At 41.1% G+C, this 72,089-nt stretch overlaps 1 protein-coding gene across 5 annotated transcripts; it reads right to left on the bottom strand.

Annotated features, from left to right (window-relative positions):
• Positions 1–39,519: 39,519 nt before the first annotated feature.
• tiparp (TCDD-inducible poly(ADP-ribose) polymerase) lies at positions 39,520–66,260 on the bottom strand. 5 transcript variants are annotated; one of them, XM_077541382.1, is made up of 8 exons: positions 66,110–66,185; positions 65,941–66,000; positions 60,146–61,132; positions 46,835–47,024; positions 46,365–46,552; positions 44,238–44,543; positions 41,242–41,499; positions 39,520–40,920 (listed from the first exon to the last, which is right to left on the bottom strand). In XM_077541382.1, exons 3-8 carry the CDS (start codon positions 61,105–61,107, stop codon positions 40,731–40,733), a joined length of 2,094 nt encoding a protein of 697 aa, XP_077397508.1. In that variant the 5' UTR covers positions 61,108–61,132; positions 65,941–66,000; positions 66,110–66,185; the 3' UTR covers positions 39,520–40,730. The 5 variants fall into 5 exon arrangements, with proteins under 5 accessions (XP_077397508.1, XP_077397509.1, XP_077397510.1 ...); XM_077541383.1 differs by lacking the exon at positions 65,941–66,000 and having other exon boundaries at positions 66,110–66,260; XM_077541384.1 differs by lacking the exon at positions 66,110–66,185 and having other exon boundaries at positions 65,941–66,077.
• Between the last annotated feature and the right edge of the window lie 5,829 nt (positions 66,261–72,089).

The following is a 72,089-nucleotide window of genomic DNA, read 5'->3' as shown; positions in this document are numbered from 1 at the left end:
AAATCTTGGTGCCAGTGCTCTCCCAGCACACCGGGATTACAGCACTTAAATGGGTCTGTTAGTACGCCACCTCCTCTTTGCCTCCCACGCCAAGTAGCGCACGCGGCGCTGCCCACAGCTTTACACTTGCATTGCACACAGGCTCTGTTGTTTTTTGTTCTCTGTCCATACACCCCCCCCCCCCCCTCCGCCCCTCCCCAGCCCAGCCACCCTAAACCTCTACCAATAAATGATGTTGAAGTATTCTCAGCAGGGGGTTAAGCCCAGAACATCCTCTCTTTTGCGAACCTATAGGAATCCAAGTGGAGGAGAAATATGATCAAGGTTGGGGAGGGGGCAAATTTGACTGCTCTTGCTCTTTGCGTGATGATCGCATGCCCCTTGTGATGCTTAACAAACAGACCACCACAGAGAGAATGATGTCCATCGCAAAAATCAATAAATAACATTGAGTTCCATCCGAGTTAGTGCACTGAGAAACATAGAAATAGATGGGCTGTGCGTGTATTTGTAGGTTTGTGTGAGACCACGTGGGAGGAGGGGGTGGGGATAGTCTGTGTACGGGCACACAATGAATAACATCCATCAACAGGACACAATGCAGAATTACAAACATTTTAAGAAAAGACAGTTGATGTTGAAAGGCAAGAAGATGAACTCGGAAAAGTAAAAGCAAGTCACACTTATGAACTATGAACAATTAATCTATTCATGTTCACAGCTACCATATCTTAACTATTCTACTAACCAATGTTGGCAATTTATGTATGCACCATTCTCATTTTTCCGTATACGTTTTTCTTGGCAAATCATTCTGGCTTGTTGAGGTTGCTCTGTATTTATTTATTTATTTTTTTAAGACAATGACAAAGTACAATCAATGTGCAGCCACTTGTTTTTTGTTTTATTTAATGTATTCATTCTCCACATTATAAAACTTCAAAGGGAAATTAATCTCACAGCCTGATGTGTATTTGAGTTGCAAAGCGTAAGTTGCCATTTTCATTTGTCTACAGCAGGACTCGAACAATCAACTTTTGGTTCCGAATCCCAAGTCAAATGAAAGATGGCGATTATTATGTATTTGGGATATTTTATATTATGCAAATGTTCCTCATTCACTTTGCAGAGATGATATGAGCAAAATGAGGCATAAAAATCAAACCAGGTTGAGAGAAAAATGCCCATACACATTGAGGATGGGATGTCCTTGTTATAGCTGTTGTCGTTGCCGTCTAAAGGTATATAAAATGACTAATTACATGGTTCTTTACTGGGTGTCTCCTGGCATATGGAGAACCAAAACTGTCATAATTCAAAATAAATAAATAACTAATATATTATATATATATATATATATATATATAACTTCAAACACAAATATATGTATTTCCAAACCATGATTCTGGAACAACCTGTTTTATCTCATCAGGTAGTGGGTGGATGGTGGAACAGTGAGGAAGCATCAGCGTCATCTCCTCCTTCGTCTCGTGCTGTGCCTCCACACAGATCTCCTTGTCTCCTGGAAACAAGCAGAGAAGAATTAGAAATAGCTCAAACGGAAACCATTCAGCTCTGCACGTTAAGCGGCTTGTTGTGTCAACACATCAGACAAGAAATCCAACACTGAGGTGGGCAGGGCAAACTTACGCTTATGTTTAATCCTCACGTGTCTTTAAGGTTGTTGCATCCTCAGTCTCAAAACTCTAAAGTTGTGTATGAAAAAAATCATTAGCAGCTCAAAACCAAGCCATTAAAGGTCACTTATGGGGTTCATCTAGTAAAAAAGGTGCCACTGTGCCACTGTTTGGCTTTTTAGGTGTTTCTTCTCAACTGGCTCCCTTATATCTGCTGGGTGAGTGGAAGAAGTACCTGTGGCAAAAGCCAAATGGTTTACTTTCTGGACACCTACAAGTTATCAGTACATAAAAGAGCTGGAAGAATTATAAACCAAGCTAAATGTATAGAACCAATCTTGCATTATTTATAATTTTAAATGCCCTGAAATTATCTGACTTGGTTGAATTTAAAACTGCACAAATAATGTACAAATTAAGTAGTCTAATAATTGAGTTTGTCAGAGTATTCAGAGGCTGTTTGAAAACAGAGAAAGCTGTTATGATCTGAGGGTAACTCATGTTCTCAAAAAAACACAAGACAAGAACTAACAAAGTAAAAATATGTCTCTGTTTACAGTTGTTAATTTGTGGAAAATTACAAAAATGAGCCAAAAATGTGTGGTTTAATAATACTTTTTAAAAGCATGAAAGTCCTAGATAAATACTGAATATGAACCAGGCATAAAGGATATTGTAAAAAAAAAAAAAACACTTTTTTTTTTTTTGTGGTAGTTTGACTGTGTTTTTTATTTTTTTTATTTTTTTTTTTATTTGTGCAACAAGCTTGCTTTTATATTTTTGTTTCTAATTTAATTTAATTCTGTAAAATAATGTAATAAATGATGTTAGCCCTTTGATGGATTTTGTTTTCACTGAAGTGTGATTTTGTTTTGTTAAAAAGGGGCATAGACATGATAAGCTGTGACTACACCCAACAGCTTTTCGGTTGTCTTTATCTTTGTTGTACTTCCTGAAATGACTGATTGACTGAAGCTAATCAAAAAAAATATATATCAATCTGTCAATCAAATAATGAACCAATCAAGAATAATAAAAAAAAAAAAAAAATCAAACTTATTATTATTATTATTATTAGTAGTAGTAGTAGTAGTAGTAGTAGTATTTATTTATTCATTTATTTATTTATTTTTATTTTTATTTTATTATTATTATTTATTTTTTTAATAACTCCAAATTCGGAACTCGCCTCCCTGCAGGAAGTCATGAAACTCAAGTATTAGCATGTTTGACTATGACTTTTTGTGGAATGACACATTTCCATAAGAATTTATTAAATATTATGTAATTGTGATAGTTTTTTATTGTTTTATTCTAATTCCACTATTTCCTATACAAAATCCAAACTAAGGGGAATGAGTTTGAAGCTCTCCTGCACATGCACGCCTTAGGAGTTGAGTCTTTAGATGTTGTGTTCTCTGCCCTATTAGCCCAAAATATCAAGTCAACTTTTCAGGTTTTAAGGTGGGTGGTAAACTGATTAATAGCTCTTAGCCACAGAGGTTACCGTATTTTCCGCACTATAAGGTGCATCTCATTATAAGGCGCACCTTCAATGCATGGCATATTTTCAAAACTTTACCATATATAAGGCGCACTGCACTATAAGGCGCACCGCATTATAAGGCGCACCTTCAATGAATGACGTATTTTAAAACTTTTCATATATAAGGCGCTACAGTAGCGGCTGGGGTTACATTATGCATCCATTAGATGGTGCTGCGCTAAAGGGAATGTCGACAAAACAGTCAGATCGGTCAGTCAAACTTTATTAATAGATTACAAAGCAGCTTTCTGACAACTCCATTCACTCCCAAAATGAATAAACAGCTGTTTTATTATTTTCTCTGAGGTAAAGTGTTAGTATTAGCTAGCGATCCAAGATGGCGGGATCTTCTGCGCATGCGCGTCACCAATCGCGCAAGGGTCACCGATAGCGTCTTGACAGCGAGACCTGTTGCGGCTCAATATTGATCCATATATAAGGTGCACTGGATTAGAAGGCGCATGGTCAGCTTTTGAAAAAATTGAAGGCTTTTAGGTGCGCCTTATAGTCTTGAAAGTACGGTAATGTAATCCCTTAGCGTGATGTGCACCATATTAAGCCCATTTGATGCACACACTGTTCCATTGATTAATCAGTCAAGTTACTGTACGTTATGGTTATTTCTTCTGAGTAGAAGTGATATTGTAATAACGCTGCCAAATAAATGACGCTGGTGATGTTTTAAGATGTTATGGCGCATCTCAGTTAGGTGGCAGTGACTGCAGGAGGGTTGTGTGAGAAGAGCAGTAATACTAGCCTAACACAGCTTCTGTCTGGTATGTGACTGTGCACGCTTTCAGGGCATTTATCTATCAGCTCACCATTAGCGAAAGGGAAAGCATCACGCCAAGCCAACACTTGACCCCACATTAAATACCTCTGGCTAACTTGGGGCCAGCGGTCACTCCTATCAGATGGTCCTCCGTGCGTGGCTGCATGCCAGACATGAAATGCCCTCTCAGGCCATCAGAGGGAAATAGAGTGAGAGGACACGCAGGAGACAAACAGAGATAATAACAAGACTAAGAAGTCTTGCAGACACGGCAAGGATTTACTTGATATTAAAGAGTTTGTCATGTAAACGGCCACGCACGCGTGCTTTTGCACTCACACACAAAGTCTGCCCGATCAAAGAGCAGGCTTCAAGCTCACGCACACTATTAGCGTGAATGCCCTCCTACTGTCTCCGGGCTCTGCGTTTAAACAGTCGAACAGAGATTCTCAATCAGCAGCTCACAGAACAGATAAATTAGTAACGCTCCGTGACAGCGTTAAGCAAGCCGATCCCTTTAGATGGACGCAGATATAAAAAGCCTGATTTTGCACGACAACGATCCCCCCGTGACATTTTGTCCGTTTTAGCCCTGATTGAACTATTAATCAGTCTAATGTGAGAGATGGCAAGCTGTTTATGAATTCATCTTTTCCGCATGGGTGCGTGCCTGAGTCGTGACAGGAAACGCACAAAGGCACACCATTTAGCGCGTGAGCACAAAAGAATAACCTGCGTGGGCCAAATTATATTTGGATGTAACATCTTGAGGACTGGAGAACGTACACACATTTGTTTTAGCACAAGTGTTGAAATTAAAGTGTCTACGTTATTTGATGTCTCTTTTCTGGACTATAAAAAAGTGGACATACATTAAATGAATTCATGGATGGACATGGATTAAAACATTCATAGGAGCATGCACACACTGGGACCATCCACGTGGAATGAATTGTCAAATCAATAATTTATGTCTTGAGCTCTATGGATTCTCAAATTTCAAATAACCTACGTGTTTCAGAAATGTGTCTTTTAAAATACTTTACTGTATACTACATTCCAAATGGAGTGATACAGCACGTCTTTGTTTAGCTGCCATAGATCATTATGAAGTATAAATTACATTAAACGCATCTTAAAGTGAAAGTCAACCTTAAACATTTCTTGACAATAAATTGTCATATGTGACCTAGTCTAAACATGACATTCTGATTCATATTGCATTTGTGGAATATGTGTTATGTAGCAAAATCCAGCCATTTTTATCCATCTCAGGGGGCAGCCTTTTTGCCACTTGCTGTCGACTGAAGATGACATCACAGTTGCTCAGGGCTCAGGCAACAACCAATCCCAGCTCCCCTGTTTTCTGAAACTGAATTGTGATTGGTTGTGACCTGAACAACTGTGATGTCATTTTCACTCAACGGCAAATGGCAAAATGGCTGCCTTCTAATATTGATAAAAACTGCTGGAATTTGCTGCTTAACTCATATTCCACTAATGCAATATTAACCAGAATACTGTATTTAGACTAGTGGGGCTGCGGAGAACATATTATTGTAAAGATTTTTTTGGCGGGACATTCTGTACAATAATTTGAGCTGATTGGACGATACGTCATTCTACACGTTTGTTTTAACCAATCACGGCCATGGGTGAAAATTTTGTCTACGTTCTTGCCGAAGGGGAGAGAACCACAAACATCTTACCAGCTAGAAATGCACGAAGCACCACTCGCTTTTCAACATTCAACAAGGAAAAACGGTGAGTAATTCTGTGAGAACAGAATTAATTGCAGCGTCCATTCGTCCATGTTAGGTTTGTTTGTTAGCTCCGGCGTTGGCGCTGGTTTACTGGTTTTGTCACAGTTGCATATCCCGCCCCCAAGAACAATGTCGCTCTGTGATTGGTCCGAACCGCCAGTGGTTCGGAATGGCGGTTATCAGCGGGACCGGTACAAGACGTATTCTCCGGGGTTTGTGAACTCACAAGTTACGTGAGAATTCATCTTGTTACACTTTCCCGGTAATATCGTGAAAACTTACAAAGTGATAGACATTGTAATTCACTTCCTGAGTGAACCCATAGTTGCTATGACAACAATGTGGCACTGAACAAATTTGATTAATGCTGTGGTGGAAATTTACAAAATAAAAGCACTGGGGTTATGGTAGGTTGGCTATTGTAGAGTTTTTAAATATTTATTTTTAATGTTTTGAAGGAGTCATATCATTAAAATTAACTAGTTTTTTCCCTGATTGTGTTTATATGACCAAATATTCGAGTAACTCATAAAAAAGTAACTCAGGGGTCTTATCTGGGTTTTTAAAAAACAAAATAAGAGCATATTTGGAGTTTTGGCGTGTTTACATGGCCTTTCAAAACCTGAACATTGAACAGTGCACTGGAGGCGAACACGAGAGAATTAATGAAAAAGAATGGTGAAGAATTCTACCGACAAACCTTTGACTGTGTTCTCAGTTCTCACTGTTGTTTGTTCAGTTTGAATATTAAATATCTTGTCATTGTCGTGTATTCAACTGAAAATAGTCTTTTACAAATCATTACATTCTGTTTCATTTGCATTTTACACATGTACCTTAGTATAAAGTCAACGTAAAAGTAAGAAGAAAAAAAGATTTTCACCAATGCCACCTTATTTATATACATACAAATTCTTTGTTTTGAGAACATAGTCATCTGGAGCAAAAGGTTGATGTCTTATTTTAATTCGTTCAATATTCATGGTTAATCAGTTTAATTAACAAATAATCAATAGTATCGATGAAGTACATGTTTGTTTAGAAACATCTCCAAATTTGTTGAGCTCTGCCGTTTGTGCTTGCATGTGTCGCTCACGACAGGCACTGTTTGGGTCGTGTGCATTTAATGTATTGTCTCAGAAGTAATGTGGAATTACGGCCAGACATTCCTGCAGGGGCTTTTAGAGGGCCAATCATCTCATGGTATTAGTCAAACTACAAATGTCCTCAGACATATTTTTTTTTTTTTTTTTTTTTTTTTATGCCTTTTTTTTTTTGTGATATCAATGCCCTCAATTCTTTGTGGCTGGCCAACCCAAACCTGTGTCCAAATCTGGGTTAATGTCACCTTTTGTAACAGAAGAGCAAGAGAAGGGCGAGAGCGATTTGAAATGATTTCATTTGGGTTGCACGTCGTGCTATTTATGGAGCCGTCAATGAATCGTGCAGACTGGGATGCACGTTGCAAACGCACACACACCCACTCAAGTCTAGCCTACCTTCCGTGCTTGTTTATCTTCCCCCGCAGGAGGAAGAGACTGGTGAACGTGACTGAGGGGGTGAAATGCTGCAGTCAGGCAGACAACAATCAGACCTCACACACACCCTGCCATGGTTTAAAGGGGGTAAAGGGGACTTTGAACTCTCTTCCTCTGTTTCTCTTGGCCCTTTGGAAACTAATACAGTTGTTTTAAATGCCCCTGGAGCAAGGGCACATAAGGAGTTCAGAACCAAATGTAGTTTTAAGGCATTGAAATTTTATTTTGCATCCACTTTGTATCACAACTGTCAGCTTTGAAGTCCCATTTAAAGTTTATTGTAACCCATCATTTCAATTTCAGTAGTTTATATTTCTCTAAATTCTATATTTTGATCGGAGAATTGAAATTTGAAGACAATAACTATTTGACAGTGTTTTGTTTTGAGCAGCCTCTAAAACAAATTAACCTAATTTGGGAAGGTGCATCCAGTGTTTTAGGGGCACTGAGCCTGCAGGGACTTGGCATCTATTGAGTCTGTTTCCGGCACGCTATGTGGGCAAGTGTATAATGAAGCATGCTTGCGTGTGTGCGTGCGTGCGTGCATGGAGGGAGGGGGTTTAGGAGAAGGAGGAGGGGGCGACAGGGGAAAAGTGTCTGTGGGGGTGTGTGTGCATGCATGGATTTATGATGGGGGGTAGGGGTCTGGGGTGGAATATGACCCACAGTTATTTTCCTTTTTTTTCCTTCTTTTTTTTTGGGCATGAAATAACTAATATTGTCACGCTTGACATAGTTGGGCTGGGGCTGCTACAGTATGTGGGACAAATCAGATGGCCAATCACGCAGGTTGATCTCATCAAACTATAGAATGTGGCAGGATAAGTCAGTTCGCCTAAAGGTGTGAACTGCTGAACATAAATGTGACTTCCACACCTGCAAATTTGAAATGAACTGCAAACCCTCTGGCACTTTTACTGACTTTCCTAAACATTTATTAGGTAAACTGCCTCATTGTCTGAGGTCCAAATACAACTTGACGTCATCGTCTGTGACACACTGTTATTTTCCTGTTATATTGTTTCACCGTGTTTATGTACTTGATTGTGTGTAACCAGCTACTAAGCACATGTCTTGCACTCTGCTTTCATCCTTATTTGTTTTTCCACAATTTATATACAGTAACCTGTAAGGTCAAACACAAGATGTTCTGTGACTTGTTTGTAATTCAAAACTATTTTTCCCAAAGGGAAAAGGAGAAATAGAAATAGTCCAATCCAAGGTCACTGCACTCCCATCATTACTAATTCTAATTCTTCTTCTTATTCTGCTGGTCCATCTTTTGCCCAAATAAAAGAACAAAACACACTGCTGGTAATACTACAGGACACTTGTGAGGCATAATTCATGCACTTATATATATTCTTTTTCATAAGAGCTTGGCCGAAATTCCAGATTGGGTGTGTCATGACTAGGGTCATGCAAGGGTTATGCTTACTGTCATGACGAGGGTCATGCATGGGTTATGTTTACTGTCATGACTAGGGTCATGCAAGGGTTATGCTTACTGTCATGACGAGGGTTATGTTTGGGTCATGCAAGGGTTATGTTTGGGTCAAGCAAGGGTTATGTTTGGGTCATGACCGTGTGGTCAAGTGTCCATTTTGAACTGAGGTCAATTGTCTGTTTTGAACTGATGTAACCAGCATCTAGTTTCAACTGGTAAGAGGCTATGTGATGTCAAGAATCTTTAATCTCTTTATCTGGTCCACAGCCAATCAGATAATTCCATGTCAGTCCTGTTTCCCACGTGTCTAGCCACAGCCAATCAGATCGATTCGCTGTGTATATAAGCCTGACTGAGGAGGATGTGTTTTTGTCGGATTATTACTTTTGTACTGCGGTTCCTCTGACCACCTGCTCGTCTGCTCCTCGGCCCAAGTTAGTTCCATGCCTCTGGATCCATGATGCCTTCACGCCTCTTGATGTTATGCGAATAAAGTGGTAAAATCTTATTTGTGTCTGCGTGTTTGGGATCCAACCCCAGAGCCTAACAGGGTGACCTCATGGGCTTTCAATTGTAGAGGTTCCATTGTACCAATTTGTTCATGTGTCGAAGTTCACATCGGTTCAATATCGACCTGGGATTGCTTGTTACCTCCAGGGTGTAGCCTGGCTTTCACCCTGAATGAACTTGGATAAGGTCATAGATTTGTTTTTAAGTCTAAACAGTGTCGCTGCAGAATAAATAATAATAATAATAATAATAATAATAATAATAATAATAATAATAATAATAATAATAATAATAACTACAGAAGGTTTATATGAGCCATAAGTGGGGCAGAAGCCAAAGCCAATCTACAATAAATCTCCCTAAACATTTAATCATCATCAATGAAAAGGCCTCAACCCATCTGTGATATTCTAGTGAACAACAGATGTTGTGGTTTGTCATAAATATAACAGAATATGTCACGGCAGTCAAAATCAGCAATCTTCTTAGTTGTAGGCTTTATTGTATTTTGGCAAAACAAAAATGGTCAAATACGGTGACTTCTTTGCTGCAAATAAATCCAGGAATTTCATTAAAATCTTGACAAATGATGTACTGATCAAATGATACTGTATAGTGAAAACTCAAAAATCAACCAGTTTGCTGGTCAAACAATTTGAAAAAAAAAAAATCCACATCAAAAATCATATAAAGATGCAGATCTCACACATTTTATTATACAAAACCTCAGAATACAGTGGAAACTCAAATGTTGAATTCTTTTAAGGACGTGTAATTCAGAATTCAAACAAAAAAATGTATTCTTGCTTAATTTCAGTACTCGACTATGTTCAACCCGCTACTCATCAGATCTTTCAACAAGCTGTTGTGGGATTTTTTTCTTAATCTGAAACATTTTTTTTCCCCATAGGAAATAATCCGCTCCAAAATTTGCTACCATGCGCCGCACAGATGCAAAGATGAAAACAATTGTGTTGGTCAATGTGACATCGCCAAGCTCAGTGGTCAAAACCTTGTTTCCACCACAGACTGATTCATACAAGTACATGATTTTGCGGACTGGTGGTGGTGTGGACTGGTGATTTGGGGATCTCTGGTCTAGCTGTGTAAGTACAGGTAGGTAGTTAGAATTTTGTAAGGAATTGAATAAAATCTCTTAGGCAATTTAAGGGTTTATGGAAATTGCCAGATTTATCCTAAAATGGAATCTGAAACAATTCAGCAATAGTTTGATGTGTAGTATATATAGTTGCTTTTATTTCCATATATATATATATATATATATATATATATATATATATATATATATATATATATATATATATATATATATAGAGAGAGAGAGAGAGAGAGAGAGAGAGAGAGAGAGAGAGAGAGAGAGAGAGAGAGAGAGAGAGAGAGAGAGATTTTTTTCGAATTATATTTTTATATTCATTTTTATTTTCACTTTTAGTAATTTCTTTATTTATTTAGTAATTTATTTACTTTGAATTTTGGCAGTTTTTGTCCTCCATATATGCTGTCATATGAGGCTATCAGGACTTGTGGGCTGATTTGTTTATTTATACACTTTATGAAAATGTGTTTTCATGTCTGACTTGATTTGTCTTTGCTTGATTTGCCTGACTGCTGACAGGTTTTCATGACTCTCTCCATGGCTGCCCTCCTGCCTGCCTGCCTGTCTGTCTCTCTCTCTGTGTCTTTTTGCTTATCTGCAGGACTATTAAGTGTGTGCGTGCGTGTGTGTGCGTGCGTGCGCACTGAATGGATTTGCATGAGAGCCAGTGGGGTGACCCCGCTCTCTCACGCCAAGGCTTCTGAGGAACAAATAGGACTAGTCGGATGTCGTGACAGCACTCACATCAGTTTAAATAAGAGTGCTGTGCTGCAGCCGTGTGTGTGCGTGTTCGTGTGTGCGTTAAAGCAAGCAGCCAGGCACGCATTTAGTCAAAAAAAGCTTTATGAGGCTTTGTGTGTGCCTGAGTGTGTTCAACCAGTAAGCATGCAATATCTTTTGAAGGTTCGGTAGAGAGGACGAGAGTGCGATCTTAACAGTTTAATGAACGCGATGGCGTTGACACACACACGCAAACACGCACGCACAAACGACGTCAGTCAAGTTAAACCATCCAAAGAGTGGAAGGAACAGGTTTGCTCTGTGAGACCAAGCAGGCTTCTGAATAAATGAATGCTGTCATGGGGTTAAACAGAGTTCACTCGCACATCGCTGCAATATGAATGAGCACAGACCACAACAATGACCAACACTTCGTTCTGGTTATGTTGCCAGGGAAGTTGCTCCCATACTAGGTGGGTATGGAAAATCTGAAAATAAGATATATGGGTTCATTGAACAACATTTAAAGTGCTTTTGGGAGAGTTTCATTTTCGGGGAGTAGAGTTATCAGCAAGCAGCAATGTTAGTAATGTAAAAGCTTCAACAGTATTTAAAAAAAAAAAAAAAAAAACATGTATAAAAGCTGTTAGTGGAGTAAAAATTGTAATAATACACCTTGCTGAGGGAAGCAAACTGTTGTCTGCCTCACAGTCGAAGGGTCCCAGGTTTGAATCTTGGCTCAGGGCGTTTAGAGATGATGTATTCTTCCCATGTTTGCATAGGGTTTTTCCGGTTACTTGCTCTCACATTTCAAAATCCTGCATTTTGAATGCTTAAAAGCGCTAACGTGTGTATTGTGAATGGGAGTATGAATGGTTGTCTATATGTGACCTGTGACAAATCAAGGGTGCAAACGTGCTTGACTTTTGGCTCCAATGGCTTGTCTACTTTTTCATTTAACTTAGTCGAAATGCAACACTAGGTAAAAAAATTTGCCATGGTCTTTATTAACTCATTCACTCCCACCATTTTCACAGAAGCAGTCCCGTTCACTCCCGGCTGTTTTACTGGATTTTGACTGATTTTGCAAGGCCCACAGAATATTGTGTTCTATTGCTATAAAAGCATGGAACCTGTCAAAAGAAAGATTAAAGTCTCTTCTTTCATCAGGAAAAAAAAGTATGTTTCTATCTGTTTCCGTTTTGCAGCAATTAGCATTAGAAGAGAGCTAAGTTTCATCAGTTTTCACAAATCTATTTAAAATTGTAAGTAATTGAGCTTTTTTTCTACATGGCCCTGGTTGATCTCCTTTGCTCTGCTGCCACATGCTGGCTGTGTGTGTAATAACTACCATTTCTGCAACCGTTCTTTGCAGTTGAGAGGCTGCATCAAAGCCTTCTGTATGCTCTAGCATAAAAAAAAAAAAAAAGCAAAAAACAAAACAAAACGTATAAATACGTCTTTGGGACACTTAGAGCATTAAAAAAACGTATTTATACGTTATTGGGAGTAAATGAGTTTTAAGTATTGCACACAAGTAATACACTTTTTTTTTTTTTTTTTTTTTTTTTTTTTTTTGTGTGTGTGTGTATGTGTGCGTGCGTTTGCGTGCGTGCGTTTGCGTGCGTGCGTGCGTTTGCGTGTGTGCGTTTGCGTGCGTTTGCGTGCGTGCGTGTGCGTGCGTGCAAATACTTATAAATTTATACTCATTCATTCACCTAAAACCTTATAAATATCCCATTACCCTTCGCCTTAACCAGGTACTTCAGAATCTTGCCAGAGTCGTGAGATTTAAATGGTCAGGAGACCAGAGAAAAGGTCAGAAAAAAAAAGAAATAAAGAGAAAAGAAAGGTAAATCAAAGTGACATCCAGCACCGACCAAACACTTCCTGCCTTCCCCATGATTACAAAATCAAAGTCTTACGCCAACCCCGGAAGCCTCTAAATTCCAGCAAATTTAGCGAGATCTCAAGAGCCCAGAGGAAAAACTAAAGAGAGGAAGGAGGGAAGGATCGATAAGGCAGAGTGAGATCAATAGAAGCCAGTACATCCAATCCATCAAAGTGAAGTCCAGCACCAACAAGACCCCTCCTGCGTGGTTACAAAACCGGAGTCTTATGCCAACCCCAGAAACCTCAAACTTCCAATAAATTGAGATCTCAAGTGACCAGAGGAAAAACTAAAGAGAGGAAGGAGGGAAGGATAGATAAAGCAAAGTGAGATCCACAGACACCAGCACCCACTGATTCAAGGGGCTGTGGGAGGGAGAGGCAACTTCTGTTTGAGTTTCAGTAGATGCTGGTGCGATGGATCTGGCATGCATAAGGACCACCACCAAAGAAAGAAGCCGTCAACCGCGGTCCAGCAAAGCGAGCACTTTTTTTTTTTTAAACAAAAACTAATGCTGAAACAAAAATATTTTTTTTAAACAACTAAAACTAATTAAAAAAAAAAACGAACAGAAACGCCCTGAAAACTAATTAAAACTAAATTAAATGAACAAAATTGTATTAAATTAGTCACAATAGAATCAAAAAACGTGCAAATATATCAATTTAAACAAGTCAAAATTAGGATGAATAATAGTTTAATTTTGTTCACGATTATGCTAATTTTGTAATTGTGGAGTGTAATAAATTTGAAGTGGCTGGGGAGAGGGACGTCTGGGCGTCTCTCCTTTAAAGCTGCTGCTCTTCCACGACCCGACCTCGGATAAGCGGGAGAGGATGGATGGATGGATGGATGGATGGATGGATGGATGGATGGATGGATGGATGGAGTATAATAATTGAAATGGTAATTGAATTTCAATTAATTGCACAGCCCTAGTGTGCAGTTTCATTTATTGGTCACAGGTGGCACTCGTGATTCAAAATTAAATTTTTTGCGTTCAGCAGTTTTAATGTTTATATTCTACTAATAACAGCTTGATCAGTTATTAAAGAAATACAGTCATTATAATATTGTGTTCCCTACAAGTGGCATTCCTGTGAACTCAGTCAGGTAGTCTGGAATTAGGAAGTTGCCTGTGAGTCACCACACAGCCTCAGGCACAACGGCTGATAAACAACAAGAAAAATGTGCGTCACAGAGGCGGGACGAGGGAGGTGGCGTGCGATGGCCGCGTGCATGGATGGTATGCTGGACACGTTTTACTATAAGTTGACTCACGCAAGGTATAATGGTCTTTTTTGCACGATGAAGGTGTGGGAGGGGCATCCTTTTGGCAGGGTCACTTACATGGGTGATACAATGAGAGAGAGAGAGAGAGAGAGAGAGAGAGAGAGAGAGAGAGAGAGAGAGAGAGAGAGAGAGAGAGAGAGAGAGAGAGAGAGAGAGAGAGAGAGCATGTTGTATGTGCATGACTGGGAGTGAGCTATCTGTGAGACATAATTACGGCAGATTAGTGAAGCCACACTGAGAACCTGAGTTGGTGCCGTCTGGACCCGCAGACAATGATCTCTGGGCTCACACCTCTCACATACAATCACACACACAAACACACACACCGACACACACAGGATATTCACTGAAAGACATGGTGAAGTGGAAAAAAATATATATCTGGTGACTACGCATTTCCTGGTAGCTCGTAAATTCCAATCTGGGCAGTATGTTTTCAGTCTGTCAGCACTCCATGGCTCTCCCCCGAGGTACCATAAACTTTGATATGATGAATGGACTAGAGGAAACGATGACAAGACTTGATGTCCCGCGCAATAATCAGAGCATAGGGCACCTGTCATTGGGGTCACATTCCAATTGAGAGGATAAGGGTCTGCTTTGCTGGTAAACATGTTTCTGAAAGTAAACACAATTGACATGTTTTTGCTTAAACGCAACATGAAGTTGACCACAAATGTCATCAACTTCCAATATCTGCTCTGCGTTTTACAAAAGAATGCTTTTGCACACATTTCACACAGTTTTATTTGTCAGAATTGTCACAATGGCCTCAATGGAACCGTGCTCCCGACCGAAACTGGCACAGCACGTCTGTTCCATATCCTGCAGGAAGCAGCCTTCAAACAAACAAACAAATGGGGAAACCACTAATAGATCAGGTTTGTGCAAGGACAATCCTGTATCTCCACTAACGATTTAAACGTCATTAGTCCTGCCTGGGGCGGCATGGTGGTTGAGTGGTTAGCAGTACTGAGGACACAAATCGAGTCCCGGCTTCGGCCATCCTGGGTGGAGTTTGCATGTTCTCCCCGTGCCTGTGTGGGTCTTCTCCAGGTACTCCGGTCTCCTCCCACATTCCAAAGACATGCTTGGCAGGTTAATTGAACACTCTGAATTGTCCCTAGGTGTGATTGTGAGCGTGGATGGTTGTTCCTCTCTGTGTGCCCTGCGATTGGCTGGCGACCAGTTCAGGGTGTATCCCGCCTCCTGCCCGAAGCCAACTGGAATAGGCTCCAGCACCCCCCGATGGATGGATGGATGTTTAGTCCTGCCTGACATCAACATAATTCACCTACTGGTGACATACACACCATAACTAGCGAAAGCACATATTATTAAATAAGGCCTCAATATGGAACATTAGAGGTGTCAATGGACAGTGGCATAATGTGATGCTCATTAATGTTAAATATGTTTTCTTCTTATTTATTTCCGTGTTGCTGCTGCGCTATTGAGACTTGTGCAATTGCATTTTGGACCTCTATACTTGGAAATTGTTTCATATATCCACTGATTATTGTAAGAAATGTGTCTCTTGAAATGCATGTATAAACAGAAAATGAAACTGGAGAAAGGAGACGTAGAAGTGAAAATACAATAAACTTTGGAGGTTCTGTAGTAGAATTCTCAGTTGTCACGTGGGCTAATGTGACAACTGGAATTAATTTCCCCAGGATGGATTCGATCAAAATCCAGCCTTTCCTGCTTCTGGCGTAGAAGATGTCTAATACCAGTCTGTGGTGTATTCTTATGAAATAGGTTGTTGCATAATTTGCTAAAAATGTGACATACATGGATATTACCAGATAAAACAACAATTTTTATGGTCATTTAAGACTTTTGCATGGTACTCATGGCCCTTGTCAGAGGAAATCATCTTGTTTCCATCTCAGATGATGTTAATGCAATGTGAATAGACACATTCATTCATAGTTGTTGTCTGCTTCCAAACTGATGAGGTCCAATTGCGTGAGGCACCAACAAGGCCCCAAATACTTTTTTTCTTTGAAAAGCAATTTGCTCTCCAATATAATCATTTGAGGAGCAATTTACTGATTTTAAAGAGTAATTTTTTGCAGGTTCATCTAAGGCACCGTAAGCAAGGGTTTTATGAGGGAGGTTGACTGTAGGACTGCAAATATCGAATATTTCAGTATTTGAGTATCCTACTGAATAATCATGCATTTGAATAAATTATAGTTTTACTTAATACTTGTCCAAAATGCTGCTGCTCGTCTCCTTACTGGTGCCCATAAGAGGGAACACGTAACCCCTATTCTCGCCTCTCTTCACTGGCTGCCCGTGAAATTTAGAGTCCACTTTAAGATTCTTCTATTTGTTTTCATATCTCTAAATCATCTTGCCCCACCTTATCTCGCTGAGCTTTTGCACCGCTACACACCTGCCCGGTGCCTCAGGTCAGCAGACCAGACTCAATTGTAGGTACCGAGGGCTAAGCGGAGGCGTAGAGGAGATCGAGCATTTGCTGTTCCCGGTCCCTCCCTTTGGACTGACCTTCCACTAAATATTAGGCACTTTATCCTCTTTTAAAACACGTCTAAAAACACTATTGTTTGGCTTTTGGTGCACCATGAGACTTGTTTTCGGTGTTTTGTGGTGTGTATGAATTAGATATTTAGTCTACTTATTAATGCATTTATTTATTTATTTATTCACTCGCCTATTTCTTATTAATTTACTGATGTAAAATGTATTTACTTGGAAAAAAAACTTGTATACGCACTTCAAAATGTTTGCTTTGTTCTTGTTTTGTTACCTTATTCTTGACTGCACAACTGATATTTATGTTTATGTACAGCACTTTGTATACAGCAATGCCTGTTCTTAAAGCTGTATATATATAAATATATATATATATATATACATACTCAACAGTTTTTATTTCTTAAATTCCTGGTTGTGTTACCGTCGGCAGATAAAAAGCTCAAGGTGAGGCATTACAGTACGCAGCCTCACTGAAGGGGGAAAACAGGAGTACACAGGCTTGCAAATATAATGGTAAATACGGCACTCTGATTGGCTCATAAACTTGTAAATATGACTCTAACGTTAGTGCCCCACCAGCCATGAACCTTGCCGCACTTTACTGACTGGCCTTCCAATTACAACATGTATCTCACCAGATGTGATAATAAATCAAATACAAAAAAACACATTTAAGAACATATGAGTGAAACGTGGAAACATTTTTTTCTGCCAACTGATAAAAAAACTAACTTTAAACTCTAGCATCATATTGTCAGAAGAATGTCACTATTTTTGAGCCATGTTTGTGTGCACGTGTGTTTGTGCATGTGTGGGCAAGCAGCACTCCAGTCTGTCATCTCAATCTGATCTCTATCACCCACGGCTGTCTGGCTGAGGTTATCTCGCCAGTGGACCACCCCTGCTGAAGGAACGGAGTGCACCACAGGAGTGTATTATGTCCTCTGCCACTCACTCCTTTCTTTGCTTTAACTGTCATTCATCAGCATTCATTAACTATATACCATATTAATCTAATATGTTTTAGTCTTCATCTTTTCCTTTATTTACCTTTGGGTTTTTTGTTTTGGGTTTCCAGTACAAGGTATTAGTTTAATTTAATAGTTTACTTCCTTACTTTGAATACTGAGGTAAACTGTAATTAACACAATACCTCCTGCTCATTAATTCCAAACAAATACAGCAAATCAACTGATATGTTTTCAAGTTGTGGTTTGAGGATGTCATGTTTCGGTTTTTGGGTTGGGTTTTTGTTTTATTTTGGTGAGTGTTGGTTGTTGGTGTTCTGGTCTTCTCCCCCAGTCTCGTTATGTTAACCTTGTCCACCTGCTTGTGTCTTCCCTTCCTGATGTGTAGTGCTGATTGGTTCCCCCTCCCTGCTGTGTCTCCCAGGTGTGTCCGGTTATTGTCATTAGTGTTGGTATAAGGGAGTGGTGTTTGTCTCACGCGGGTGTGGGAGCATTGTTTGCTGTTGTCTGCATGCTTTGTCACAGTGGTGTCATTTGACCATTTGCCAAGTCTTCCACGCCAAGTCTAAAAAGTCTTCCACGCCAAGTCTTCAACGTCAGCCACGCCAAGTCTTCAACGTCAGCCACGCCAAGTCTTCAACGTCAGCCACGCCAAGTCTTCAACGTCAGCCACGCCAAGTCTTCAACGTCAGCCACGCCAAGTCTTCAACGTCAGCCACGCCAAGTCTTCTGCCTCACCTGCCTCACACCAAGTCTTCTGCCTCACCTGCCTCACACCAAGTCTCCTGCCTCACGCCAAGTCTCCTGCCTCACGCCAAGTCTCCTGCCTCACGCCAAGTCTCCTGCCTCACGCCAAGTCTCCTGCCTCACGCCAAGTCTCCTGCCTCACGCCAAGTCTCCTGCCTCACGCCAAGTCTCCTGCCTCACGCCAAGTCTCTGCCTCACGCCAAGTCTCTGCCTCACGCCAAGTCTCTGCCTCACGCCAAGTCTCTGCCTCACGCCAAGTCTCTGCCTCACGCCAAGTCTCTGCCTCACGCCAAGTCTCTGCCTCACGCCAAGTCTCTGCCTCACGCCAAGTCTCTGCCTCTCGCCAAGTCTCTGCATCACGCAACGCCAAGTCCTCGCCATGATCTGGGTACACGTCCAGCCCAGTCTTCTCCACTTCAGTCTCGTCCCGTCCTTCCCCACCACGGTCAATAAAGTCATTCTAGTTGCTGTCAGTCCACTTCTCCCGGCCTATTTATTCCGCCTCTGGGTCCGTCCCTCATACCCCGCACGTGACAGAATGCTCCCACCTACCTGGACCCATCGGAAGCGCCTCGTCCCCGTTCCGGCTCCCCGCCGGACTCAGGACCTCGTTCCGGCTCCCCGCCGGACTCAGGACCTCGTTCCGGCTCCCCGCCGGACTCAGGACCTCGTTCCGGCTCCCCGCCGGACTCAGGACCCCGTTCCGGCTCCGCGCCGGATTCAAGTTCCCGTTCCGGCTCCGCGCCGGCCTCAGGACCCCGTTCCGGCTCCGCGCCGGCCTCAAGCTCCCGTTCCGGCTCCCCGCCGGACTCAGGACCCCGTTCCGGCTCCGCGCCGGATTCAAGTTCCCGTTCCGGCTCCGCGCCGGCCTCAGGACCCCGTTCCGGCTCCACGCCGGCCTCAGGACCCCGTTCCGGCTCCGCGCCGGATTCAAGTTCCCGTTCCGGCTCCGCGCCGGCCTCAGGACCCCGTTCCGGCTCCACGCCGGCCTCAGGACCCCGTTCCGGCGCCCTGCAGGCCTCAGGACCCCGTTCCGGCGCCCCGCCGGCTCCAGGCCCTCGTCCTGGCACCTCGGCAGCCCAAGAATGCCACGCCTGTGCCGCTTCAGCCCCTGGCCTCTTTGCCTGTGCCGCTGCTGCCGCTTCAGCCCCTGGCCACTTCGTCGCTGCCGGTCCCGGATGCAACGCCTGTGCCGCTGCCGCCGCAGCCCCTGGCCGCTTCGCCTGTGCCGCTGCCGCCGCAGTCCCTGGCCGCTTCGCCTGTGCCGCTGCCGCCGCAGTCCCTGGCCGCTTCGCCTGTGCCGCTGCCGCCGCAGCCCCTGGCCGCTTCGCCTGCGCCGCTGCCTCCGCAGCCCCTGGCCGCAACGCCTGCGCCGCTGCCTCCGCAGCCCCTGGCCGCAACGCCTGCGCCGCTGCCTCCGCAGCCCCTGGCCGCAACGCCTGCGCCGCTGCCTCCGCAGCCCCTGGCCGCAACGCCTGCGCCGCTGCCTCCGCAGCCCCTGGCCGCAACGCCTGCGCCGCTGCCTCCGCAGCCCCTGGCCGCAACGCCTGCGCCGCTGCCTCCGCAGCCCCTGGCCGCAACGCCTGCGCCGCTGCCTCCGCAGCCCCTGGCCGCAACGCCTGCGCCGCTGCCTCCGCAGCCCCTGGCCGCAACGCCTGCGCCGCTGCCTCCGCAGCCCCTGGCCGCAACGCCTGTGCCGCTGCCTCCGCAGCCCCTGGCCGCAGCGCCTGTGCAGCCTAAGCCCCTGGCGTCTCAGGTCCCCTCGACGCGGCCAATTGGCATCTCAGGTCCCCTCGTCACGGCAGAGTGGCCGCCTTCTCCCGCTTCCTCATCTCTGCCCCAAGTCAAGTCTCAAGTTTCCTCGTCACAGCCCCAGCCAAAGTCTCAAGTTTCCTCGTCTTTGCCCCAGGTCAAATCCCCAGCTTCCTCGTCTCTGCCCCAGGTCAAATCCCCAGCTTCCTCGTCTCTGCCCCAGGTCAAATCCCCAGCGTCCTCGTCTCTGCCCCAGGTCAAATCCCCAGCTTCCTCGTCTCTGCCCCAGGTCAAATCCCCAGCGTCCTCGTCTCTGCCCCGATCAAAGTCTCCGGGCCTGGTGTCCGCCCCAAGCAGTGCGGTCATGGTGGCCGATCCGGGACCTAGCGCCAGGCGGCGCAGAAGACGGGCCCACCACGGGGACCGGCCCTTGGCGGAGCCACCCCAGTTTCAGCCCTCTGGGCCGATGATTTTGCCTCCTCCTGGGCCACCCCCGGATGCGGAGTTTATGGCATTGTGTGAGGCCGTTTTTCGCCCCCTTGTGTCCTCCTATTCCTACCCTGGTTGAGGGCTGTGTTTTGCTCCCGTTCCCGTCCCCGCCCTCCCCTTTTTTGGCTTGTTTTGTGGTTGGGACGTCTGGGAGCCGTCCCTTGGTGGAGGGGTACTGTCATGTTTCGGTTTTTGGGTTGGGTTTTTGTTTTATTTTGGTGAGTGTTGGTTGTTGGTGTTCTGGTCTTCTCCCCCAGTCTCGTTATGTTAACCTTGTCCACCTGCTTGTGTCTTCCCTTCCTGATGTGTAGTGCTGATTGGTTCCCCCTCCCTGCTGTGTCTCCCAGGTGTGTCCGGTTATTGTCATTAGTGTTGGTATAAGGGAGTGGTGTTTGTCTCACGCGGGTGTGGGAGCATTGTTTGCTGTTGTCTGCATGCTTTGTCACAGTGGTGTCATTTGACCATTTGCCAAGTCTTCCACGCCAAGTCTAAAAAGTCTTCCACGCCAAGTCTTCAACGTCAGCCACGCCAAGTCTTCAACGTCAGCCACGCCAAGTCTTCAACGTCAGCCACGCCAAGTCTTCAACGTCAGCCACGCCAAGTCTTCAACGTCAGCCACGCCAAGTCTTCAACGTCAGCCACGCCAAGTCTTCAACGTCAGCCACGCCAAGTCTTCTGCCTCACCTGCCTCACACCAAGTCTTCTGCCTCACCTGCCTCACACCAAGTCTCCTGCCTCACGCCAAGTCTCCTGCCTCACGCCAAGTCTCCTGCCTCACGCCAAGTCTCCTGCCTCACGCCAAGTCTCCTGCCTCACGCCAAGTCTCCTGCCTCACGCCAAGTCTCCTGCCTCACGCCAAGTCTCTGCCTCACGCCAAGTCTCTGCCTCACGCCAAGTCTCTGCCTCACGCCAAGTCTCTGCCTCACGCCAAGTCTCTGCCTCACGCCAAGTCTCTGCCTCACGCCAAGTCTCTGCCTCTCGCCAAGTCTCTGCATCACGCAACGCCAAGTCCTCGCCATGATCTGGGTACACGTCCAGCCCAGTCTTCTCCACTTCAGTCTCGTCCCGTCCTTCCCCACCACGGTCAATAAAGTCATTCTAGTTGCTGTCAGTCCACTTCTCCCGGCCTATTTATTCCGCCTCTGGGTCCGTCCCTCATACCCCGCACGTGACAGAGGACAGATTAGAATCTGATACCGTCTCGCTCGCTGTTTTTTTGTACAAATGCCAAGGTAACTAAACTGTCCCTGGGCTGAATGACGCTTTAATCATGGCAGTCGTGTCATATTATTCCCCCACATAAACTCTATGCCAGAAAGCAATTACAAGTGGTTCCTCATGTGTTATATTAATTGTTCAGTGTTCAGGGGATTTGTGGAACACAGGGTTTTGAGTTCCATCCTGGCAGTCAACACAGCTAATAAGTGGTTGCAAAATAGTAAAGTTGGAAGCATCTAAACTGTGAAAGTGATTGGGAAAATGTGTACATTTGTGTGAATTTGTGTGAACTACTCTGGATTCTTCCAAAATGCACAAAGTTTATTTTACTTAACTTGTTGTGTTGATGCAAATGCACTTACCGCCAAGAGCTGTAACAACATTTCAATGTATTCAGCATTCAATGTGATAAAACAAAACTTTGATGTGGTATGTTTTAGTTTGTTAGAATAGCGTGTATGGTGTCGATCAAAATTGTGCACTGTTGTTTTGATGAAGGTGTTATAATGTGTCTTGTTAGATAATTTGTCCATGTGTAACTAATTTTGCAAGTACTGTACTGTATACCCAAATTACCCAATGGACACTAAAAGCAACCTTCACATACCAGCTGCTTTGTATATGTAAGAAAACAACTGTGTTTTCTAAACTTTAAAGCTAATGGAAAACGGCATGAACCAAAACATGTCAACTCACCCTCATGTGGCCCACCCTTTGTATCAGTCTTGGCAGTTCTTTTCTCAATTCCACGCTTTGAGATAAGGACTTTCTGCCCAGTCATGTGAAAGGAGCATGTCTCAATCTAAAAACACCAGCAGAGTGACCTAATTTATCATTTCATTGTACTGTTTGTGCTCACTTGTATAAATTTACACTGTAGCTGAACAGAATTAAATTTGTATATAATTGTACAGGATTTTTTTTTTTTACTGTAGAGAAAGCACTGCACTGCATACTGTGAAAAAAAATGTTCAGGTAATACCACTCTGACTGTGTTAGTCACACCTGAACATGATAATTTTTGCAAAGGCACTATTTGATCCTGGTGTTGCATCTCATTGGACGGTGCAAACGTATCCAATGTAGTGACCACTTACGAATGAAAGTAGCGTAAGGTTCATCTTGTGCCAGCTTAAAGTAACATTGCAAACTGTCAGCAGCGACTTATTTGATGCACATGTGTATACACAAACACACACACACCCCAATCTGGACATTTCACCTGTGTGTATGAGTGTCCTGTGTTACCTTGACAACCTGCTGCTCTTTCCCCTTTTTGTTTGCCTTGGAGCCAAAAACAGAGTCACAATAAGGTAGGAGCAGAAATCCGAACAGACGCAGGATGGCGCATGAGATGACCGCGATTCTACCACCTGCTCTCAAGGTCACAACAGCTTTATAGGTCAATCTAATGCTTCCATATTTCCAGGGAGGGAAACGACTCATTTGAGAGATACAGTTCCTCGGAAAGTGTTAATAATAAACCGCAAAAACTATGAAACAATCTCAAACGCTATGAGGATAAAAGCCCACAATACCAATTAAAAAAAAATAAAATACACAGTAAATTCTGTAGAGTAACTTTGACTCTATTTTGAGAGGCACCAAATAGACTCTGTTTTATAGTAGACTAAGATTTATAGTAGGAAGAGAATAAAATAAAAAAATGGAAGAAAAAAAAGTTACGCAAGGGTCCCATATCGGCAGAGAGGGAGTGGCCATTCTACATCACTACGGAGCATGTGTTTGTGAAGGAAACAACAATGGTGGCGAACATACAAATAAAGTTTCTATAAAATGTATTAAACTGGAAATGATTTTTGAAAAATGAATCTCATAGATATGTTAAAAACAACCAAATAAATCATATCGACCTAACTTGTCATTACAGTCGGGGTTCACTGCCCTTAAAAAGGAAACAAAGTACAAAAAAAGAAAAGAATAAAAACAATGTCTTAGTGAGCAGCTGTGTTTGGTAGTAAACATTAGTTGGTGAATAACTACAAAAAGCTTTTAAAACAGTGTAAGGAAAAATGACCTCCAAAGCAGTTTGGAATACAAACAGCTTCAAGCGGAGCAGGTAAGCCCTCCCCCTTAAATTTACAGACCTGTTGCTTCAGTTCTGCTATTTCTCTCTGTCCTTCATCTTCTCCTGTGTTTAGGGCGTGTGTAGGATATTTAGCAGGCATCACAGCGGTGAGTTTACCAATATCCTGTAAACCCCTCCCACCACCTTTTGCATCCTGTCAAACAAAACAGCTTGCGCGCGGCTGTGTGCAGCTGAATTAGGCGGGACATGCTGACTGCCAAGACGATATCTGATGATTAGGGACCAACGTGCCCCCAAGGCCAGTTGCCAAGGATATGAGAGAAACAATAACGGCAACAAACACTGAGTGCAGGCAAATAAAAGATCCACAATGCGTCACCGGTTTGTTGAGAGTTAACAGACGCTACGTTGAACAGGGAGAGGTGACCTACATTGAGTGCAATCCTCGGAGCAATGGCCTCCAAATCAGCCTCTTACCGCTGATTTGTTATGTTAATATCATTGAGCTGAAACGTTGTAAACTAATGAATGGCATGCTGCAGGCAAAGGTGCATGAAATGGGATGTTCTTATGACAGAGATGATAAATGATTCAATCAATAAGGGTGGTTGTGAACTCTTAGACAGTTGGTGAAGAATGAAAGAAACAGGCTGGGCCTTTCCGCCAAAAGATGAAGAGCAACTCCACCAATGCCTGAAGGATTTTCTTCAATCATAACACACCGAAGACTCGGTTCTTCTGAGAGGCAAACTCAGCAATACTGTTGCGCAGTGCAGTGCAGTGACGAGTGCAATGAGCTCTACATTAGAGAGACTAAGCAGCCGATGCACACGCGCATGGCGCAGAATTGGCAAGCGTCTTCGAGTCCAGGATCTGATGAGGAAGAGATATTTGTTTGAGAACATCAAAGTTGAAAAGATGTCTCTAAACAAAAGAGGTTTGAGGCATCACCTATCGTGGGGAAATGCCTTCAACAAAAAAGTCCAGTTGTCTGGATTCACCTTTTGTAGAATGTTGAGCAAAAAACAATAATACCAAAAAAAAAAAAAAACATTAAAATTAAAATCAGTCATCAATTATCAATCTGTCATAATAGCATTCCATTAAGTTCACATCATGTATTTATCGCGAATGCATGTAAGCTAAAAGGAAATCATCCATGCTGTAGAGTGCATTAAAGGTGAGTCACAAATTGCCAAGTATGCTACAAAAGTTTACAGGCTGATTGCACAGGGCTGGAATGCAGGTCTGATGTAGCTAGTTAGCCACGCTTGGCTAAGCTGCATGCTGCTAACTGTTCTCTGCGATAATAAAGATGAATGGAGAGCAGCTGTTCGGGGTGTAAATTGAGGCATAAGAAGCCAAGTTTAGAAAAGAATGTGGTTGAAATGAATGGTGAGGAACATGCCTAAGGCCTTGTACAAAATAAAAAAAAATAAAAAATAAAAAATAAATAAAATGCCTGGTAGCCTACTTTGGAGCTGCATCATACTGTATGGGGGTACTGTAAAAAATAAAAATGAAAAAAAAAAAGTTTTGTTTTTGTTTCTGTGAATCTGCAAGGCACAATCTTGAGTCATTCAACTCCTCTGAGACGCCTCTGCACTGGATACTGTATGTGACTCATGTTACAGCAGCAGTAACATGACGTATTGCATTCAAGTGTGGAGTCACTGCTAGAGTTGTCACAGAGGGTTTGATGGCACACAGTGATAATGGGATTGCCTATTCTCCCTTCAAAGGTAATCGGACCTTTTTATATAATACTCCAAATCCCAAAGGCTCCCTCTCGCTCCCTCCTCAGTCGCTTTCATTCTATTTGCTGCATTATCTCAGTTTACAGATCAGCCTCGTGCTGCCTATGTGACTACTGTCTCGTACCACAGGAGTGGTTTGGGGCTTGGGGGGGGCAGCAGAGTAGGAGGGCACTGGAGGAAAAGAGCGAGAAACGCAAGCGAGAAAGAGAAGGGAGGGATGAGTTTCAAATCAATGCAAACACAGCTCTACACATTCCTCGGGGGCTGTGCATCCTGTTCTCTCAGCCCCTTCAGATCTCAAAGGCACACAAACACATCATGCCGCACGTACGCACGTCTCAAAACCTCCGCCCAAATCAGTGCCCACTCTTCCTCTGGCATGCTTCCTTTTGACCGACTTTTTTTTTGTTTGTTTCCTTTCTGCTCTATCCAGTACTAATGTTCTTTCCATTTTGGCCATGCAGAAATGACTCTTTATAGAAAATGTTGTACAGTAATTGTCTGAGAATACAAGAATATAATGATAAAAAGGCTGTAATGTAATCATTATAATTACGCAAAAACATTTTGGTCCCATTTTTTATGAGATGAACTCAAACTTTTACCACGTTCGCAATATCACCATTCCGCTTAAATTTTGCTCACAAGTCTAAATTTTCACCTTTTAGTGGCCTTTTTGAGTGGCCTTTTATTGTAGGAAGTCTAAGGCACACATGTGCTCTAATCATGGTGTCTAATCAACATCTTGATATGGCACACCTGTGAGGTGGTATGGATTATCTTGGCAAAGGAGAAGTGCTCACTATCACAGATTTAGGCTCATTCGTGAACAATATTTAAGATAAATGGTGATATTGTGTTTGTGGTACAGGTTTTAGATCTTTGAGTTCATCTCGTAAAAAATGGGAGAAAAAACAAACGCGTTGTGTTTATATTTTTGTTGAGCATATTATGAATGTAAAGATACATTTACGAGAGAAAAAATGATGTTTCATGAGAATGAAACTAATCTTGCGAGTAGAACAATACATTTTTGAAAGAAAATGTATTGACCGGAAGACTAGATGCATTATTATAACACAAGTAATTCATAATAAAAGGTGACTATATCTGTGGATATTGATTGTGCTAACATAAAATGGGTGCTACTCTTTACTGTGCAACTAAGTCAAAAGTACTTCTGCTTCAAAAGATAATTCAAACTAAGCTAGTGGTGAACTATAGTGTACCTTTTGAATAGTCCTGTGCCCCACTTTACTCTACTGGCTTCTGTTTTTCCTCATCCAGTGAGTTGGCTGCAGGCCCTCCAGAGCACATGAGGCCAGCTATGACAAACAAGCAGAAAGATTGAGACCAATAATGTGACACTGAGCAAGAGAGAAAGTCAAAGGGCTTGTTCAAAAGTCCAATTATATGGCAAATTGGAACCGTCAAAGATAGTCAAAACCAACTACAAACTGTCGGACATTGTCCACACATGACACAAAAAGCCACGTGTCGTTTCCCGCGGACATATTTCAACATCAGATCAAAAATCTTCCCAGAAGAGTCGAAGCTGTTCGAAGGCACCCTACAAGCAAACATTTCTTGAGAGTAGAACACAACCACAATTGGATACCATACACAAATGGCTGCATATTTTCTCCTTTGTTTTTCCCACAGAATCATTTCCTTTATTACATGGGAGCTGTCTTGTTTTGGGGTAAGAGGCTGATTTGGAGCCCAGATCCATCATTTTAATATTCTGAAGGAATGTGTTGCTTTTCATTATGTAACTTGCACTTTTTTTTCATGTGCATCTGCAAAGTAAAATCTATGTGCTTTATTAGATCCATACATTTTCTATTCCGCTCATCCACATGATCTGCTTACCTTGCAGTTTACCCATCACTCTAATGAGGTCGAATTCTATGGAAAATGGCTGGATGGATGATAATGGATGGAAAAGAGTCAATGCCAAGAAAAAAAAACATGTTGGGCTAACTGTGACAGTGACTGGATCATGCACAATTTTGAGTCTGCACTTAAGAAAACATGTTTGTTTGTTTGTTTGTTTGTTTGTTTGTTTGTTTGTTTGTTTGTTTGTTTGTTTGTTTGTTTTCCCTTTGGAGGAATCCCTCACAAGCACAGCCAGCACATTTCTTCCCTTTCCTCTCTGCTGAGTATGAGGTTGGGTTTTTTTTGTTTTGTTTTGTTTTTTTCCATTTTGGCCACATTCAAATAATACTTCACCATGAAATATATCAAAAATATTTTGAGAAAAACAACTAATAATAAATAAATTAATTCATAATATATTTCTCCTCTCCTGGGAAGTAAGCCTATACAGTTTTCTTTATTTACAAACTTTCAAATTGGCTTGGCTGTTTTTCAACTGCATTCTTCATAAAGATGACTCACGAAGATAGGCTGCATTGTATTATTATTATTATTATTATTATTATTATTATTATTATTATTATTATTATTATTATTATTATTATTATTATTATTACCCAGCATTAAAGACAGATAATAAAATGCTCATGCCCAGAACTAGACTCAAATTTGAAATTTGATGTTAATGCCACTGTTTACTCGCAAATCCGCATGAATGTCAACCTTGTCATACTGGTTATGAGTCAGTGTTATGCAAGGTTAGCATTATCAAGATGTGACTTGCAGAAACAAACATCACATAGTTGACCTAATGAGAACAAGCGCTAGTGGAAATGGACGGTTTTCAAGACTAAATTTGTATTTTGCCGTATTTTGAGTAAAACAATTTTATGAGGTATATTGAATATTATTATAACAATAAAGAGCTATTCTTTTCAGTGTGGCCCATTATTATTATTTATTTATTATGTTTGATTATTATTATGATATGGCCATTGTGATGGTATGCCGTGTGATTTCTTAATAATGTAATTCCTTCATACCAACTAGTCAAGCAAAGAAAGAAAGTGGTCAGACAAATATGTGTAATATGAATTCACATGTATAACAAAATATATGGTGTTCCGCAGGATTCAATTCCAAGGCCTCTGTTGTTGTGATTGTTTCTGCTGCCCCAGGCTTCCATCTTAAGAAAACAGCGGTGGTTGTTGACTTTAAAGAGTTCTATATCGAGAGAGTTGAGTTGAGTGATGGGAGTCAGCACTCTAACTGCATGATTTGCAATGTCAAGTTGAGCAACTCTAGTCCAGCACAACTAGCGCTCTAGCAAAACTAAAGAAACACTTCCTTAAGCTGCATGCGGGGAAGAAAAACAACGCCTTTTGAATTCAAAGTCTATCCCTATGAATTTTGAAAAAATAAAAAGTAATATATTATTTTTCAGTAAAGAAGGGTTCGGTGAATGCGAACAGGAAACCGGTGGGGCTCAGTACCTAAAGTCAACCTCTTACTTCGGCTGTTTCTGCATCTCTCATGACTTGAGTCGGGCGGCGAGAGAGAGGATCATGATGTTTTAACATGTGCTTGTTAAGCCTCAATTATTGAGTCAGGATCCAGAGCGCTGCAGCACGACTGACCTTTTCAACTCGGCACAGACGAGCAGGGCTTGCATGCACACTGGCATACATGCGCCTGCATGCACGCACGCTCCATATGGCACAATTAACCTTTTGAACTTCACGCAGACACGCAGTCTGAGGGGCGCACACATGAACATACAGAGACGCACATGCTTAGACTTAAACATGCAAGACTCCCAAATAAATCCTTGATTGGAAGCCTCCCTAAAAACGCCACATGACATGCTTTGATGGGTGAGAGCGGAAACGATGGGATTCTCATGAAAAACTACAGCTGCAACAATGGGAGGGGCAAAAAACACAAAGATTAATTGCCTCTTGAACTGGATGTTTTAAAGATTAAGACTATTTTATTGTTGACAAAGAGTGGAGTGCAATAAATTTGTCAAATCAGACACTGGAAAGAAGCCCAGCCTTATCATTGATGATTGTAGATTTGCATTTTTAGTATCCATTTTTTTCTGAAAGAATATTTAAAAGAAAAGTGCATATAAAACACACAATATAAAGGTTGTATGCAGTGCATTTAATTGGGTCATAGAAGATCCACAACACCTCAGGCAAAATGCTGGCTCCCAGATATTGGCTGTGTGCATGTGCCACACAGCTGTGCACAATCAACTGATTTCTAATGCTCTTGATCTCAACCACTCTAGTTCTACGAATCAATTTCTTGTGAGTGAGTGAGTGAGTGAGTGAGTGAGTGAGTGAGTGAGTGAGTGAGTGAGTGAGTGAGTGAGTGAGTGAGTGAGTGAGTGAGTGAGTGAGTGAAAAAAAACCAAATCCATGCGTACTGTCAATTTGCCGCGGGAGTGACGTCATGCAGCCGACAAATTCGCTCGGCCCCGTCTGCGGACAGTGAGTGACACGCCCCCCGCCACCCCCCTTTTTCTGCGCTTGGCTGGAAGGGTAAACAACTGCCTGTCCACAGAAACGTCCCGCTGTTGACAAAACAAACACAAAATGGCAAAATATAAGCTGGGGCGCTGGGGGGGTAGGAAAAAATCACCACCACACATTAACAAAAGCCCAGAGGTGTATATTGAGAAGGAGTTTATGGCTATACATCCTGTATTTATATAGTTCATTTTCCTGAGTGAAAACAGAAGACCCCACCTTTAATATCTTGTCCATAATTTATTTGATAACTTCATTATTTTTCATGTACAATTAATACCTTTAAAAACTAATTTTTCCACTTGCTGTTGACTGAGGATGACATCACCTAGCTTCAAGGACGATGCTACCATTTCAGTTTTATAAAAGGCTGTCTTACATATTAGTGTTCCAGTGGTCTTATGCCCCAGAGTAGCATCACCAGAACATTATCTTGCAAACAATCTCACAATGGGTTTGTTTGACTAACTCCACAGTGCAGACCAGCTCTCTAAACACATTACCTCAATTTGATGAGAATCTTTCCGCCTGTTGGCCTCCTAGCAGGCCTGTTCCTCAAGTCTCTTTGTCACTCATGTTGTTCCCTGCCTCCTCCTCCTCCTCCTCCACATCTAAGGCTCCTGCTGGACTCATATCCCGTGAACCCCAATTATGGAAACAGGAGATGACAGCAGGGCCGGTGGAGCAGAGAGGTGATGGTGAGAGGAGCCATACAAACTGTAGAAGAATTAGACAGGCTCGCGTTTGTATCTGCTCAGATCCACAACGGTGAGACTGCGCAAGTGAGTCATTTGATCATAGTTGGATGGTGGATGTACCGGAAGGAAGTGTCTATCCTGCTCATGTTAGCTTGCATTTTAAGATGCAGTGAGGTGCAAAAGAAAGACATGACCATACTCAAACTCAAAGGGGCCTATTCACTAAAGGTTTGCATCGCCTTTGCATCGCGCTAACCGGCAAAAATGGAGCAATTAGGGAGCGCTTAATTCACTAAAAACGCGCAGATGGGGAAATCCGTCACTAAGTGCTCTGCCAAACAGATTGCGTCACGGTGCGCCGGTGTTATTTGCGCGAATGTAAATGAGGTAATTTGCATACATTCGACGCAAAATATGCCCACCCCAATGCAAATGAGACTCATTGATATGCAGCGTCTAATTCACTAACGCCAGCGCAAATAGCAACACCTCGTTTGTGTGACGCAAATAACGTTTTTGGAAAGCATGTGCTATCTGTTACTATAACAACAATGTTCTTGGCGCAAATCCATTGCCATGTGTGGTAAATCAGGTGCAAATCGCTCCAAGCTGTCAGTTTTGTGTGCGTGTTTGCGCCGGTATATGATCAGAGCAATATCCTTAGTGAATAGGTGGGTAACTGGGCGCAGACTGCGGGTGCAGTTGTGATGCAATATTTCACACTATTACCGGACGCTTGCGCATTCTTAGTGAATATGCCCCTAAGTTTTTTGTAAATGTGTCATTTCCCTTCCACATCAGGGATAAAGAATGTAACCCAATGTGGCAGGGGTTCTCAAACTTTTTGTGTACAAAGACTTTTTTCCAAGAACTTTTTCATAATGCTAATGAAATTAAACATAACTTCTATGTGTGTGCATCTCTACAATAAAAGACGATTGAATACATGGGGTATGACTCGATTTGAGAACGGTTCAATTTTAAAGCGAAATGATTCAGTTAGGTTTAATTCAGCGGGATTATGATTCAATTCAAATTATGATACGGCTCAGTTCAACAGGGTACGCTATAGGAAGAAAAGTAATTACTCTAAAAAATATTAGTAAAAAATTTTTCACTGGCACTATACCTCATTTCTGGTGTGTCCAAAATGAGACCAAAAACTGGAGGTACAAGGATTCCACCTGACACTATCAATATACTAATACACAGCAGGAGTGGAATGGCTCAAGTGGTAAAGTGGCTGTCACCCAAACTGAAGATAGCGGGTGCATTCTTTTGTTTTGTGAACTTTTATTATTTTACTTAAATAAACTGGTAAAATCTAGTCAAAACTCCCCTTGTAAAATTTACTTAGAATTTCTGAGTGAAAAAACTTCACTGAGGTTTTTCTTGTCATTTTACATACATATGAATCCACTTCAGCACTGTAAATGTAGCATTTCCTTTAAAGATATATCATTGCAATAAAAGATGATTTGATACAGATCAATATTTTGGAGCAGGAAAAAAAAGTACTTTGTGAATATGGCTAAAGTGATGATAATTCAACCACTGGGAATATAGCTAGAACTTCCATGCTCTGTGTTTGGTTAGCTCCTCGGTTTACAACACTTATGCTCCTATCGTGATTACATAACTTTAATTTCTAAGTCATAATTACAGTATTCATAGGAAAAACATTAAAACGCAGGCCTTAAAAAAAAAGACGTTTAAATGCAAAAAAAAGTACGGTGGTAACTGAATGTGATTTCTTAAACCCCAGGAAGACGTATTCTTACACCGCATAACGATACAGTCTTACGCCACTGTGCAAAATAGTTCCATCATAATGAGATTGTCTTGACCAAGTATCCCCTGTATATTGCTGGAAGGCTGTACAGGAGTGTCTCATTTTGACACAGCCCACATGAGAGGCGAGCGCTGGTTCAATTTCATGCAACAGGACAAGCCCAACACGTCCACTTACAACAAAAAAAAGTGGGGTGGGGGCAAATCATGTCACACACAGCACTATTGGGAACTGTTTTCATTTGTGACAAAATGGCACAATATGTCTCCTCAAAGGATTGTACCTGCCTGCAGAGTTTATTTTTTGATGGACCTGATTCATTTAATTTCAGTTATTTCCTGTGGGATAAATTGTTTCCAAATCCAATCATCCCTGAACAGATTATATACGGCCTTAGAGAGTCACTGTACTTTTGTTTTATAGCATGGTGTCCCAATACTTTGTGGGCAACGTGTATGTTTGTTCGCTGTAAGCGGTCAGGTTGCACCTGTTTGCAGATTAAAAAACAGCTGACTGGAGGGAACAACTGGATGCCTAAGTGCTCACTTTTCTATGGTTTCCTTTATTGCACTTAGAGGAAGTATTAAAAGAGCACGGGGAAAAATGAGAACATCAAAAGATGTGTTAGAGATAATTGGGAAGTTCTAAATTGCGGATGTCCAAACAGTAAAATGAGGCGTTTAATGGTCAGAGTGGACCGCTCCCTGGCTCTCATATGTGTACAACATAAGGCTCACACTTCGGCCCGTGAGACAACTTTGCGTGCTCGTGCATAATATAGTGCCTAAAGCTCAGCCTCGGGCTAGGTCTTAAAGGTCACGATCTCAATGTCGCTTTAGAAGGTCGCACAAAGTTCATGACACGAGCCTCACCATACTTGGCTGGTGCCGCTCTTAAAGGCTTAGAGGTCAAATTTGAAATGATAGTATGAGGGAAGGAGGAAGAAAAGAAAAAAAAAAAAACACCATCTGGAATGTTCATTGGTTGCAGCTGGGCATTGTTGAAGCAATGTGGACCTGGCCTTGCATGTGCGAATTATGGATGTGTGTGAGCAAGGAGGAAATAGACATTGGGACCATTTCATTGTGTTTGTGGGGTGAGGAAATAATATGTGGGCATGTGTGTCATTGATATTTTAGGAATACAGTGGAATGGCTCCAGTTTTGGAATTTGACATACAGGGACCTTAAGGACGGCAAAGCAAAAATCATTTCAGGTGTAAAGGCCTATGAAAATAAACTTACAAAAGTCTACTCCCAATAAATATAAATTTATTGGGTAGATTCTATAGGTTGTTATTTTTTTAATTCTGTAGGTATATCAGTTATTTAAATAATCAGGTAAATGTTAGATGATTTTCATGGCTTAGATTCTCTCCAAAATCTTTTTTTTTTTTTACCGTGGACTTCTCTCATTAAAAGTTTGATAAAGTATTTGGCAATGGGTATGCGTATTTAATAGTTTCTTGCTGATAACCTTCAAGGTGGAAATGGCATAATTTTCCCCCCTAACCATTCTTTAAGATGGCCAATATGGCAGTATGTTTAGTGTTTCAACATATTTTCTAAGCTGTCACTAAGGATTTACATGGTGACCAGAAGTTAACCTGCAACGTTGCACCAAATGCATAAGTGATGTGTGCTTAGAGTCCATATGAAGTAAATATATGCCTTGAAAAGTGTAGTATGGTAACCTAGTGGTTAGCACATGTACCTGATATTAGGACTTTGTGAGTTTGAATGTGAGTCGAGGTTGTCCTTTTTTGAGTTTGTATGTGCTGACCAGCGTTGTGCAAGTTTTCTCCTTGTACTCCAACTTTCTCCTTGACCCGAGAACAAAATATTACTATGTTACTTGGAACATATTACATCATCCTCCATGAACCAGAAACACATTTGCCAAATCACTACTGTAGTGGACTGCAGTGACACAGTACGCAATGTCTTTTAGTTTAATTTTGTTTTGTTTTTGTTTTTCAACAATAATTAACTTTCTATTCCACTAATATAATACAATTGTCTTTAGGTGATATATATTCACTAACTTGAATGGTTTGCATGACACAACACCAGCGAATTTCACCTCATGTGCACAACAGACAAATGGCCAAACTGTCACAATCTGATATGGTCAGTGGGGGCCTTTTCTGCAGTCGATAATCACCAGAAGTGATTCATTTTCATTTCTAGGAAAAAAGGAAACATGGAATCATTTAGATTGGAGAGTGTGATAAGCGGAGGCGCAGAGTGAGATCAAAATGAATACTAAATTCACCTGAAATGATTTGGATTAGCAGTCTTTATTCACTTAAGATGCATGTGACACAATGATCACACTTACATCACACGTTGGATAAAATTATCAAGACATCTGGTCGGCAGCAACTGAACAAGGTAACGTAGAAAGTGAAGTTGGGTGTGACTGTTCAGCTCACAATGTCGGTTCTTTGGATTGCGGTCCCAGCTAATGCTATGGTTAGCCTATACTGGTCATTTATTATAAAGCTAAGGTTGTGGTAATTTAAAAAAAAAAGCATTTGTTTGCTAAAAATACAAATTTTAGTATTGCTTTAATTACAGTAGTCAGTGCTAATTGTTACAGCTATTGCTCAAAAGTACAGTACATGCTAGCTGTATTAGCTGCTAAAGGCTACTAACTAGTTAAAAAAAATCTTAGCTTAATTTAAAAACAAACAAACAAACAAACAAACAAACAAAAAAAACGTTGTTTATGAACATGATGCAATTTCCTGATAGCTGCACTGGTTTTGGTGATAAATCACTCAAAAAATACAGAAGTTAAATTTTGTTTGAATACAATGTTACAGCTTTTGCTCTAAAATATATATATGAGTATATGTCTCATCTGTACATATACCGTATAGTTTATACAGTAGTCTGCTAGCGATATGGGAGGACCAAGATGGCCACCCTGTGACTTCAACGGCTTGCACGGGCTCGTATGGGCTATCGGCTAGCTAGTCATTTATTCAGGTCAGCGCTCTTTTGGACCAAAATTGGCCACCCCTGTACTACTAGTATGTTAACTGGTCAAGAGCAGTACATGCTAGCTGTGCCTCTGTCAGGTCCGATGCTAACTAGTCAATAACAAACTTAGCTCTGTTTTGGTGACATCACTATTACTAAAAATGAAAAAAAAATCAGAAAACTAGCAGATAATACTAACCTTAGGTCTGCCTTTGTCAGAGTCAACTTTGGCAGTTACTGTGGCACATGTTTTTGTGTATGTTCAGAGACTGTTATTTAAAATGTCTATGATAAAAAGAAACATATTCATCAAATAAAAAGCAGACATATAACAAAATCACTGCAGGAAAAAAAACAAAAAAACTTATCTGGATACTTAAAGGGGCACGATGCAAGATTCAGAGTTTTTGCACATTTGCGACCCCTCTGGCGAAACGTGGAATGGACCCCAGCGATGTGCACACGGCCAGGAGCGTGTGCGACTTTTCGGGCACGAGCAAACCTCCAAGTTAATCGAACAAACGTAAACACGGAGCACAGAGTTAAGACATTTATTAATCTTTACTTACTTAGTTACTTTGTATGTGAAAGTCATTTTGAGTAACAAAAGCTTACGTAATTACAACCTTCAAAATGTAAATAGTGCATCCCGTGAATCCGATGACATTGAGGTAGCAGTGCGTTGCTAATATAATAATAGTTGCCAAGTGCGGAGACATTAGGAAGTGACCGTGTGGTAGTTTTATTCTGTACTGCTAATCATAAATAGACCCTATCGTATTTTCGTTACGAAGCCTTACCTTTTTAGCCAAAAGTCAGCAAGCTGTGGGTCCCGTTTCATCCCCAGGATAGCTCTTAGCTCTCTCCACCTGACAAACGCTGCTCCTATATTTATCCACGTCCTCCCGTGACGCTGGTCTGAAAGTTTTTTTTTTAATTCTTTTTGTCTTCCGTGGAGTCTCCATAAGGGATTGAGACGTATCGGGTGCAGGTCTCTTCAAGTCCATCTTGAATTAGCTGTCCTGTCCGTGAAGTTGCGTGAACAATCGCGAGAGCTAACAGGGACAATCGCGTGCACGCGCATGACGTCATGCTCAGAGCCACAGTTAAAGTTTCCGGCCCGAACGCTCCAACATTTTTTCCTTTTACAGAAAAATAGGGGCAACAGTCATTGTGCCACAGTCGTGCCTCCTCTCCATTACACAAATTCTTAAAACATGTGCAGGTGAAAAATATGGTTATTTTAACACTCAAATGTGAGTCTAATCTTGCATCGTGCACCTTTAATATTATCACTGTTGGGCAGAAACCTCCTGTCCAAATTTATATTTTATGCACTGATTATTTGAAATTTCAAGGGAGGACAGAAAATGTGCTCAAATTCTGGGATAATGATATATTATATACCTCACACACAACTTATTTCAACTTATTCAGAAAGACTAAACTTTGCACAAATGTCTTTTTTTCCCCGCACATTTGCACACACAGAGGCATGGATTTCAGCACACATCTATTATTTTTCCATCCCTTCTTGCACATCTTCTCCTGTTTTGCTCTGCTAACCTCAGCCAGCAGGTCTACAAAGTAGTGCTTTCTGTGTGCCGCCAGCAATTCCTGGAGGGCATTCAGGCAAACAAACTCAGCCAGTGCCCGCTGCATGACTCATGGAGAGAGAGAGAGAGAGAGAGAGAGAGAGAGAGAGAGAGAGAGAGAGAGAGAGAGAGAGAGAGAGAGAGAGAGAGAGAGAGAGAGAGAGAGAGAGAGAGAGAGAGAGAGAGAGAAGGGGGCAGATAGGATGAGAGGGCAAAAAGGAGTTATAAGCTGTTAAGAGCCGCTGTATGAGAGGGGGCAGGTTGGGTATAGGGAATTTGGAGGATGGGGGAGAGAGGAAAGACGAGGAAGGGCGGGGTGGGTGTGAGATTAACAGAGGGAGGGGTGAGTCGAGAGAGACTGGGGGATGAGAGAGCAAAAAAGAGAGGGAGATGGGGGCAAACAGAGGGCAACCTGCGCAAGCTTGCATGCACACGAGAGGAGCAGACAGGCACGCAGCCCGGCGAGGAGGCACGAAGAGAGCAAAATAACTCCTGCTCCCTAAACCCCCACCCCTCTCTCCATACAAAAAATATATATAAATATATTAAATAAAAAAAGAAAAAAAAAAGTGATGCTCAGCACGACAGCCTCCCATGACAGTGACTGGAGGAGGCCAAGTAGAGGCCGAAAGGAGCTGCGGGACATACAAAATAAGGACAAATGATAATTTTACTGTTCAAAATCAGGAAAAAAAAATATTTATCAACCCCAGCAAGTATTTAACAGAACATATATAAAAAAAAAAATGTCAATGAAAACTACCAATATGAAGGAAATTGTGACTGAATATTAAATGTTGACCAGCTGAGATAGGCGCCAGCACCCCTCGTGACCCTTGTGAGGTATAAGCGGTCAAGAAGATGGATGGATGGATATTAAATGTTGCACTGAATTTTGTCCAAATATTCCTAAATATTGATATTAATAATATACTATATTATATTATAATATTAAATAACAAACAACAATAAATATTGAATAATAACAAATTTCATAACGTGTGAGGGCTTTTGAATGGCAGATGCACAATTTTAATAACGATAAACGCAATACCTTAATTTTATTGCTTTTTGTTGTGGTTCCCAATGTATTTTTTTAACTTTTGTATCTTTACATTTAATTCAACTTTTACATTAACATTTTTGGAATGCAAAACTTACCTAATGTGTGTGATTTATCCTTGACACCTTTACAAAAATAATATTCAGTTTCATCACTGCCATGAAGTAATTTAACTACTTAATATGCAGGAAGCAACTTTGAATATCGTGCCCTTCATATTTCATTAAAATAACCAAAACATTAGGAATACAGCTCTGTATGATGACTGCATGGTCACCACTGTTTCAAATCATTTATCTAAAATTGCGGTTTGGACACTTTGTGGAGCTTTAAAAACTACACTACAACACTAGTTTTGCATTTTGGACATATTTCATTCTGTTAGCCCGGAAAAACTTGCAGTTCCTCTCCGTCAACAACATGTACTGTTGTGCCGGGACAGACGGCGTTCCCCCCCTGGACCGCATTAGACACGGCACTCACGTCATACCCTGCTGGGTACAGCTTTAGGTGGGGAGCCAAAAAGGGTGTGTGATGGGGTGGAGAAGGGTTCTCTACTGACAGACAGAACCCAGTAATCGCACCAAGAATTCTCTCAGCAAGCACTGAAAGTATAGTGTCACAGCAAGGACATTTTAAAAGTGTTTAAATAGTTAACATGACCGCTGCATAGCTCATCTTAAATAATGTAGGACCATAAAGAGGAGCAGGTTAACAAGTTTGCCTCTAAAAATAACCAAATACCTTAGCCTTAGTTTATTGTTGTCAACGTGCAAAGGTACTGAAGACGTTTAATAATCATTTCTTTGAGGCATTGTTCATTTAATCTAGTTCTATGATGGCTAGCTACGCCCAAAAACCTGTTAATGGACCAACAAATGTTCTGTTAAAAACATCTATTTCACTAAAGAAATCAAATTCTGTTTACTTGCATTTCTTAACAGAAAAAAAAAAAGTCTTAGAGGCTCAAGGTTAGGCTTGATTAACTCGATTCATCTGAATGGCTGAAATGTGAATAAAGCTAAAGTTGAATTCAATTTGTATTGAAAATGGTAAAACTTTATGAGTACAGTGAAATTGAAAGAATCCGTATTAAAGCGCTTAAGGATGATGGATTAAGTTGTTCATGACAGATGGTCTATATGTCAATATATGTGTCAAACACTGTAGTGAAATATCTAAAAAAAAGTACTGAAATACTCCTAGTTAACATGTCCCATATAAGAATAAACCACATTACTGCATATTTGCTTCTTTTTTTTTCATTTTTTATTCAATCAATGTTACATTAACTAACATAAATAAACATTTTTTATGAACAAAAGGCACACAAGTTCAAATATAAACAAAGAACGTTTGTACAGTTTGTCTCAATCAAACTTGTCTACAGTCTCTGAACACGAGCAGTCAGAGAAAGAGAGAGAGTAATGGTTGGGGGGGAGAGTTGGAAGAGAGCAAGAGAGACAGATACGTTTCATTGCTGCAACCTCAGAATGAAACCTATACACTTCAATTCCCCCTTTCGGAAACTAAAGTGGTGGGCGCCAAGGCAACAACGCCAACCAGGAACAGTTGTAACTTCGTATGAGTCCTCCGCCTGAAGGCTTACAGTACGTAGATGTCCATTTGGAAAAAAAGTCTTACTCGAAACACATTTCCATTGACCAATTGAAGTGGCCCCGAAATTTATGTCCACTAAATAGAAACACGCAACACATCGACTTGAAACTTGAAAAACATACAGGCCAGCCGCTGGGAATACACACAAGGATATTTTTTTATTTTTTTTATTTTTTTTCATTTTAACGAATGGTGCGGTTCGGGTTATTGGAAGCCCCTGTTGGTTGGTTGCTGCTTCCTTGAAATACTAAAGTCAAAGATGCAACGAAACTGTGTTCATTTACAGCCAAACGACTAAGTCTAAAAGATAAGGGCGATAACATTTGATTTTCTTCAATGTTCTACTTAAGTAAACGCGCTTTAAGACGCCAGCCAAGCACGACTGTTGCCAGCTGCCATCCACCTCTGAATGCTCAGTATGTTTACATGCACACATTCATCAAGTAGTAGGTCCTACTCTCTATGTACTGGATGTACAGTACTTCTCCCCATCTCGTGAATTTATTGTGATCCAGTTTTGGATAGAGTGAAGTGTAAAAGGAGCAATAAGAGTTTGAATCCCAATCCAATGTATACATGTATTAAGTAACACAGTCATTTGGGTGTACCCTAGTGCATGTAAACGTACTGAGGGAGTGACATAGATTGTTGTCCCTCAACGGTCCAGTTGCATCCAGTCGAGTCCGGTCTGGACTTGTCTGTGGTTCTTGACTGCTGTGCCCAGTCCGGTTCAATCCAGCTGACAGCTTTGTTTGCAAGCGTCTCTTAGTATGCGTTTTGAGCCGTTAGGTGGAGTTAGGTGGAGGCTAACCGCCTGAGCAGCCTAAGAAAGTGTGCTCAGAGGGACACCGTGCTGGGTACCTCCTCGTAATGAATAATAAAGTACGGGTAGCTCTGGTCATCATTGAAGATGACGTAGATCTGAGGATCCACCCAGTTGTCCACACAGGAGTCATACAGGTCACTGGAGGCGTCGCGGGGGTTGATGGGTGGCGGTCGCCGCATTGAAGGGTTTCCTACAGTAAACCTGCACAGAGACGAGGGCATGTTGAGTGCATGTAGACAATGAAGAGCATGACATGGTTTTCAGACAAACGTCTGTCTGGAGGGTTACAGAATAATTCAACAACTTGAAGACTCATCTAAATTTAATGATGACAAGGCTGCTGCACTTTTCTGTGATTAAAAGAATCTTTAATAATATAGCATCAGAGCATGTGGGTTTATATAAGAACATGAACGTATATGAAATGAGACCACACAACGCCACCAAATTTGCTTGTGCAGGTCTAAGGAGCCATTAAACCATAAGAAAATGGATGGATGGATGGATGATGATGGAACACACCTGCCAGTGAGCACTTTGGCCAGGAACATGCAGTGGACTCCTTTGGGCGAGCGCTTAGAGAAGTTGTGCGAGTAGACGGCTTTCCGGGCGAAGTAGGAACCCTGGCCGAACATGGTGGCGTGTTTGCCGCAGACCCGCGGGTCAAAGTTGTGCTTGCAGATGCCCTCCACCACGTCTGCCGAGGTGCCGTGGAAGAGGTGACGCTCGCTCAGCAGCCGGTCCATCTCGGACATACGCCTGGACATGTACTCCTTCTTCCTGTTGGAGTGGACAAAGATGCTGAGTCACACATTCACATAAGCTCATTTGCTTTAAAAGGTATGTCATAACCAAGTCAAGTAACACCCTGGGATGGCCACACGCCAACCAAAAATCACACATAGACAAACATTTACACTCATTCACACCAATGGAAAAGGCTTAAAACTGTTTTTGGAAGTGGAATTTGAGAAGCACAGTGCGAACGTCTGCGCCAAGATTCAAACCCTGAGCCTTTAAAGGTGTATTCAAGGATCTTCTCAAAAAGTAGAAGGCCAAACGTCCGTTTGTCACTTTTTAAAAAATGCTCATGAGGCAGACAATCCTACCAGCTCTCTGCTCGTCCGTGGGGGTGGGGTGCCGCCGAACGTGCGAGCTTATCGTCATCATCATCTTCATCAGTCTCTGCAGCCTGCCTCTCTTCATAGACGGATGTCCTCTTGCGGCTTTCAGCCATTTTCAAAGTATGAGTTGTGGTGCTACAACTATGAATGGCTGAATCCGAAGCTTAGCGGCTACATGCTACAAACACTCGAAGTGCGCATGCGCAGCTAGGGACGAGCACGCACGACATCGTTACGGCAGATTGATTGACGGGATCGAGAACCAGTCGTTAAGATGATCCACCCGGTAGACGCAGCGACCAAAGATCCTTGAATACACCTTAAACTGTGAGGTTGATATACAAACTGCACGCACCACAATGTGAGGGTAATAATTCACTAGATACAAATTTTTGTGTTAATTGAATAACCCAACGAGTTGGGTCAGTCACTTTTTGACCAATTAAACTGTTTTTAGTTTAGAGTGTAAGGAAAAACAAATGACAAAAAAAAAAAATCATTCAGATGCACAAATGTAGGTGATAAATTAGTAATAAGCGGGAATCCAAAAGTTGCGATCACAACTAGGAGTGTGACGATATATCGCTATCATGATAAATCATTATACTTTGTCTCTCGATAGATTATCGATACGTCTACGCAAGTATCGTGTTATTCGTAGTTAATATACAGCCAGTATAACGGCTCCATTGTTCATGACTTATTGAGCAATTACTTGGCCGGCCACTAGGGGGAGTGCCTCATAAGAGTGGCGGGGAAATGGATGGAAGTTTTCAGGCGAAGAAGACTCATTAGCTTAGCTTTTATTATTATTATTATTATTATTATTATTATTAGTAGTAGTAGTAGTAGTAGTAGTAGTAGTAGTAGTAGTAGTAGTAGTATTATCAGCAGCATTATATTTATATGTTATATATATTTATATATTATATTAAATATTTATATTATATTTAATTTATTTCTATTATTTTTTTATTATTACTTATTGATATTTATTTATTTTATTATTTTATTTTTATTTGTTATTTCTTTCTATTATTATTATTATTATTATTATTATTATTGTAAGATTCGTTTTATCAGATTATCGTGGATTTATTATCTAATCAAAATATCGATAATCACGGTATCGTCATATCGTGAGATTGCATAACGTATCGTATCGTGAGGTAGCCAGAGGTTCCCACCCCTGATCACAACCTTGCTTGTGCTAAAACCAGCAAGAACATTCGGCCTAATCTTAATCTTGAGCAACACACGCACACAACTCGTTTCATGCGAGCGGATCAATCAGGCACGCATAGGCGAAAGCCAGCTCGCCGGTGACCCAGGTGTGACCTCCCACGATCCCGCAGCTTGTGACCTGACACAGACGGCCACGGCACGCATCCAAACAGCCGCGTGCGCACACATACACAACCATACGGTTTGCTACCATCACATTTTATGGCATACTATGCATTCCAGAGTGAGCCTTCATGCCAAGTCGACTGAAAATGCACATACACACGCACACGCCATGAAGGATCAAAACAAGAGTGGTGGTGGTGGTGGGGGGGGGGGTGTAATCAAGTGATGCTCAGAATGGAGCTGCACTCTCAGAATGACAATGTCAGTCATTGTGAAACCCTTGCGGTACCAGTCTGTGTGTATGTGCATGCGTGTCACAGCTGATAGGACCCGCCCTGCCCCGCCACAGCGGCTTGCCCACTGTGCTCACAAACGGAACATCGCCGTCACCCAAACATCACTCCACCCGCTTCATTCGCACACCAACGCCAGCTCGTTCTCACGAAGCCCCGCCAGAGCTAGTTTCATTTGTCCTTTCTTCCTCTTCCCCTTCGCAGCGTTTCACATCCCGCACTATGTAATCATGTCTCTGTGAGAATCCAGCTGAGTGTGAAATGCTCACAAGCTCAGCAACAGCAACAAAAATGTGCACAATAGGCTTGACGCATTTCGGTTTTCTGGCCACAGCACAAAATGGGATTGAATGCAACGCTGCTGGATTCGCCATATCATACTGTACATGACAAAGCAACTTTTTGTGCTTGCATCTTGCCGCAGTGTTTCCCAAACTTTTTTTCAACTTAAGCCTCCTGCCAATCCAAACTTACACAAAGAGACCATGCACTATGCATAAAACACTGGCATGTATTGCAAACAAAACAACCATAAAAAAGCACAAGAGTATCAACAAAGTAGTACTTACGCAACCCAATAAAAATTCGCTCACCATTTGAGAAACCATGACATCTTTTGCTTTACTTGATTTATGTAAGTACTACGTTCGCTAGTGAAACATTTATATCACTCCATAACTCTGTAACTAATGACTAAATTGTATCAGAAAGGCTAGTGGGAAAAGGGCTGATGAAGAAATCCACAACTCACCTTTTGTACTTCTCCCAGAGGAAGGGGTTTTGTACCCGGAGTATCTTAATGATCCTGAACTTGGTCTCCGCCACCGTTTTGTGGAACAAGCTGTACACGGTCCGATAGCTGCGGTCGTCACGGGACACGGGCACCTGCAGGAAGTCTTGGCTCGCTGCCATGGGCAACCACGTCTCGGGGAATAGGCTTGGCGGGTTGGTAGTCGTCGGGGAAAGTGGATGCGACGCCGTGAGATCCATTGATGAGGTGGTTGAGGATGAGGAGGAAGAACTAGACAGTGGAGATGAAGAGATGCCACCCAAAGTCCTGAACAGAAGAAGAAGTGTCGTATTTAACATTCCATGCAATTACGTGAACGGAGAGGCAATGTAAGGTGAAATTGATTTGGTATGCATTTAAAGTAAGGCTATTTCGTGACCTATATATGCACTGACAGTGACACAATATCCCTCCAGCTGTTAATGGCGACGCCAATGTGTAACAGATCTGAGAGAGCCAAAACCAGACAAGAAAGAGACAAATAAATTGCAGATTGCGGCGTGGTCATGCTGTCAGAAAAACAATTTTTGTCTGTCATGTGGGGCACTAACAGCGGTTTGTCTGTCAACTTATCACTCTACCACTGTAAATGCAGCCAGTGCCATCAGCCATCAAAGCACGTGAGCCATGGTGTGTTGTCAAGAGATTTTGATCAGTTTGACTCTAAGTCACAATGACAGTTTTTCTCGTCCTGTCTGTCTGGTCTGGATCTCGCGCCGCAATCGACGTCTCGGATCCCACGGGGCTTTGAAGAATTGACACTAAGCAATTGAGAAATGAAACAATAAGGGACCGGCGGAGTGGAAAGGAGGGAGAGTGTCACTCAAACCAATGACCTCAACCTTTAAGCCTCGCACAGTCTGTTCCTGACACCCCCACTTGCTTTGGACACTGCAAACTGGGAACAAAATCCCTCGTTCAAAGTTTCAGCTCACAGTCACGTTTCGCACTCCATTCACCGGTCTGGAAACCATTTAGCGCCCTCCATCTTTCACTTGGCTGTGCGCCTCGCTTTCTCTCTTTCTCACTCACTGTCTCTCCGTCCTCTGCGCCCACCATCTCATCTTCTTTCCTCCATCTCTGACACTCCTACATTTTTCCTTTTCATAGCTGCCAGGTCGTGTACGAACGGCTCGTTCTAATTCGCTCAGTGTGGGATGAGAGCAGATGACTGACACTCTGCCGAGGACGTGAAAAACTCTGCAAATGAGGTGAGATGGCACTTGTTTTGAATCTGGTATCACATTCTTCTGGAATATCATTGCGGCGAGGGGTGGGAATCATTCCACTACTTGAGAAAATGGCCTCAGAGAGAAGTGGGATCCCTCAGAGCCGTTTATTTCCATCCTTGGTTTCCTGTTTTTTTCACATGAAAAATTTGTTTAAGGTTCTTGTCTGTTCCTGCCTCACTGTGCTATTTTCCACTTGTGTACATACTCTCGGGACACTTTGCTGTCCACAGGCCATTTTGGTGACGACCTGATAATTAAAACCAAGCCAATCACCCCTAATGGAGCTTACCAGTATGTATGGTGACCTCTGGTATTTACACACAGTATTTGGTCAGGTCATTTAACAGACAAACCAATGTGTACCACATGTTGAAAGGTCTACTTGCGTCGTTCAATCTTGTCAATATTAAAAGCTAAATGGTTGTTAAGGACAAGCTGTTAAAACTAGAAATGAGTGATGCTTCACTGCTGTAAAACAACTGTCAGCGCAGGCAGACATGCCACTGTTGTGCTTGTTTGCATGTATGCACTTGTCACGAGCAATAATGCCAATATCAGGACATTACATTTAAATATGCAGTGCTCTGTTATGTGCACCGCAGACTGTCCACTTTGCACTTCCACACTTCCGAGTTCAACTTTTTTTTTAAAATTTCATGTTATTTAACAATTGGATCTAAAAATGTATTAAAAACAATCCAGAATGCATTGTTTCTCACACCCCTGATTGAGTTTAACAACATATGCCAAGCAAGTTTTGAGTCTCAACCTGGTCTTTCTTTGGTGTGAAATGGTGGTGTTTGGATAATAAACGCAGCTCAGGGATAGTTGATATCAAGTCTGATCTTTTACTTACTCTAGGTGGGGTGCGAGCATCACGGAGGACATGAACATGGGCCTCTTCTTGATCTGACGCCTGAAGCCAAACATGGCGTTCTGCTGGAAGCCCTCCCTGATGTTTAGGATATACTGGTTCTGGAGCGTAATGAATCGCACCTCCTTGAGACCCCTCAGAGTTGCCTTCTCTATAAGCTTCACCACAGGCTATAGGAGGGAGAAGAGATGGAAAAGATGATCATTAAGCTTCATAGAATGACTGAGTGCTTTTTTTGCAGTCAATAGAAGAAAGGGGACGGAAGTCATAATTTCACAAAAGAGGTTGATGATTTGGTTGGAAAAAATGCAAATGGATGATGACAGCTGTGTTACAAGTTACAATGTAGTGCATTCAGATGAGCCTGCATTGATCCCACCCCAGCTGCTGGCTAAGTGATTGATCGAATCGGAGTTAATGTGTCTGGCCTCGTGGTCATGATCAAGCCTCACCTCTGAGTATTCCCTCCAGCCAAAGTTGTCTCTGCAGTAGTACTTCAACACTGTGTGACAGCTAGGGGTGGGGTTCGGGGTCGTCGCGGGCATGGCGAGAGGATTGGGGGGAGTGGACAGCCGCCGGACACGATCAAACTCCAGGTCACGAACCCGCATGGCTCCAAAATCCAGGGAAAACACTGACCCCCTGAAACACGCAGAGGGAATAAAAGATGTTATTTAAAAATTTGCATTCATAGGGAATGCGCTTCTGTTGTAAAGTGGTCACAGTTCATGAAGCAGGCATATTAACCCTGGTGTCTAGGAACAACATGACCAGCCCTCTAATTACTCAGCCAGTGAGTCAGTCTGGACAAACGGGACTTACATATCACTTGGGAGCAAACAAGTGGAAACTCATGAATGTTATAATGGAAACATGAAATCTCCACACCGTGCAATGATGATATAAGTGTTATCTGATGAAAGGGCTCATGATGACGTTGCATTTTAATCCGGGGGGGAAAAAATGATGCACTAAAACTCTTTATTCTGCTTTTCACCACTTGACCACTTGCAATATTGTAATTCCATTGACACATTCACAATGACGGAGTGACTTTTGTCTTTTCCCTTATGTCAAATGACTGCTTAGCTTCATCTGCTGAAGCTAACATACCAACATGTTTGCACATTTTCAATCTCTACATATGAAGTGCTCTTTCCCAAAGCGCTAAATCAGGTTTTACAAACATTTTGATTTCATCCTATTAAGCAATTCATTCTGTCGGAATAGAGTCTGTACACATTTAATGGCATGATGTCACATGATTGGTCATTTTTAAATTAAACTTTTATTTTGATTTGGAAAAATGTTTTCATATTACAACGGAACGTAAAAACATGAACATTTTGTTTTGTTTCATTAAAATGTCCTAGCTACCATCTAAGCTAATGGCATGATATGTACAGTATCTTATAGTTCCAGCATTGTTTTTGGAATAACTAAATTCATTGCCGGTTTGATATGCCGGTTTCTCAAACATACACATGTATTAGTATTGCTGCTATTGGAGAAAATACTGTAGTTTCTGCATGACCCCTCCTAAGTGTGTGCGTGTGCGTGCGTGTTTTTTTTTTTTTTTTGTTGTTTTTTTTAGGAGGGGGGGTGGGTGGGAATCAGTCTATCTACATTGGTCTGCCATATGGCCCCCGGCAAATAGTGTTTCTGGGTCAGACATAACACGTGCATAAATATGGGCACCATATATTAGCACGCTATGCCACAGATAGAGGCGAGATGTGTGCATGTGCGCACACAATACACACACGCAAATATATTCACATTGCCAAAAATACATACCGGTACAGGGTACACACATAGGTAAAATAAACAAAAGATGCACACTAAAGGTTAATAAATTGGCCCAATAATGTTGTTTCCAGGGAAACTAATTGGCATTGATGTGTGTCACTGTGTTTGTCGGGAAGTGTGTTCAAAGCAAAGACTGTGCGATCTGGAAGCATGTGAAAGGATGAAATACCATCCAATTGTGCAGAAGTTCAGAAAATGTAAACAATAGGGGAACAGCCAGTTTGTGCAATGCCAAAATTTTGTAACTAAAAACAGATAAACCGTTGCTTTTGGCAAACATTCGATACAATGGCGCAACACAACTTCACCATTAATGTGCAAATTCAATACAGCACCACAGCATACAGTGGGCCCACTTAAAAACTGCTTTCACATACACATTCATTAATCCACGATATGCGCAACCAACTCCAATACTCGGCAAAACAGGTAAACTTCACACCAGACAGGAATACACAAATTCCTATCTAATCTAATTTCTACATCCAAATTTATTTGGAACATGTATTATTTAATATTCCATTTTTTTTGGAGCAGGCAAATTTGTGGTTTTCATCAGCTGTAAGCCATAATCATCAAATTGATTATGATTTATTACAATGCACCTGTTAATAATATGTACCGATATGAGCGTTGTGGCTCAATGGGTTCAATGCAAATATTGTACATTATATTGGCCACTGCACAAGAGCATGACAAAATAAGGTGCTGAATCATGCCTGCACACACTTATAAATCAACTTTATGTACTCCTGATACGTATATTTGCAGTCTGTTTCTACTTAGTCATCGCGCGACTGAATGAATGTTTTGTAAGAGGAAGTAGAACTGGAATTAAAATACTAAACACATGCAGACTCAGAACAGGCGAAGTCGGAGAACGTACTGTAAAATTCATGCAAAACCTCTAGCCCTATTCCAGTAATTTCAAAATGTTTGATGACGCCATCGAAAGTGAATTGTAACTAATTGGACTGAGAAAGAGGAAGAGGAAGGATTTAGCTGAATGAAAGAGAAGAAATACGGTAAATGTACAGCATAGGCGAGTGGATTCAGATAAAAGCACTTTCTGAATTGTTTGTGTTTTTTGATTGACTGCTTCTTTCCCTTTGTTTTGTAGGCACGTCCTCCGGATGCAGCTGCGTGCTCCCTCCCCTCTACACGCACCCGCTGTTTGGACACGTACAGTATATTTTGTTGAACAATCACATTTTCAAATTTTATATCAGTATACAAAGTGCTCTTGTGTGGCATTTATAGGCAACCTCCCAGGCCCCCTTTGTGTCTCCCACTGTGTGGCCTGAATAGACAAATATTTGGACAGCAGACAGGAACACTCAGTGATTTTCATAGACCTTTCACTCAGCTCTGCCCTCCCTCCCTTGCTCCTGACTCGTTTGTAATGTTCCAAAAATAAAATTCCGCCAGTTAAATTAAGTGCACTCAAACAGGGTGCTTTGGACACGGAGGCTAATCAAAAGTTGGAAAGAGACGTTTTTGGCACTCAGTCTGGAAAGGTCAGTTTGATGCGTTACATGTTTAAATAATGAAAATAAAACATCTGCTGACTTGAACGAGGTGTGCTAAAGGTGTGGACGCAGGCTACAAAAAAAAACAAAAAAAAACGGCCAAACCTGCTCTGTCTGCTCTGTCTGTACTAAGCAGATGAACATTCAGTCGTAATGTGAAGGGTGAGGCTAGACTGTTGCTGAAAAAAAAAGAAGCCTTTTTCCTCGATGAAAAAAAAAAAAAAGAAACATTAAGAAAACTCACAGCATTGTCAAAAAGGCTGTTAATCCCAATTCCTGACACCCCCCCCACCCCCCTACACACACACACACACACATACACACACACACACACACACATATATACTTTCCCATTTTCTCACAGCGACACGCACACACACACACACACACACACCCACACAGACGTAAAAACACACACAAACAATGACCTGCATACCAGCATCAGTCATGCTAGTGTGAACGTCACAGACAAGCAAGAAAAAAAAAGGAAAAAAAAAGGTGCGCTCACTCACATTCTTCAGACAGATTCATGTACACACATGCAAGCCTCATCCAGTCATGCCTAAAAAAAAACAACACTTGATAAGATCAGCTGACGAATGCTTAACTCACACAAAAATACACACAGAAACGAGGGCTGAACAGTTTTGGAAAATATTCTAATTGCGAAGTCCCCCCTCAAAGTAGGGCAATTGCAATTTATTTTGCTAATATTTTTTTTAAGGTCTTTCTGTACTGAATTTTTCAACACACAGTTAATCTGTATTACAACAACAAAAAAAACATCAAATCTATTATGCATTACAGGAAACTAAAATAAGGGCAAAATAAAAATTCATTATTATTATAATTATTTTCAAAAATGACAATATAATTCTGGTACATAGGTGTGCTGTTAACATAAGAATACACTATAATGTAAATCAGTAAGAAACTAAAGTGCAGATTACAACATAATGCAAACAAATTAAGGGTGCACCGATCACAATTTTCCGGCCGATCACCGATCCCCGATCTTTTAAAAAGTCTGACCTGCCGATCCCGATTATTGCCGATACCGATTTAAAAAATAAATAAATAAAATAATTATTACAAGTAGCATATGCCTTCGGTGTTCCAATCTTGTTTTATAGGAAAACATTGAACAATATCGGCGAAATAAAACAAACGGGTTGTTTTAACTGCACGTGAAGTGGTTCTCTCAAATAAAAATGAAAATCCTATTCATCATCTCAGCAGAAAAGGACAGTCGCTGACTTTTTCAGACCTCTGAGGAGGGAGATGAGATTGGTGGAAAAGATCGGCTTATTTTTAAGTGATCGGCCGATCACCGATCTTCCAAAATTAAGGAAATCGGGGCCGATAAATCGGCCGGCCGATCGATCGGTGCACCCCTAAAACAAATCTGTGGTTTTGCCACTTCCTGCAGCATATTACTTCATGTTTCATGACACATTTTTATGAAACTATTTACTGCCCTTCATCGTCATTCAATTTATGATATGGCGTCTATAGACCGATCACATAAATAAAACACTTGTATAAAAATTTACGTTAACTGATATCCAGCCAATAACACCACACATGCTAACGTGTTAGAAAAGCAAGATTCTCAACTCAACTCAAGTTTATTTATAGAGCGCTTTCAAATATACCTGTTGATGACGTAGCCTTGTTATATGTTTCAATAACGGAGAAACGGCCACATGCCGCAGGCATTACAACTCCACAGTGTCTCATTAATTAAATGAAGAGTAACATCTTATTCTGTCTTTGGTTTCATTTATGAAACATACAGTCAAATTTATACTTTTAATATTTGACCGCGTGGCAGCTTTGCATTGTGCCGCCATTTTCAAATCATTTGACTGGAGGATGCAACCACCCGTTTTTTTTTCGGCATGTCTGGCGCTATTGAATGATTGCAGTTGTAGAAGGGGCATCAACTTTGAAAAGTTCTGTCCGCAAAAACTTTGCGGAGTTGTTAGTTTTATGATAACATGCAACATTTTTATGTGGATTTTGATTTAATGTTAACGCTGCTGTTCTATTTGTTAACATACTGAGGATGTTTTTATCAACAGTCAACACTAGATTACAATAAATTTGGGAAAGTCTATTATCACATTTCAATTACAACTGTGTAAATACGTGCTCTTTCACATTGACCACATCACATTGATCTTTTAACGTAATGTAAAATGTTTATTCAAGTTGTTTAGTTAAACAATAAAAAATGTTTTACTCATGCATATTCCGAAGACAATCACCGTTCATCCCACCATTCAGCTTAATTTTCACACAACTTCAACTTTATGGTAATTTACACCTTGGATGGATGGATAGATGGATGGATGGATGGATGGATTCTCTATATTTTTACAGTATAGCTGAACCACAAATTGAAACGTTTTAACACAGTGATTTCAATGACTATCTCCATTGGCATCCAGAAGTCTCCAAACATGTACAGAAGCCTTTCATTTAAGGAACATAGTCAAAATATGGTCATCAGTCACAGTTTGTTTCAGTTTAATAAGTTGATCATAAACTATGAATCCAGAGCAAATTGTTTTCAGCTGACATACCAGGTTACTATAATCAGACAATATCATCAATAGAGTCCCCTCACTCAGTTCTTAGGACTTCAAGAGTCTAATACCTACCCAAGGTACAAAATGCAAAAGATATAGGGTGCAGAGTGAGACTTTAATCAGCTTCAGAGGCTGACAGAAGAGAGGGAGACCCAGCATTTGTAGAAGCCGAGTCCAATGCAGAGGCTGATAATGAAAACACAAACTGACTGTCCGGCATCCCTTTCAGGATCACAAATTTAGATATGAAAGATGTGGGCTTGTTGATTGTAATTTATTCAATGACACTGATTCCTGTGTTCATAGCTGACTAAACAAGTCACGTGGACTATGGGAAATAGACGAGAGTTGGAGTTAAACAGACCGAAGTGTGTTTTTAAAAAAAAAAAAAAACTTTTTCATGAACTTTTATCAGCAGCAGCATCAACCTACAAAGGGTGCAAGTAATTCTCCCTTAGCTAGTTAGCTACCTAAACTGGCTGCAGAAGAAAATGCAACAATAAGTTAAACTATTGTGTTGTAACTTCTTATGCAATATCAAATGTTATAGTCTGTATATTTATCTTGTTTTTTAACATTATATTATAGTTTAATTTATTCATATTTCACCTATTGTAATATTGTATGGGCCAGTACTTTTCCAACGTAGCTTTATATTTTACTGCTGGAAAAGCGTTTGGTCAGATTAGCTATTTCATTTCAGTCATATGCCCCAACTGCTCCACTTTTTTTTTAAATGTAATGTATTGACAATTTTTGATATTGGGGGTCATATTTTGTTAACATAATATTAAATATTCTTCAAATATGTATATTTATTTTCAAATTGAAGTACAAGCGTTCAGACTTGCCTCAAAGTTTTCAAACATTTTTCATTTGTAATTTTCAAGTTAATTCTTATTCAAGCACACAAGTCAACAATTTGTACTACTACGTACTTACCATTGTATCACACATTTCGAGGTCGGTTTTCATTGAGATACCGTGGGGCCCAATTATGGAATACAAATTTACTATTATTAACCAATTCGATGTCTCTATCTAAATATAAAATGAAACTTAAGGAAGCTATAATGTCAGAGATTTGGTGCTGCAGAAGCTTGACTGATTGTATATACATTATTTAAGATGTGTGTTGCTATGGAATTATTTTTGCTAAAGTAGCAATTTAGTTATATTGAAGATATGATTGTTGAGGCTATAGCATCGGTAGTATATATCATTAAAATGTTAGTTTATTTTTCTTAGGTGAGGTCCTTGATAAGCCCGTAATGGGTTCCTACCTCGCCTTCACACGTGTTGTATTTATTTTTTTATTTATTGATTACTGCCATATTTGTATTTTTTTTTAATATTGCGTGTAAATTAAAAAAAGAACTGTTACAGAAATTTATTTTTAACATCTATCAAGGATATTCATTTGAATACCCATCCCTACTATACCTACTCTACTAACAAAGAGGCAGAGCAACGCCTGACCTCACCCTGCTGATTCATGGTATGCAAGTACACACAAGCTCATGTTTGCACACAATCACAAGAGCATAAACGCATAAGACAAACAATCTTGCGTTTTATATAAAAAATATGACAGAAGATGAATCAATCTGACTTGACATAAAAACGCACACACAAACACACACACAGTGTGGTGTCAGGTCACTTTGCCCCGAGTCCTCTGTGACTCTTAATGTCAGTTAATGACAAGCAAGCCTTTTATCACCTGGCTAACAAAAGAGCCCTATCTGAAGCTCTCATTCATCCGCAAACACACACACACACGCGCTATGTCACGAGGTCATGCAAGAATTAGCAGGCTGTCTTTCAAGTCCGAAAATATGCCCTTATTACACACACATATTACAGGAAATGGGCTTGAAACGTTCTGTTTTCTAAATCTTAATGTCACATGCTGTGTTCTAATCATGGATGGAATTACAAAAAGTACAAACACCCTCCTTGCATATAAAAACACACATGTTCAGCAGTATAGTGCTGTTGAACAACAATAGCACTGCTGAGGATTACAACAGTGTAACTTGTCTAACTAGGAGTGATGACGGCATGAACATTCCCACTCACTGCTGACGTCGTGACTAAGGCGGAATAAGCCAACCCACCCTTCATTCCTGTTTATCATATGGCTGGGATTAACTTGTGCTGTGAATAATTCCCACATGGGAACAGTGTAGCACAGACCTCACACATTAAACTGGGCTTTGCAACATATAATAAGAATCAAAAGCAACAAAGAGCTGGATCCACATAGCAGTCAGACGACAAAACGTGTCAGTGTTGCTATAACGACGGTCAAGCTCATTAAGTCAACTACTGCTCTTGAGCTGGCAATCGGTCTTATCATCTGACTGAGGTAACCATAAGAGTGATCACCCAGTGCGTGCGTACGCGCATGCTCTCATGAATAGACCGGTGGGATTGAGCCTCTATAGAACATCATCAAAGAGATCGTGGCGCCCACCTAGCGCAGCAAAAAGCTTTGATAGAGCCCAGCGCTGAATGGACCAGAACTTTAATGAAGTCTCCAAACATGATTGTACCCTCAACAGACATTACACTATTTACATCAATGTCAAAACTCGCTACAACAACATTATAGTGTGGGACAACACGTTTCTGATGTTATTACTTACACCTGGTCAGTGGACAATAAGAATATATAGTGACCACTGAAATATATACATTACATTCAACTTTAGATGCCAACACAACACAACATTGAAACAGTTGGGTAAAACAACCAACCAAAAAAAATAAATAAATAAAAAATGACCAACCGCTACCTTGGGTCAATTTGACTTAACTTTCAGAGTTAAATTTCAGTCACATTTTCCACTCTGCGCACCTACACAAATTTGCAAAGTATGTGGACTGCCCACACGGGAAAGAACACGGCGGACAAGCAAAAGCTGTCACAAAAAACAGTCTTCTACTTCCTGATTCTTTGTTTTCATTTACTTTGTTAAATGCATGTAGACCATACATACCAAACTATCGGTGAAGGTTTATTGAACAAAGAATAATAATAAAATAAAATGGTTTTCTACTTCTGTTGTGGTGAAGTGTTGTTCATATGCTATAGACGCTCATCACTGCCTCCTGTAGTTTGAGAGAATATCAACTAACAGCTGTTGAAAGCAGCGCAGAGTATACAGTTAAAAGGCTGAAGAAGTTGTACCATCAGATTCCCATTTCATGTGCATGCGGAAAGCATAACCCATGGCTAATGTTCGCGGGGGCTCCTCATTGTTGCTCTTTTCGTACTATTTTCTTGCTAGTTCATGCACCATCGGTTGTGCAAATATTTACTCCGCCCACCAGGAACTTAAAGGGACTGGCGAACAGCACCAAATACCTGTTTAAAGTGCCTTTTATTACTTAACAGAAAATGGACTTCATATTCGTTCCTTTTGTGCATCAGAGATCTGGGGTTGGAGTTAATTACTACAATGAGTACTATGTTAGTTTATATAAGCGTATCAGTCAATGCGCATAACTTGCGCTCTCTTATTTAGGAGAGTAATGATTATCCTGTATAACGTTCATGTTTTTCATCACAGTAACAGTGTTAGACTGCTGTTGGTGATATGAAAGAGGTCCGAATACGAACGTTAAAGAACCAATTGGGTCCTGGAGCCCGGAATGTCGTTTTGCTTAGCTTTTTTTATGGTTGACTCGGATTTAGGTCCGCCGCTGCTAACTTAATAGAAACGGAAATCCTGGAATACAGCTTTGCCATTCTGCTTAACGACTCATTTTATTATGTCGAAACCGTTGTTCAATTTTAATTTACAGAGGATTTTGTATACATACACATTTAGACTAAGAGGAATTTTTTTCCCAAGAAAAAATATTGGTATATTTGCGGAAAGAAACTGAGATTTTGTTGTAAGCCATATCATCCCGCACTGCCATCATCCCTTTAAAATCACAACTTTACTATCCGCAGATGACTGCCTAAATAAACCAAACTTGCTAAGTTGTTGGACTTGGGAGAAGTATTTGTCATGTTTCAGTGATAGGTCATGTGTTCGTGGAATGAATATGTTTCACCTGAGCGTTAAGTGTGCGTCAAACTTGCTTCATGGAATGACGTTATTTATGTAATTTTTTTTAACTTCCTGAATGAGCAAGACCCAAGCCAGACAACAAATGTACAGCTCAGAAACGATGAGTGATGATGGCAAACAATAAAATTATGTGTTTTAATGGCGTTGCTCCAATCTTTGTGGTATGTGCAGTTTCTGTCACAGGAGCCAGCTGAGCCTGTCTGGCTGTATGAGGGCGGAAGACAACCACAGCCGAATTTGGTTTGACATCACCAGGTGCATATCCTGTTTGAAGAGCACTTTGCATAGAGCTTCAGTTGCAGGTAACGACTCTGACATAAATCTCCGTGCATACACGCAGAGCTGAAACTGCATGTGGTCTAAAGACAAAGGCACAGACTGGCTCAAATTTTTTGTCCTGGGGTTCATATGACAAAACACTTACAACTCGTCCACAGAAGAAACTTTTGGCCTGCAGTGCACCAAACGATGCAGCTAAAACTGACTGAACAGTCAGACAGTTGCTATACATGAGCAAGGTTCAATCTTCTGATAAGTGGTGCAGTGGGTGCACGGTCGCACGTATGTTTATTTTTCGCGATCGCGATTTCAGTCGCTTTAGGCCGCGTCACTCTGTGTGGCGGGCCAAATGAACTGGCATTCCTATAAGACGCTGAGCATCTTCAAAGAATTGTGACTGAGCAGTAAAACTGACAAAACAGTGTAGAGTACAGCAACCTGTTTACAAGAATGTAAATTGACTTGAGTGCACATCCTGCCTAATACTGCAAACCCTGGGTTGAACCTTAAGTTCCTCCTCTAATCCTCAAATCCGCCTTTGTGAGACTGGTCTCAGGTGATGTGGTTACGGGGTGTAGAGGATTTGGACAAACAGAGTAGAATGATAACATGGCAGAAAACCTTGGCAATGTGGATCTTATGTTGTCAAAAAAGCTCCAATTTGTATTGTAATTTATAAGTGGGCTTCACTTGTATAGTCCTTTTCTACCATTGAGGTACATTTAGTACAATTTCACATCATTTAGTCAGTCACACAATGATTTCTGGAAATTAAAGTTGAAATAGGAGAATAACAGTAACAGCTCATTCACATGCTGATAACGCAGAGCCAAGAGCAACTGGGGATTCAGTATCTTGCTCAAGGATATTTGATGCCGCTACGGGGTGACAGGGATCGAACCCACAAGCATAGGAAAACAGCCATTGTGATAAAGGCCCATTATTAATGAGCAGTTTTTGATGAAAAACATTTTCTAATTTTAGGATACATACACTACATAAGACACAACCTAACCTGCACAACCCTGATGCGGTCCAAAAAGAGATGAACCAAGAAAACTTTTTCAAAGAATAGACCTTGTATTGTTATAATTAATTAACAAAATGTTTATTATTGATTGTGTAGTGGGGTAGAACTATGAAGCCTTACATAGAGATTTCTGGTACATCTTGTACTCAGATCGCGGAGGTGTAGCTAAACTGAAGATGAACTGTTCTAGCTGCATACAGCACACAAAAGAATATTAACTAACAAGACAAAACTCATGACAATGGCTTCTTAGGGCTACTTTTCCTATTTAGAACAAGGTCACCGTGCATGTTCTTATTGTGTGTGACTATGCATGCATACAGTACAGTTCCGCAGGAAACGGCATGCTCCTTTATGTCACCCCACCATGGTTTTCCAAGTGCTTGCATGCGTGTGCGTGTGTGTGTAACTGTGGGCGTGTGAGAGGAGAGTGAAAGAGAGGTTTATCTCTGTCTGCTAAACTGTGTGCGTGTGAGCGCTGCGAGCCACTGAGCTTCTCTCTTCTCATTCGTGTGAGCATCTGCGTGCCGAGCAGAGAGAGAGAGAGAGGGGGAGCGAGAGAGCGAGAGTGTGTGAGCGTGTGTATGTGTGCTCTATTGTGTGCATGTCTATGACCGAGGGAGGGATAGAAGCTGCCAAGTGCGGCTGTGTCAGTGACCGCACAGGGGGGTCACAGAAGTTCACCACGCTCTGCCATGAGTGCTCTAAAGTCTGCTTAGGACAGAGCTGCAAGCCAAGCACAGGACTGACTTACAGGAAATGAATCACAAATATCACAGTGGGGAGATGGGAAGTCATATGGTGAGGACCTGATAGATTACCTTTGCACACGATAACAGAAAAACAACCCTATGCATATAATTACTGGCTTCAATTATATTCAAAGCTTTTGAGTCTTTTTTTTTTTTTTTTTTTACACATGCATGTATTAAATAAAAGCCACATTTATGTGCGAGAGACACTTGCACTCCACGTGTGCATGCCAGCCACCAGTTTGTCAGCACCGCTGAAGCCAAAGAAGAAAACCGTGTTGTGTTTCCAACACAACGAATGAGAAGTTGCTTATCATCTACGAGCAGCATATCAGTTTACTGCACCATTGTTGTCATGACGTTGGAACCTATCCATTTACCATGCAGTATCCTTTTTGAAATACTTACAACCAGACAGTATCTAGTGAAGCAGCAACCAATTGCACTCGAAAAGCATTACGGACCTCTATTGTGAGTCATTTATACAAATTTACGAAGCTACAGTACACAGTGAATTCTGCAGAGTAAATTTTATTCTAAACTGAGTCGATTTGGTCTCACTCTAAATAGAGTAAAATTTACACTTGAAAGAGTTAAAAAAAAAAAAAAGTCATCAAGGATTGAGGAAAAACAACTTCATGTTGTGAGACAGCCAATCGACTCCCTGACCTTAATATAATCACTCGTGTTAGCTGGAATCTTCATAACTCTTAAGAGACCAAAAACATTGTCTTTGGTCGATGTTTTTGGTCTCCTCTTAAGCAAACAGTAGGAGTGGCATAGCTCAGGTGATACAGTGGCAGTCTCCCAAGCTGAGGGTAGTGAGTTCATTTCTCAACCCTTGTGTAACTTTAAATAAACAAACAAAGAAACTAGAGTAAAATTACTCAAAATCTCTCCTTGCAAAATTTACGTAGAATAGCTAAGTGAAAAAGATGTAATCTTTTTTTTTTCTTTCATGTGATAGGCTAATTCTCTCATACACACTAAAAATACTTTAGAGTAAAATTTACTCTGAATATTTCACTTTCTTCCAAGTGTAAATTGTACTCTATTTAGAGTGGGACAAAACAGATTCAGTATAGAGTAAAATTTACTCTACAGAACTTACTGTGTATATTATGTATTAGTTCTACAACATTGACACATACTATTTGTAGAACAGAAACAACATTACTACGAATGACTAAAATAATAATTCAGACAGCCCTTTGGCATGAAAGTGTTTACCTACTTGATGATCAATAATATTGCATTAGACACCTAGATTTGGGAAACTCTTAGTTTAAGAAACAGGATATGGATAAAATATGACCCAACCTTTAGCTATTTGAATTCAAATTGCATCAAAATACTTAAATAGGCCAAGTTTGCATACATTGTGGATGAGCTCTGGTTTAAGCTTAGTTTAGCATTACAGCTTTTGACTCTGCGTAGTGCATACATCTTTAAAAAATTAAGATTAAACAAGATTTTTTCCCCCCCTGTTTTGGACATTTTGTTATCAATGTTTGGATTGTCAACAAAACCGAAAGGGCAAATTCTTTTGAAAATATCGAGCCATCACAAAACAAAAAACATCTGACAAAAAACACACAAAGACTTGTGCCAAGTGACAGCACAAGCTGCTTGGCACAAGGATAGTTACTGGCAAACACTACGAAAGTGGGACTGACACTTACTGATACTTGAGGCTGACTTGATCATTGTCTGGGTTGCAGTAGAGTCTCTCTAGCTGTTCCTGGGATTCATCCGCTATGCTTTGCCACGTCTGAGTGTCGCTCCTGCGGATCTGCCAGTGGTAGGGCAGGACCGTGTGGTGGTGGGCACAGTCACTGCCGTACACACATTGTCCTTGGAGAAAATTCACGCAAATGTCCACAGAGTCTGACTGGTGTGTGTGATACTGAAGTTGGGTGAGGAGTTCAAACACCAAATCCAGGGAGGCCTCTTCACTTTTATCCTGAAAAAGCACTCCTTTGTCAGGCAACTGGGCTTGCAGGAGTAGGGGGTGGGAGTCCTGGAGGGCTGTGTAGTCTTTAACAGGGGGGGGATTGGGGTGAGTTGAGCGGTCATTACTTTTGATGACTCCCTCCTGGTGAGAAGCATGGGGTACGACTATGGGAGGTACATCCCTGCTGGCTGACGTTATTGTCCCCGTGCTCCCCGCAGCCCTGAGGCCGGCTTTGGGTCGCTCCCCTCGCCGCTCCGTCTCCTCCAGCTCCGCAGTAGTATCGGCCATCTCCACATCTCCAGTCCCCGCTGCGGTGGCGTCAGCGGCCGGTGAGTCTTTGAGGCCACACACGGGGCCGATGCAGTTCTGTTTGGCCGCGACTGCCGCGCAAAGGTTACCCGCCGTACGCCCAGCCTGACTCCGCGGCACAAACACGCCGTCCCCCGGCATGTCGCCACTGAGCAGCGAGGTCAGGATGGGCTCCTCCAAGGCGCGGTGAAGGCATTTGGCATCTATTTTCCTCTGCTTCTTTTTGAAATGAGGTTTCACCAAAGGTATTTTGTCAGAGAGTCCCACGATCGATTGTTCCGTGAAGTCCTCCCCTCCGTCCACATTTAAGCTCACATCCAGAGAGATCCCAGTCGGTACACCGTCTGCAGATTTCTGGAGGATGTGCAAAGTTTTATCCATGTTGCACGCCTAACCCTTGGCGGTCCTGGGGACAAAGAGGAGATAAAAAGAAGTAGTCATCAAAGGTACCACTTACAGTCTATTACCAAATACACCCATCCTGGTGTGTATACAAGCAATGATTAATAGGTTTCTCCACTGGTAACTCAAACCTCGCCGTCCCTTTCCTGGAAAGAGAGCCGGCACCATCTATGTGCTGAAACGAAACCTGTACCGCATTTAACACCTGCGACATGACAATGAAACAACCAGTGGCTCGCACTTTGATAATAACGTCAATATAACTGCGTTGGGCACTTACAAGCAATAAATTGGAAAATGAGGAATTCGCACCCAGCATCTGAAGCGGAAAATATATGACCTAATCCATGTGATGTAGAGGAAATAAAGTCAACAGTCACCAGCTTCGTTTATCTTGTGATAATTGTATAATAGCGCTTTTATTCGAACGTTCTGGGTGCCTTACAAAAACCTGTCGTGCGCCTCCAAGAAAGAGAGATAAAATCAAGGCTGTGACAACGGAACTACCCTCTTCTCTCTCTCTCCCGGGACGTTGTATTTTTGATGACGGGAGTCCGATACGCGGCTCCGGGTCGTCTACGTGCCGTGCACACGTCGCTGCCCCCGCTCAACTTTGCACGTAGCCCACACCGCGCACACACTCGCGCGTCCACTGCGGCGGAACAGCGACAAAAGACCGCCACACCAGAGCACCCAAGCGCTGCCTTTTTTTCACCGACCTTGCTAGCTTAGCTTCCCGCATCATTTAAGAAACGTTTCTTCGGTTGGTACTCGCCTTCATTACGGCCTACGTAGTTAGAGTAACTCAGTGACTATCCCTAAACAACAGCACCACGTACAGTGTCCTTCAACATCGTGCCCTATCCCCCTCTCAAAAAAAAATAAAAAAAAATAAAGAAAGAAAATGAAAAATACACCCCTACCTGTGCGATAAAGTCCCCCCCACTCAGGTCTCGGCGCTCTTTGGTAGGTTACAACCGGTGAGCTGCACATCGGCGGAGCCCGGTGGAAGAGCTCCACAATATCCGTACGCGGTTGAGACGGTAGTCCGGATAAACCTCGTCGTGCCTCTCTGCTGCCCCCGCCGCTCTCATGCTCTGTCTCTACTTCATGTCCGTCCGTCTCTTTGTATCCTTGAGCCGTTGGGCATATTAAAGAGATCAGTGAGCACAACGAAAGGGAGCTCAGCTGTGTGGGGGAATCGCTGTGCTGTGCTCTGTGCTGTGCTGCCTTTCTTCTGCCGGGACAGGTCCCGCCTACTAACCTGCAGGAGAGGGTGGGACTCGAGATCCGCGCTAGAGCTCCACAAGCAGGGGGGAGAGTCGTCTAGTGGTGGCAGGAAGAAGTTGTACGTGGGTGGGGGCCAGGAGGGAGGCTCTGTTCCCCCGGCCCTGCATTAATGGACAACTGCCTGGTCTATAAGTAATAACTACTGATGCTTCCACGAGAGCATGCAAACTCCACATAGGAAAGCCAGATGCCGGATTGAAACCCACGACCTCACAACAGTGAGGCAGATGCGCCAACACAAAGCCACTCGACGCACGCTTAACCAACCAATAAACAAAACAACAGTCAGTTAAAGTGTGCCACAACACAGCTTAGCCTGTTGCCCGCACGAACAGACATTTGGGGGACAGCTAGGAAATTGAAAGAGAAAGAAAGAAAGAAAGAAAGAAAGAAAGAAAGAAAGAAAGAAAGAAAGAAAGAAAGAAAGAAAGAAAGAAAGAAAGAAAGAAAGAAATTGTGGCTATTCTTTTACACGAGCCACTTGGACTGACTACGGAGTTTCATAGAAGTCCTCTGAGAAATTTTGGGGACATTCTGCTAATAAACAAAAAGCACGGTTGATGATGAAAACACGTTACATAGTGTTTTGTTATTTCTTTTTTTTGTTCTTGTGTGTAGCAATGACAACATGGTGTTTAGTTACAGTTCCATTGTTATTCAAATATTGGATCAAATACTGGTGCAAATATCACATAGTCAAATATTATATTTTGACTGTCCCTTAAGTGTTATGTGGTTCACCAAAACACACCCACCCTGTTACGAAGCCTAGAAAATGTACTCGGTCATGATGCAACAGTTTTAATTAACATTATTACACTTATGCCATCATACATCTTCAAACATGAACTGCCCAAATCCAAAAAGCTTAACTGGAAACCGCCATCAAGTTCTTATAACTTTGTTTTATCAATTGGAATACTGTTTTATGGAAACAGACCTATTTCGTTTTCATGATGATGCAATATTTACTGATTGTATCTCGAGTCAGCTTCCATTTACTCCCCGTTTAACCAGAAGTCATTTTTCTTTTTCAGGAACCTGCTGTGCTGCATGGCCTTGTGGCCACAGTTTCATTGTTTGCTATCAAGCCAGCTCCACCAAACAGCTGCGGTGTCTAAAGTGGGAATTTCTCTGAAGGGTGTATAATGAGCAGTAAATAAATTCTAAATTGTTTCCTGACTACTATGCATCAGAAAGTACAGAGAAGATTCTGGAAAGACAACCGCAGTAATGGCATATTTCTAAATGCTAGCAAGCAAGATTATGTTCCAATATATATTCTACTTGACTCTAAATAAAGTAGAACCTCAGCCAGCCAGGCAAATTATCTTCAGGTTTATTTTTCGCCTATTGAAAACGACAGCACATCAACACCACCATGGCATTATTGTACACGGGCTCTGGGTGGGAGAGTGGTTACTGCCGCTTGCCGCTGATGCAGGTGGTGTGGGTTCGCTTCCCCACCTGGGAGATCATGTTTCTATGTGTGAGTGAATGCAGTTTTAAAACAAATGGCATTGTACTGTATCTGTAGCTATTAAAGGCTGTACTACATTGTTGGGCTTTGAGTGAGTGCTTAGAATTTGGTAGTTTGAAGTTCAACGCTACTTTCAGAAGGCATTCTGATATGATATTGATTTCGTCCGTCATATATATATATATATATATATATATATATATATATATATATATATATATATATATTAGTGGTGGGAGAAAAAATCTATCGCAATATATTGTTCCGCTCTCTGTTGCAATAAATTATCGATACACTGACGGTAGATATCGATATATTGTGTCCAGTTGTGCAGTGTTATGTTATAAATGTTTATGCACTTTATTTTGTCTGACTTTACAATGTTTACAGTTAAAAGGCTCAGAGACAGTGAGGCACTATGCAGAACTTTGTACATTGTACAAAGTTTTGGCATTGAATAAATGCATAATTTTCCTTTTTATGGGCTTTTTCAGTCACATATTGTGATATGTTGCTCAATTTTTTTTGACAATATATCAAAAATCGTAGATATCATGTATCGTGATATTATCGATATCGTGAGCCAAATATCGTCACAGTATGGAATCGTGGTTTTCCCGTATCGTCCCACCCCATATATATATATATATATATATATATATATATATATATATATATATATATATATATATATATATATATATATATATATATATATATATATATATATATATATATATATATATATATTGGTCAAGTAAACAAAACTGGCTCAGTGGAGTAGGGTTGGAATTGGAGGTTTAGATCACCAATTGTTCCCTGAGTACCTGCTGCTCACTGACAATCAGTGGTTCTTTATAAAATGCGGGATGTCAAATTGAATTTGTTAATTCAGTTAAAACGAAATTAATTAATTTGCTTCAGTACCTAAAATGTTCAGAAAATATTTTGGATCAAGGAAAAAAATTAAGGTTGTTCAAGTGAAGAATTATTGTTTACATCAACATGAAATAATCAGGTCATACGAAGTCACTCAATGTAGTTTATGTGAAGTCAAATATTTTAGATGTGATATCTGGACATCATTTGTTTTAGTTTAAGCAGGGTAAAACTTTTAACAGTGTATATTAGAGTAGGATTTCTGATGATTAATGTATTAAATCTGAGTGTAAACCTGAAAATATTGTGGTCACTACATTTCTGTAAATACCCATCCAGCAGAACAATTAGAAAGAAACATGTACTTTTTAGCCTAAATCTTTTTTGTTGACATATGCTATCATTGCTACATTGAATAAGAATGGCTTAACGTTGATCTGTTTTCTTACCAGGTTCTGACATTACATGGAGTCAAGTGTTTATCTGTTCCCAAAACTATCTTTACCGTTAATAATTTGTGACACTTAGTGGCTACAGCCAATTAATGCCTCCATATAACATGTATAGTGATCTGTTTCATTTATGGCAACAGTAAACAAAGTGTTTGCAAAAGAGTCTATGTGAAACGGTCACGACATGTTAACTCAGGTTCGATGTGGAATTTTTATATGCCGAAATATCCGTTTGTTTCGGCAGACACATAAGACACCGCATTATAAAGCATGGCGTGTAAGATAAACATGCTAATTATTCTAGGCCATCGGTGTTCGGCTTCGTCCTCTCCCGCTGCTATATTCCAAATGCTGACAGTGTTTCTGCTGCCTGTGGTCACGTGACTGCATTGTTACGTCTGACTGGTAGAATGATAAGGGAAGGAGTCGTCATGTGATTATTGTTGCTTTGTCTGATTGGTGACACGCAGTTATGTGGCAGAACCGCTGTTGGCGTCTCTGGTAAAGATAATGAACGAAAAAAGGAGAAAAAAAAAAGTAACGACTTTAGTGTAGCCAAATATAGCGGAGTAAGAGTAGCGATCCTTTTTCACACATCTACTCAAGTAAAAGTAAAAAGTATTGTGTGGTATAACTACTCTTAGAAGTACATTTTTTTTAAAAGTTACTCAAGTACATGTAACGGAGTAAATATAACTCGTTACTACCCACCTCTGGCTGTCAGACATACGATAAAGCCGTGTACAGCCGTATTCCAGAGAAATACTGACGCTGTCAAAGCAATGGGAATGAAAGTTAGTCATTGGGAACGTACAGGCTTGCCCATTATAAACAGGGAGTAGTTGATGTATAATCAAAGAGTAATTGCCTGGATGCATACCGACAGATCTGGAGCAGTCTTCCTTGGCTGACATGCGTAAAGACGAGCCATTGTTCTTGTCTCAACTTGTCTGAAAAGATGCTCTATCAAAGGGTAACCTGCTGATGTCAATTCGCACTTTGAGCACATGAAATACAAACAAAAAACAAATAAAGCACCGTGATGATCCTTTAATACATGGATATTGTAGTCATAGCAGAGATAGAGCAGTATGATCACTGCTGGGTGTGTTTATAACATATGTAAACATTTTTATTAGCTGCATCACTGTCTGACAGGTGGGTAAAAGGTCAAGCAGTGATGAAAAATTAGGTCAGATGTCAGCACCACAGTGGCTGCACGCCAGATTATAAAGAATAGTCAAATGGCTCTTCTTTACGAATAATATACGATGGCGTATTAGGGCCGCGAATTATTATTTTTTTTTTCAAGAGAAAAAAAAGACTTGAAAATTTGCGACTTTATAAAGTGGCAAATTTGTGGAAAAAAACCCTCAGAAACTTACGATAAATACACGTCACGTAGCAATATTCTAATGTGAGGATTCGTTGGTGGTTAATGGGACACTTTATCAAATGAAAAGGCAGAATAGACACGGATTCCTACTTAATTTAAACTTTACTCGTGGTACACGGCAGCTAGATCCTGATCCCCTATCAGCTGAATAACACTAACCAATCAGAAGCTATCATACTTTAGGTAAATGCAAGTGAATGACAGACATACAACAAACCCATTCAACTCCCAATATGACTTTTTTTTCTTCGCTTTACAACATTAGGTACACCATCTCATCTTTTGAAATCCTATATGCAAAAGCTGTATCAAATGTGGCTCTAATATTTTGCCTCCTTATATAGTTATATATTAGAATGACTCATCAATATGCTACACTAAAGTAATAAACATTGTGAAAGAAATATCATTCTAAAGGTTGTCAAACAAAAAGGCATGTTAACTTTTATGAATATGTGAACTAAATGTTAAGGTCCAGCTTGCAATTCATTACAATATATCATACTAATATAAGGTATAATGTAATGAAATCTGTTAAATATCCTGTCAAAGTCAAATCAACGTTTGTTTTTAACCAAACACACTACTGAGACCATGTTAGATTAGTGGAGATGGCCACTGCGAGCCTGATTGCAGCACATAAACTAGCATTGTTCACAACAGTGCTGACATCAACGGGGCTGTCACTGGTACAACTGACATCCTTTTGTCAAACACGCTGATGCAGACAGGCCGCATAAGGTCGCTCACACACCGCATCGTTTTGATTGCAGCCAGCAAACCTCCAGAACCAAAGAGAACGGCAGTGAAATGTGTGGAGGGCAACCAATGCAGAGATTCAGCAACGCGGAATGTCATGCTGTACTACCAGAGAAGTACGCATGTTCCCGAGCAGGAATAAGGAAAAGATATCATCGAGAATATGCTATCATACTTGGGTCATACAAATGTAATAATGTTGGGGATAAATGCACCATTTGTTCAGTTCACACAGTTCAGCACATTATCATGATGTCACATGATGACTCGGGACATCTTAAGAAGATAGCAGCAAACATCAAAGATATCCCTGGCCATGTGTTTTGTTTTTTCTTTGGGTTTTGTTTGGCCTGTGTGACAACAAAATGATGGTGTAGCTGCGATGTTACGCACCTTCACGTTGTTGTACACCACCTTCATTAAATATAAGATAAAATGTTCTTTCTTTAATTGTTTACGCAGCAAATCGGTCAGTGTTAAATTCCCACTGTTTGATCAAATGGGTGTAACCTGAATAGCACTACTTTGGATGTAAAATTGACCGCACCCTCATTTCCGGTGAAGGAGAAGCTTTCCAAATTTCCAGCATGCTGTCGACGTTTCAATAGTTATGCATCCAGTTGTTGTTGTTGTTGTTGTTGTTTTTGTTGCTCCTGATGCCATGTCATCAGTACCGGTAGTCAGAAGTGCTTTGAGGGCTTTGTAAGTAAAAAAAAAAAAAAAAAAAAAGTAGAATGAAGTACCTTTTACTAGAGTAAAGTGTGGTTTGAGTTATTTATTTATTCATTTTCTAACACTGACACTAGTGTAGCGTACTTTCAACACTACTCAGTGTTTACCAGTGTAGATTTTTAACACTATACAGTGTTGGAGTAACACTGGTTAAGCGTAAAAAAAAGTAACACTTTGAAAAGTATCAGATTTCCACTCATTTCTATGGACATATATCAACAATTTTCTAGTGTTAGATTTAACACAACTCAGTGTTAATCTAACATTGGTGATTTTGCTGTGCAGAATTAAGGATGGTAATTTAGTATTAGTTTTTACACCTGCATTGTAGTTAAAGAGGAAGTCAACCCCAAAATGTTATTTACAATAATGTGTTATATTTCCCCCCACTAGTCTAAACACGGCATTCTGATTAATATTGTGTTGTGGAATATGATTAAGCAACAAAATCGACCAGTTCTTATCCAGGGGGCGGCCATTTTCAGTTGACAGCAAGTTGCAAAATGTCCACCCCTGAAATGGATAAAAATGGATGGATGCAATATTAATCAGATTGCTGTAATTACATTAGTAGGGGCACATAGAACATATTATTGTAAAGAAATGTTTTGCGGTGACTTCCCTTGAATTAATATATTATGATGGCAAGTTTGGTTCTCAAAATCACAACTTATCTTTCATTATTTACCATGGGAAAATCAGTTTTAAAATCTGAACAAATCTGACTTTCACCCGTGTCCCAGAATGCTTTGACTCATGCGGTTCCACTATATTGTTAGACTCTAGACAAAACCTTTAATCTGATACAAACCAGTTGTTCTACTTGTAAATGATGGTCTCCTATGACTTAAGGTAATAATTCCACAGCAAACAGGCTGTCCAAGAGGTGTGTGCGGAATCTTGCACCAACAGTTATGCAAAGTGTTTGACATACATTCCTGTAGGTATTGTCTGTGTTGCGTGTCATAGAAGGAGTCACATGGAGAAGCATGCGTATTGGGGATGTTTAACAGTTGAAAAAGCAAGGGTCACTTTTAGTGCTGATCTCTGCCCAGTCTCATGTTGAGCGAGCACATGATCTTTATTGCGCACCACAAGACTTCTAATGTACATAAAAGAAACGGTGGAACCATCTCGGTGTCTCTTTGTGCAGGAGGAACCCGTTGACCTAGCCACCCGACTCAGGTTCAAAGCATGCGATCAAGGATTTCTGCTGCTATGGAGACCTTGCAGGAATGTGTTTAGTGCGTGTGCGTATGCACACACTTTGGTGCTCGCTCTTTTGATGATCAGCTCCAATAGACTGGTCTTAATATATAGTTAAGGTTCAAGGGAGGCAGGAGGGAAAGGAAGAAAGAATCAGTGGAAAAGAAGAAGTAAAGAGGGGCACAGCAGAGGTTGAGGGTCACCTAAACACAAGGCTGCTTGGCTGAGTTCCCCTGGGTCAGAGCTGAGAGGGCAAGAAGTAGCACAGCAATATCCGGCCCTTCAGGTTGGGACCTCCCAGCCCCCACCCTCTCTCCGTGCCTCTCTCACACACGGGTCACTCAGTGTGCCTTGACAATGTATGTTGATCAAAGGCATGGTCTGACTTTTGGGTCGAGGTGGTCGTGGGACATAGGAAATTAGCCCTGGAGCATGTGTGTAGTGTGGTGTGGGGCAGCCGATCGTATTTCACCAAAGCTTATTGTTCATAAATCCGTACGTTTACATGCGCAAATAAATACGATTCAGATTGCATAAAATAAATAAGATTAGTGTCATAGGTCTTTCTGTCCACATTTTCAGATTACAGTGGTACCTCGGAGTTTGAACATAATCCGTTCCTGTGAAGTGTTCAAAGTCTGATTGTTCAACCTCCGAAAATTTTTTCCCCATAGGAAATAATGTACATGCAATTAATCCGTTCCCAAGCTCCAAAAACTGAAAATTCCTATTTTAATTTCTATTTATCTAAAAAAACAAAACATGAACACCCTGTACAGTATTAAATTAAAAAATACCTTACCTTTTTTGTTGTGGTGTGATGGCATCAGAGGATGAAAAATGCTATGGTAACGCATGTTTTAGTTCAGTGCTGAGTTGGTGTATTTTACATTAGGCATATTGTTAGACTACTATGGGGTCATTGTGCGGTTTAACGTCAAGCATGTTGTTGAACAGCTAAGGGGTGTTTTCGTGCCAGTATTTATGGAAGTAGTAACGTAGTTACAGCGACACGATAATCTCCTTCTTAAATCCACTGTGGTTAGAAGCACTGTACGTTTTTCTTTGCTGCCACTGGAACTGTTGTCTTTCTTTGGGCCCATGTCGAAGAAAATTGTCTGGAAAAATCAAAATGCACTCGCGAATGTACGGAGCACCCCCGGCAGTATTTGATTGGCTTTGCATGATTGTTCAAACTCCGACAATGAGGTTCAACTCCGAGGCATTTTTTACTCAGAGTTGAAGTCCGATTTGTATGAGGTCCGAGACTTTCGAACGCTGAGGTTCCACTGTATGTGAAATTGAGTTTACATGCATTGGATTGCCTTCCGCCCCTCTATATTAATTGTGGCACTTCAACAAATAAGACAAGTTAAGTTAAAAACACTAGACATCTCATACCTGGACATTTTTATCAATTTTCTGCACGAATGAAAGCTGCTATTGCTTTTGTGGTTATGGTGTCACTCCAAAACAGAAAAAAAGATGAATGCCATGAAATGAGTCAACACGATATTTCTGACATGATCACAATTTAAGGCTGGATTCAATACATTCTTGATGTCATTTTTGACTGAGTTCAAATAAAACTTCCTGTGCAGATTCATTGATTTAGTTTATGATGTCTAATTTTGTTTTTTGTGGGTCTTACTTTACTATAAAAAGGTTTAAGTTTACTGTGCTTCTTGCTGATGGTATTAAAATCTGTTCTATTTTTAGAGCAACTTCTATTGATGCAAGCAAGGTGAGGCACACAATTGCATGTTATTTGTTTACCGGTGCTATTTTTGTAATTGTCATACGCTAACAAAACACAGACATGTTATTTTTAGAATTGAACGTGAATAGAAAAATGTTGCTTTGTTGTTAAAATACACTTGTTTGATACATTGACACAATGATTTGTGCACTCATTATGTCAAAGCTTAAACAGGATATGTAATAGATGGGACCCTCTTGAAAATTGACATCAATAAATTCACAATAAATGTTCTACCATTTCCCAAGCATGTTTTCCATCCATATACTTCCAAATACTGCCTTCTTTTAGCTGATGGCGTAAATAATGTATTTACTTCCTTATCGATCTACACATGCCTCCTCTTTTCAGCTTTGTCTTCTTTGCAAATGTGTCACCTTTTTCAGAGCAAGGAACCATATTTGGTAACTTGAACATGAGTCAAAATGGGCACCACATGCCTCACTATAAGGAAGTAAATGTGGGAATCACAGAGTCACTTGAAGTACAGTATTTTGCAATATTTATACCACAATAATATTAACATAGTACAACAATTTTGAGAAAATGTGGAGTATTTGTTAAAAATAAAAATCAGCTGATTTTTCAGGGTAGCTAGGTAAGTGATGGATGGAAAGGTTAAAACACATTAAGCATACAAATATACAAAAAAAAATCAGTTACATGTTCCATAAAAACTCAACACATACTGTGCTATTTGTTAGATTTGGCAGCATACAGATACTGTAAATCCAATTTTCACACTCAACATTCTGTAGTTGGTACATGAACTGTCTGCAAGGTTTAAGAATACTATAAACATTATTACATATATTTATTTTTCTCTCAGCTTCAAATGATAAATACCAAATAAGCGAAATATAAATGGACATTTGCACAAAGCTCGCAATGTTGTAAAATTAATTCAGCTAAATTTGTACTTGTATGTACTTGTAAGTGACTCACACAGTTTTCACCTGCATGCATCAAGAACGCTGACAGCAGAGGTTTTTTTTGTTTTGTTTTTAA

The sequence above is a fragment of the Festucalex cinctus genome, chromosome 13, assembly GCF_051991245.1.
Source record: "Festucalex cinctus isolate MCC-2025b chromosome 13, RoL_Fcin_1.0, whole genome shotgun sequence".
Classification (NCBI taxonomy): Eukaryota; Metazoa; Chordata; class Actinopteri; order Syngnathiformes; family Syngnathidae; genus Festucalex; species Festucalex cinctus.
This window is presented reverse-complemented; position numbering and strand designations above follow the sequence as displayed.

What these genes read in the sequence shown, in the direction of transcription:
- tiparp (XM_077541383.1), bottom strand. Translation starts at nt 61,107, where the DNA reads ATGGATAAAACTTTGCACATCCTCCAGAAATCTGCAGACGGTGTACCG. An exon ending in ATGCTCGCACCCCACCTAGA is followed by an intron (nt 44,544 to 46,364) that starts GTAAGTAAAAGA and finishes TCTTCTGTTCAG; the next exon opens with GACTTTGGGTGGCATCTCTT. An exon ending in GCCAAAGTGCTCACTGGCAG is followed by an intron (nt 40,921 to 41,241) that starts GTGTGTTCCATC and finishes GTCTCTGTGCAG; the next exon opens with GTTTACTGTAGGAAACCCTT.